The sequence below is a fragment of the Crinia signifera genome, chromosome 6, assembly GCF_055691185.1.
Source record: "Crinia signifera chromosome 6, ASM5569118v1, whole genome shotgun sequence".
NCBI classification, from domain to species: Eukaryota; Metazoa; Chordata; class Amphibia; order Anura; family Myobatrachidae; genus Crinia; species Crinia signifera.
The window spans coordinates 38258171-38319118 of NC_139222.1; the positions used below are offsets into that span (position 1 = coordinate 38258171).

The window sequence follows — 60948 nt, forward strand, 5'->3', positions numbered from 1 at the left end:
ATTTATGCCCCTGATTCAGATCTGATCGCTGATGGGCAATTATTTGTGCAGACTCCTGCGATCAAATAGCCATAAACCAGACAGAGTAAAATCCCGTGGAAGAAAGAAAGAAAAAGACTTTCTTTTTGTTGGGGCACTCTTGTTAGACAATGTGATTGTTATGATGTTGTTCAGTCAATTAGAGGGTTGTATAAGTCCTAGGAATCTGAGTAGTAATATAATGTTTATTGGGGTGTAGTAGGGGGAATTCCCCTGTGGATTTTTTTTTTTTAACTTTTATTAATTCTTTATAAAATAACTCTATACATTACACACACATACATAAGGACACACAAAACATATAATATTTACACTTCTTAAAAGAACACCTTTCAGGGTATGAATTATGTCCCCTTGCTTGGGCAGGATAAATTGTATAAGCTTAATCGTCAGAATAGAATTCAGTAGAAAAATCTACTGCACATATTTGTGACACTTAAGCAATAAAAAAAAAGAAACATATAGTAAATTTGGTCAATGATACTATGGGCGGTATTCAATGTGAATACCGGCGACGTGCTGCGAATCCTGTTTAGGATTCGCTGCACATTCGCCACTGCTCGCCGCGTTCCGGAGCCTTCAACGAGTCAGGGGCTCGCTGCCCCTGACCTGCGAATTTGAGCTACTGCGGCGGATGCCACAGGGAGCCTGAGGACGGTGGCAGGCAGGGAGATGGAAGTCTCCCTGCCTGCCCCAGAACGTTTGTGGGGGGGAGGTGGGCTCCCCGGGTGCCAGGCAGCACAGGCTGCCCCCCGGGGGGTGCCAGCAGGGGACCGCGTATATTTACTACACCCAATCATGAATATGTAATGATCGGGTGAAGTGAATATATGAATATCTAATGAGCGGCTCAGCTCTGGCCCCCTGCTGGCTGGTCTGTGTAAAAAAATAAAAAAATATTTTTTTTTTAATTAAATATATATTCATGTGCTTACAGCACATAAATAAAAATAGCATGCCCCTCCTCAGAATAAAATTCCAGATTTTTTGACACCAATTGTAAAAAACAAAACACTTTATTTTAAAAGTTCACATTCCACTTCACCATAAAAAGATAGCGATTGCTACTCGGTGAATCATGGCGAAAAAAACCTTGAAATGTATTCGCCATCTGGTCATTGAATAGGGTGATTCACCGTTTTTGTCAGAAATTCGCCTTACAGCACAAAATCGCCATAAAAACCTGGCGAATCAGCCTCATTGAATACCGCCCTATGTATTCAAATGATCTATTAGAGATACATAGGTTGCCAGCACATCTTTTATCAGCTGGTATCTGCCATTGCTCTGATGACACTTAGATTGTTTACAATGGTTGATTTGTACTAATTAGCACTTGTTAATTGTAGTTGTAAGCTCCAGTGAGCTGACTAAAGCTGGGTACACATATGTACAATCGTCGGGCCGTTCTTCCGTTCTGCGGACGAACGGTCGTTCGATTGTATATATATGTACGCAGTCCCGATCCCTTCGTTGCGATCGATAAACGGCCAAAAACGCTCTTGGCCGTCCACGGTCGGTCGGTCGAAGGTTCTTTGCTGCTTAATATTCTTCCGACAGGACGGCTCCATATCGAAAGAAAAGTGACATGTGTACGCACGTTCGATCGATATGCAGCCCGTTCCTGCGATCATTCCTCCCAAAAGCAGCACGCCCATCTTTTTCTTGCGATTGTTTGGACAGGAGTACATCGGACGTCGCAAGTAAAATTGTACATATGTGTACGCGCAGATCGGTCGTATGTTTTGGACGGTCGAACGTGTATTCGGTCGCAAGAAAAATGAAATTGTACATATGTGTACCCAGCTTAAAGGTAAGTTCACCAATTATCAAACAATCTATCTATATTAACCCCTTCCCGACACATGACGTATATATACGTCATGTGTCGGTTGCGGGGGAATCAAGCCAGCTCACGGAGTGAGCTGGCTTGAAAGAGAGCAGGTAATGGCTGTATATTACAGCCAGGTACCTGCTCTCACGGCCACGAGCGGCGAGTTCGCCGATCGTGGCCGTTTAACCCTTTAAGCACCAAGGGCAAAGCGCCCGCAGTGCTTAAATAGCTGATCGGAGGGGGGGCGCCCCCCTCCGGCGCCGATCGGGGCCCCCCGCGGCGAGATCGGAGGGTGCCGATCGGTTGCCATGGTAGCCAGGGGTCTAATGTAGACCCCTGTGCTGGCCGTGTCAGCATTCCTATTACATCCTGCCTGAGGCAGGATGTAATAGGAAGTGCTGAAAATCACTATGTTCAGCCCTAGAGCTCTATGGCTGAACCTAGTACAGGCGATCGCGCCCCCTAGTGGTCAAGTACACTAGGGGGCCTTGTAGTAAAAGTAAAAAAAAAAAATAAGTTTAAAAAAAAAAAAAAAAAAAAAAAATATTAAAAGTTCAAATCACCCCCCTTTCCCCATTTCACAAATAAAAATAAATAAAAAATAAAAAAAATAAACATATTTGGTATCGCCGCGTTCCTAAAAGTCCGATCTATTAAAATATAACATTAGTTATCCCGCACGGTTAAAGGCGTAAACGGAAAATAATTCCCAACGCCAAAACTACGTTTTTTGGTCGCATCGCCTACCCAAAAAAAAATAACTAAAAGAGATCAGAAAGTCGCCCATATCCCATAATGGTATTAATTAAAAAGTACACTTCAGCCCGCAAAAAATGAGCCCTCACCCAGGTCCGTAGGTGGAAAAATAAAAAAGTTATAAGCCGCAGAACATGGCGACGCGACGCAAATTAGAAAAACCGTAAAAGTTTCTATTTTTTTTTTTAGTGGTAAAACATAACGAAAACTATATAAGTTTGGTATCACCGGAATCGTAACGACCCATAGAATAAAGATAACCCATCATTTTAAACGAACTATGAACTCCAAAAAAACCGTAACCAGCGCAAAATTGTGGAATTGCGTTTTTTTTTTCTTTTTTACCCCACATTGAATTATTTCCTGATTCCCCAGAATATTATACGGTATAGTAAATGGTACCATTAAAAAGTACAACTTGTGCCGCAAAAAAAAAGCCCTCATGTGTCTATATAGCCGAAAAATTAAAAAAGTTACGCTTATTTGAACGCGAGGAGAAAAAAAAAAAATTAACAAAAAAGGCCTCGTTGGGAAGGGGTTAAACAATCTCAGTGTGAGAAAATTCTGTATTCAATAAATCCTATCACAAATAAAGGTGTCAACAATTAATAAGCACACAATTGTGTTAATTGGTATAGGTAGCCTGCGAGAGTACTAATCGAATAATTGTACATGTCAAGTTAAATAACCATTTAGTATTTCTAAGTCCACAGTATTCAAAAGTCAATGTATAAGTCAATTTATAAATGAAAGATATAAACAGAAAAAAGTATCAGGCAACCGTCTCCCCAAAGGTAAGGTTTCAAAGTATAGAATTAAAGTCTCCCGGGTGTGTCACTCCACCCAGATTGCTTTAGCTCCACTATATACTGTATACCTGAATAAAGCAGTGTAGGTTTTAGGTGGTCATAATAAAGTATTCCCGCACTGCGCAGGTCTGCAAATGGCTTGCGAGAATCTTGCCGATCGGCAGCCAGCAGCAAATCCATTCGTAACTCACTCGCCACCCAATGATTTTTCCAGTGTGTGCAGTCTGTGCGTAACCCTGACCCCACAACAAGCGTGCGATAGAAACAGGCTTATATCGGCCGGATCTGATGTCGCACACCCTCTCCTAAAATGCTTTGACAGCCTTAGTTTTCTCTGACACTCCCAGAAAACGTCAGCTTACCAACCCTAAACACCGGCTACCTGTCAATCAACTTGCAAAAGGCTTGCGAATAGATTCTTCTGGATTCTTTGTCCTTCGATAATTGGACACTGTGCGAAATCACACAGCAGCAATCTGAATCAGGCCCATTATTTTTTTTTCTCTAAGAGTAATGCACCTTACACATTAGGCCACACACTGAAATGCCCCTTATACAATATGCCACACACTATAATGCCTAATACATATTATGCCACGCACGGTAATGTATCTTATACAATATGCTACACAGTTCTACACAAAATAATGCCAATTATGGCAAAGAGTGAAGGTGTCATGGCAGAGGAAGCAGCTTTCCGCATCTTCTCCCAATGGTACCAGCATTTCCAGCACTTCCGGGTAACATTATAACTATATTTACACACATAGGGCCTTATTCTGCTTGGAGCGTCCGGGCCGTACGCGTACGTCCCGGGGTTTTTCACGATCTGCGCATGTGCAAATACGCTAATGCGCCGGCGCGAACACTCCACAACGCTTACGGCCGTTGTCTCAACGTGCGAAAAAACCTGTACGCGAGCGTACGGGTAATGGGGCGGCATAGGGGCGTGTTGATGGGAGCGGCCGAAATAATGAGGGAAAATGGGCGTAAATATGGGCGTACACGGGGGTGTGCACCAGAAATGAGCGGTGCTACTACCGCACGATCGACTAAGGCACCGTTCGTTTCGGACACCAAACAGGCGGCCGCCAACCGCCAGCTAAAACCACTCCTACAGATACCGCTTGCCAGCGTGCGCCTGAGTTGGCTAATTAACGCTGATTAGTACTTAAACACATACACCTGAATGTAATAAGCAATGCTGCAGTCTATTAACTCCAAACCATGATTTCACTGCCTGCAAGCCACACATGCAGCACGCAAACACATTGGAAGCTTATGTTTCTATACTTCTCCACATTTAAAGGTTTGTTTAATTTAAGGTAAGAATCTTTTTATACGCTAAGGTAGGTATTTGATAAACAGACACATTCACTACCTGCTTTCATAGACTTTACGCAGTAGCACACTCAATCTACACAAGTCGACATGTGTCAACGTGTTCACTCTAATACTAACATAGGTTTTGTATTTAGGATACAATAACATAAACCACATCTAACACCTACAAACGATGTTTCTGCAATGTTTGAAGCACATGACCACTATTTTCAACACAATCTTTGTATAGTACCCCAAATTATGACCTGTACCACTATCTCATCTGCTATGATTTGGATTTCACTACACTCTGGATGTACAGGGCCGGAGCTACCACTAGGCAGCCTTAGGCAGCTGCCTAGGGCGCTGGCCACTAGAGGGCGCCCCTATACTGTCATCATAAAAATTAAGTATTTTAGTGGACTTATCGGGTCCTAGGAGAGCCTAGCACTTCCCCCAGCACATTCAAATGCTGTTACCCCGGCCAGGCAGGGTGCAGGTACTGCAGGAAATTGCTGGGCTCAGCTTCCAGCAGCAGCCAGCAGTCGTGATGCTTGTGTCTGTGTCCCTGCTCTTCAATCTGATCTGAAGTTCTGCTTCAGTGCTTCCTTCCTGCTGCTGCTCTTCACACAGAGATCGTCTTGTAGCTCCGCCCCCCTCCAGCACAATCTCCTAGAGACCATGCCAGACATACAAAAAAGGTAACTGTATGCATATGAGGGAGTTGTCTGGGTGCAGGGTTGGTTTGACATGTGTGTTGGGGAGAGTAGTGGGTTGGGGGACATGTGTGTTGGGGAGAGTAGTGGGCTGGGGGACATGTGTGTTGGGGAAAGTGCAGGGCTGGGGGACATGTGTGTTGGGGAAATGCAGGGCTGGGGGACATGCTGGGGAAAGCGCAGGGCTGGGGGACATGTGTGTTGGGGAAAGTGCAGGGCTGGGGGCCATGCTGGGGAAAGTGCAGGGCTGGGGGACATGTGTGTTGGGGAAAGCGCAGGGCTGGGGGGACATGTGTGTTGGGGAAAGCGCAGGGCTGGGGGACGTGTGTTGGGGAAAGCGCAGGGCTGGGGGGACATGTGTGTTGGGGAAAGCGCAGGGCTGGGGGACATGTGTGTTGGGGAAAGCGCAGGGCTGGGGGACATGTGTGTTGGGGAAAGCGCAGGGCTGGGGGGACATGTGTGTTGGGGAAAGCGCAGGGCTGGGGGGACATGTGTGTTGGGGAAAGTGCAGGGCTGGGGGACATGTGTGTTGGGGAAAGTGCAGGGCTGGGGGACATGTGTGTTGGGGAAAGTGCAGGGCTGGGGGGACGTGTGTTGGGGAAAGTGCAGGGCTGGGGGACATGTGTGTTGGGGAAAGCGCAGGGCTGGGGGGACGTGTGTTGGGGAAAGCGCAGGGCTGGGGGGACGTGTGTTTGGGAAAGCGCAGGGCTGGGGGGACGTGTGTTGGAGAAAGTGCAGGGCTGGGGGACATGTGTGTTGGGGAAAGCGCAGGGCTGGGGGGACGTGTGTTGGGGAAAGCGCAGGGCTGGGGGGACTTGTGTTTGGGAAAGCGCAGGGCTGGGGGGACATGTGTGTTGGGAAAAGCGCAGGGCTGGGGGGACATGTGTGTTGGGAAAAGCGCAGGGCTGGGGGGACATGTGTGTTGGGAAAAGTGCAGAGCTAAGGGACATGTGTGTTGGGGAAAGTGCAGGGCTGGGGGGACATGTGTGTTGGGGAAGGTGCAGGGCTGGGGGACATGTGTGTTGGGGAAAGCGCAGGGCTGGGGTGACATGTGTGTTGGGGAAAGCGCAGGGCTGGGGGACATGTGTGTTGGGGAAAGGGCAGGGCTGGGGGGACATGTGTGTTGGGGAAAGTAAGGGGGGGGGGCGCAGTATTTGATGTTTTGCCTAGGGTGCCAAACCTCCTTGCACCGGCCCTGTGGATGTAAGATGCCACCAATCACATTATTGCACTCTCATCTCTCTAACAAAGGATTCCTACATCTGCTTATGACACTGTCAAATCATATATATTTTAAAAGTTATGCATGTTTGTTCACAAGCTAATTTTTCATGTTTGGCCCATTCACACATCTTTTTTTAGGGAGGACACATATGAATTCCTACACAAATGTACCTTTTCACCCTTGTTTGTCTGCCTCACCCACTCCATGAGGAAAGCATTGTTCTGGACCTGCTTTTACCTACTACTGTAGGAGCTACCTCACCTGCACACAAACTGCTTTCTCACCTATTAAGTTGCTCTGCACATGTGCTGACACAAACTAATTAGCAGGGAAAAGTTGGATAGGAACATGGGAATGGCCATGGAGAGGGTTACACATGGGAAACTTCCACCACACTTCAACAAATGTTCAAAAATACCCTGGTCAGTAAGTACACATAAATCTAGTATTTGTTTCACACAAGAAATGACACATACCACAATTTAGATTTAATTTGTAAAATAAATTTATTTGCTGTTCAGCATCACAGCTTGACACTTTAATGTGAGAAATAAAAAAAAAACAAATAAAATAGACACACAAATAATAAAACAGCCAGAACAAGAGGTTGCATATCTCCAAACATGTGTTACCCTGCAAATGCAATGGTGAAAGAAATGGGGACACCAGAATACGTACTGCAACAACCAGGGTGACTACTAAGCAAGATACACACCACCAAAAAAAAAACCCTGCATTTGTAGAGGTCAAAATACGAACTTTCATGCCCATGGCACGCAAATGGATCGATGGGCAACTCAGGAAGCGGATGTCCAGTGCAATTTAAACCTTTGGCCTCCAACCACAGAGGAAGTGACCCAGGTCTCATTTGGGCCCTTTTTTGCCCCTTTTAGATGGGGCCTTGGGGACAGGGGCCTTTGGGTCAGCTGGCTTTCGGCGTCTTCCCCTAGTCGCCACAGGAGGGTCAGCCGAGGTGGAAGGTTGGGGAGCAGCTTGGGGTGGGGCAGCAGATGGGGGATTGTCCCTTAGGGACCTGGCGGTGGACAGCTGCTCCGCAATAAGTTCATTCTGGCGGCTGAGGTGTTGGCCAATGCTTAGCATGCCAGCCGCCAGAGTTTCATTAATGCGTCAACGCCTCAACCTGCAGCTGGTTTGTGGCCTTCCACTCCGCCAGAAAATCCGCCACCTGCTGCTGACGGATCGCAGCATCCACCCCTTGCTGCTCGATCCTGTCCAGCGTCACCAACAGGCTCTCACTCAATGTCTCCTGAGGCTGGGGCTGGGGGCGACGTCTTGGTGGAGGCTGGACCACCTGCTCCACCTGTGGCTCTGCAGAGGCCGATGCTGCCGGTACATCCTGACTTTCTGCTTCTGCTAGGATAAGAATTGAAAACAATGTCACCATCACATACGCAATAAAAAATATCTTTCTAAATACAATGCATTACTGTGACTTACCATCAAAAGCAGCAGCAAAGACCTCCACCGGGAGCTCACTGTCCATATTGGAGATCCCCCTGATCTCCCCCACATCGATGACGTCACAGGAGTCCAGCTCCAGGGGGTAAACTCCAAATGGTCAGGCATAGGACCGCTCCCGGTGGACATGCTGTGGTTGTACCGGTCAGTCATCTTCCTCTTCAGGGCACTTTTGAAGTCAGTCCACCTACAAGTTTAAAAATACAAATATCACCATGAGATATGAGCACCACTGTGCTACGTGTAGGGTTACCACCTAGTCCCTTTAATTCCGGACACATGTTACTTACACAGGTTCTGTGGCAGTTTAAAATTAGGTGAAGTGGAGTCTTGAAGTCAGCCAGCCACAGAACCTGTGTAATTAATATGTGTCCGGAATTAAAGGGACTAGGTGGTACCCCTAGCTACGTGACATTTCCTAGTGTGGGTGATCTTTTGTGCCATGTGTGGCCAAATATTTCTTTGATGGACAAAACCATGTGCACTGCAGGTGAGGCAGGTGTAAAACCCCACCCAAATCTGATTATCTCTGCACAAGTAACACCTGCCTCACCTGCAGTGCACATGGTTTTGTCCATCTAAGAAATATTTGGCCAGAAAGAGTGAACTAGAATAAGGGCCTCAGTTCCTGCTGGAGACTGCTGAACAAATTGCCCTGACAAACACACTAACCTTTTCTTCACCGCGTCCCAAGTTCTGACCACTGGTGACACCTGGTTCACTTCCTCTGTGATCTTGTCCCAAAGGTTTCTCCTTGCACTGGCACCTGGCTTCCTGGTTGCCAATTCAATCCATTTGCGTGCCCTGGGCACGAGAATTCGCATTTCGGCCTCTACAAATGCAGGGTTTCTCCTTCTGGTGGTGGTATCCTGCTCAGTCATCACCCTAGATGTTGCAGCACGTTTTCTGGTGGCCCCAGCTCTCTCACCATGCACCTGCTGGGTCACACCTGTTTGGAGAGATGCAACCTCTTGTTCTGGCTGGCTGCTTGGCCCTTGTGGAGCTGGTGGAGGTTCACCAGGGCCTGTTACTGAGGGGCCCGCTTGATCTTGCAGGCGACTCCTCTCTTGGGCCCTCCTTCTCCGCTCCTCTTCCCTCTTCTGTAATGCTTGAAGCATGGATTCGGCTTGTGCTCTCTGCAGAGCGTCCTCTGCTGCTGAATCGTCAGAGTCAGACATGTTTGCAGCAATTGTGGGCTGCATCTGACTGAATATTTATATGTTAATCTCCCGCCACGAACAAGGGGGCGTATATTTTTCCCCGCAAGGTAGATGCAAATTTACGCCGATATTTCCCGCCGATAATTGCCGCTTAAATTACGCAGGTCTCAATGCACCTGATCAATCACCCGTATATGTATCTACACAGGTTGTGGAGCATTGTGGGCTACATCGTGAAATGTGTGCACCTGTCATTCCAATGATGAGTGTTGTCAGCTGGTATCTGTTGGAGTTCGTGTATGCTTTGTGAGTCACATTTCAAAACATCACGTTATAATGCTTTCCTTACATATGTAATGTGTATGAAATTGTCATACAGCAACATGTTGCATTGTGGCCCTTTAGGCAGCGTAGTTATAAGTAGAGGGTTGCGTGTATCATTTTCCGCCTACTGTATATACAGTACTCCTCCCCATGCATATCGCTGTATCGTGCCCCCTTTAAGCAGCGTAGTTATAAGTAGACGGTTGCGTGTATTAATTTCCGCTTACTATATATACAGTACTTCTCTTCATGGCAATTGGTGTATTGAGCCCCCTTTAAGCAGCGTAGTTAGGAGTAGACGGGGTGCGTGTATTATTTTCCGCACACTGTAAATACAGTACTTCTCTCTTCATTGAATGCATGCTGTTGGTTGTGGTGTGTATATCGGAACGGTCCGCGTAAGTTTCTATTCGCATCCAGTTTGTTAATATAAGAGGGATTAATAAAGTTAATACCAAACAAACAATTTTTTCGACCAATCAGCAAGCACCAAAAGTGATATATGTACCTGCAATTAATAACTGCGCCATTGCCAATATGACTTCTACAAGAGCCAGGCCCTTTTCTACATCTGAGCTTTTGGCCCTGGTGGAAGTGATGGATCGTCACCTGGGGCCCAGGGGCCCATATGTATCTAATGCGGACAAGCGGCGGGCGTATAATGCTGCCCGCCGCCTGATATTTTCCACAACCGGCGTCCGCAGAAGCCTGGGCCAGGTTGAGCAGCGCTGGTCCGACCTGCGCCGGCGGCAGCCGGTTCTACTCAGCAGCCTTCGCCGCCATATTGCCCGATGTAAGTTTTGATTACTAGTATGTCAGCGTTTTTTAGCAATGTTTGGTGTACTTTTTATAAATATGTTCCTGAGTATGGGGGTGTATATGGGGTGTATAGGGGGTGTATAGGGGGTGTATATGGGGTGTATATGGGGTGTATATGGGGGTGTATATGGGGGGTATATGGGGGTGTATATGGGTGTATAGGGGGTGTATATGGGTGTATAGGGGGTGTATATGGGTGTATATGAGTGTATAGGGGGTGTATATGGGGGTGTATATGGGGGTGTATATGGGGGGTATATGGGGGTGTATATGGGGTGTATATGGGGGTGTATATGGGGGGTATATGGGGGTGTATATGGGTGTATAGGGGGTGTATATGGGTGTATAGGGGGTGTATATGGGTGTATATGGGGTGTATAGGGGGTGTATATGGGTGTATAGGGGGTGTATATGGGGGTGTATATGGGTGTATAGGGGGTGTATATGGGTGTATATGGGGTGTATAGGGGGTGTATATGGGTGTATAGGGGGTGTATATGGGGGTGTATATGGGTGTATATGGGGGTGTATATGGGTGTATAGGGGGTGTATATGGGGTGTATAGGGGGTGTATATGGGGGTGTATAGGGGGGGTTTAAGTAGTTGATCAGTTTTTGGGTGTAGGATATCAAATAGTTTGCATGATAAATGTCTGAAATTTCACAGCAATGATAATTTTGAAGGTTATGAGCATGACTAATGTGAATTTTTCTTTCCCCCTTTTTTATGAAACCCAATCTTCGATTTCTATGCCATCAACATGAACATTTCAGCACGGGCAAGGGCACGCATTGAAGCCCGGGAGCAGGCAGCCCGGGACCAGGCAGCCCGGGACCAGGCAGCCGAGGAGGAGGAGGAAGAGGAGGAGGAAGAAGAGGAAGAGGAAGAGGAGGAGGAGGAGGAGGAGGAGAAGAAAGAGGAGGAGGAGGAAGAGGAGGAGGAGGAAGAAGAGGAGGAGGAAGAAGAGGAGGAGGAAGAAGAGGAGACCCAGGGTGCAGTTTTCACCCACACAATTTCCCCATCCCCCACCCCCTCCACAACCCCCCCCCCTCCACAACCCACACCCCCTCCACAACCCCCACCCCCCCCCTCCCCACCCCATTTCCAACCCCCCTACACCTCTCCACCACCCACCCCCAAACCTCTCCACTCCCCAGTAACACCCAGTACCTCGGGCCAAAGACCAGGACCATCCTCCTTGCTCCTGCCTTCCCCAACCACTCCACAGCCAACCAGCGGCGCCCAGGATGGCTCAAGTAGCCGTAAGTAAATAATGTGTCTAATGTTGACCTACACATTTCTACACATAAACAATCACAACAACCACATATGTGTATCCAACATCAACATTAGTTGCAACATATCACTGCAGGGCGACCATGAGGTGTGTCCTGTCCTTCTCCAGGAACAAGGGTCCCCTTGGTGGTTTTTTTGAGTGTGGCCATGCCTCACCCCTTGAATAATTGACATAACAGTACATCCAATGAGATATCCGACATTAGTGGTGTGGTAGTTATGTGGCTCCAGGTGTTGGGTAACTCCAGTTCCCAGCATGATGTGCAACACAGGGCCAGATTATAATGGAGGCGCAAGGGGTCAGTGCCCCTGGGACCCCCTCTAGCTAGGGGCCCCCTGTGGTTGTCATTTTTTTTTTTTAAAAAGACAATGTTTAAGTTATGTTTTTTTTTTTTTGCTAAATGTTTTGTGCATGGGTGGGGTAGTGCTGCAGCTTCACCTATCTGCCAATGTGACAATGATTTATGGTGCTGAGCATCGGGAGGCAAGGCACACTGATTGCACAAGTGTGCAGTGCATTTCTGGGAGTTGACTAAGTCCCATGACACTTTGCACCAGAGGACAGAGGCTGAGAAGTTTGTGCTGAGCTCTGATTGGTGGAGCTCATTACATACTTCTCAGGTCCATGGAGAACAGCAGCAGCAGCTTAGTCATAGGAGGGTTTTTAATCAGAGGCAGCACTAGGACTGTGAGGTCTCCTCCAGAGTAAGGGGCAGAGGGACAAACACAGGCTTTTCATGTGGTGTGTGTATATATATATATATGGTGTCTATTATTATTCCGAGTGCCGCCAACCCCCTGTCTATATATATATATATATATATATATATATATATATATATATATATATATATATATATATATCCCCTGCAGGTAACCATTGACCAAGTTTATTCTGCCTTTACTCTATGTTTTGACAGTATAATATTCGGCCATGCAGTGTGCGGCCAGTAATGACAAGTGCAAGGGGGCCCCCCGCTCTAAAGTACCCCGGGCCCCCCAAAGGCTTAATCTGCCACTGGTGCAACTTAAATGTAGAGATTGTTTTGGTAATAGTGTGTGAGGCCATGCGGATGCATGCTTTACAAACATAGCTGTAGGCCTATAATTTGTACAGCAATGTCCTAAATTTAAAATAGTAAGGAGTGCTTAAGCCACAACAATGTCATAACCCTTAAATAGCACAGGCTAATTGTGAGGTTAGAGGACAGTCCCCCAAAAACAAAGTACCAATTGGGATACAGCATACATTCATTGATGAAGGAGTAATTGAATTAATGTTATTTACTATGTACAGTATGTGTGTGTTAACATATTTTTTTTTAGTACTGTGTTTACAGCAGACCCATCTTCAATGTAGTTTAAAAATGTATGTGCCCTTCACACATAACTCACAACTTTTTATTATGTACAAATACAACAAACATTTGTTTATGTTATATATTAATTTTTTTTTTTATCCCTTCACTACAGACACTGAACAGCAGCAGGAGGAGGTGGCAGCCCTTATTCGGGAGATCTTCCTGACCCTTTTTTATTTTCAACTTCTTTTTGGCCTACTGGAGGCCCGCATTTAATTTTTTTTTATCCCCCCCCCCCCCTTATTATGTTTGTAATAAATAAAAGTTTATATTGTATTATAAATTGCCTGTGTTTTTAATAATAAATATGTTAGAGGGCTTGTAAGGGTAGGTACATACAGATGTGTAATGTAAGTTTTATTAGTAATTTGAGGTGAGGGGTAATGATTGATGTGTAAATGTGTGTGTTTTTGAGTAAAATAACACATAGTGAAAATGCATGAATGTTTAATGTTTTTCAATTAAAACATCACACATAACATCAGGGTAGGTATACATGTTACACATTTTGGACAAACTAATTATGGACATAATTTAGTACATATACAGAAACACCAACATAACTTGATTTAAAAGTAACAGCAATATGGGGACACATAGATAGTGATTAAAATGCCACATTAGAACATAACAAATATACATGTAATGTGGTTTAAAATGTAGTTTTATTAGGTCTTTATTAAGGTAGACAATTGAGTTAATAGAAAACAATAAGTGAATAACAAATAGATTAATTAATCAATTGTCAGATTAGTAGTTGAGAGGCAAGATTTGCAGGTCCATATATGTGAAGGGTATGCCAGCGTGCACGGACGTACGCTCACTCTCACGAGCGGTGACATAAGCTGAGTTTTCCATTGAAAACAATAGGGACCCGTCCGTGCAAGCTGGCGTACGCTCAGATCGCCGCAAGAAGGCGGTGGGGAGACGGAGGAAAGACGGCCGTAGACGGCGCCGTACGCTCAGTCGTACGCCAGTTGTCGGAGTGTAAGGGCTGGGCCGGCCGCGTACGTTGCCGTACGCTCATTTGTACACCACTCCCCTTCTACGTTATTTCTGCCCGTACGCAAGCGGCTGATTTGTGGGTGGGCTTAACCCTAACGGCCGCGTACGGCTAGCGTGCGGTAATTGTGAACGTACGCACGTTTGGCCGCTCCGATCAGAATAAGGCCCACTATGCCCCCAGTTTTGCCATATACATAATGCTCACCCATAGTGCCATATACATAATGCTCACCCATAGTGCCATATACATAATGCCCACCTATAGTGCCATATACGAAATGCCCCCTGTAGAGCCATTTATGTAATGCCCACCATAGTTCCATTTACATAATGCCTCCATAGTGCCATAAAGTAATGCCCCCCCATAGTGCTATTTATGTAATGCCCCCCATAGTGCTATTTATGTAATGCCCCCCATAGTGCTATTTATGTAATGCCCCCCATAGAGCTATTTACGTAATGCCACCTTAGAGCCATTTACGTAATGCCACCCATAGTGCCCCTATACAAAATGCCACCCCCATGATGCCCTAGACAATAATGCCCTCTATAGTGCCATATAGGTAATGTCCCCATAGTGCCATTTACATAATGCTACCCCATAGTGCCATATACATAATGCCCCCCCCTAGTGCCATATACATAATGCCCCCCCCCTAGTGCCATATACATAATGCCCCCCATAATGCCCTATACATAATGCCCCCCATAGTGCCATATACATAATGCCCCCCCCCCTAGTGCCATATACATAATGCCCCCCCTAGTGCCATATACATAATGCCCCCCATAATGCCCTATACATAATGCCCCCCATAGTGCCATATACATAAAGTGGTAAAAGGGTATTTCCTTACAAATAGATACTCTGTTGCAAAGCAAGGACAGCACATAAAGTATGTGCGCTGTATTATTCCGCATACAGAGTGAATACTGTCTGCATGTGGCCCACAAATGGGTTGGGATCGTTTGGTCGAATGCATTATGGTCGAATGTCATTACATCGAATCCATTAGGTCGAATTGCTAAAAGGTCGACATGACTCTAGGTCGACATGGGAAAAGGTCGAAATGATTCTAGGTCGAAAGGTCATTAGTTCGACAGGTCATTAGGTCGACAAGGTCATTAGTTCGACATTGTCTAGGTCGACATTCACAAAGTCGACATGGGGTTTTTCACTGTTTTTTTACCAGAATGTCAACACAGTCGACATGGACACAGTTTAAAGTGCACTGCATCCCCTCGCTGCGCTCGCAATGCGTCGGGCACGGTGCCTCGCTACGCTCGGCACACTATTTTATTTTCCCACCATGCCCTAGTGGATGGTAGGGCATGAAATACCACCTGTCAGCACATGTCGGCTCAAAAAACAGTGAAAAACCCCATGTCGACTTTGTGAATGTCGACCTAGACAATGTGGAAATAATGACCTTGTCAACCTAATGACCTGTCGAACTAATGACCTTTCGACCTAGAATCATTTCGACCTTTTCCCATGTCGACCTAGAGTCATGTCGACCTTTTAGCAATTCGACCTAATGGATTCGATGTAATGACATTCGACCATAATGCATTCGACCAAATGACCGCATCCCGGGAAACATAGGGGGGTAAGGGAAACACAGAACAGAGAAAACCGCTGGGAGTGGCAGGGAAAATACAGACAAAAAATACGAGGGTGCAAAAAAAAAAAGACTGATTGTGTCTTTTCCGGGGCACTCTTTATTAATCAGTTTGTATAATTATTTTAGTTAAAAAGTAATTTTTATTAGGTATGCCTTAAAACGAGTTGTGCTTATCATCCATAAACATAAAAAATATTCGATAAGTGATTTCACAGAGGGTTGTTCAATCCTCCCTCTGGTTTCCCAGTTAATTGTCCTTATAAATCTATACCATACATATATTTGGTCTATATATCCAGTTTGCAAATATATTACTGTGAACAGGGCTGCCAAGAGAAATCCTGGGCCCCGGTACATCAACTTCCAGGGGCCCCCATGGGGGTGACACGGCATGTTAAGGGCGTGTTTAGCACATGAGAAGAACCCACTCCCAGGAGCATGGCAACATAAATATACACACAAAAAGACATTCACTTACCCATATAAATACCCCCACTGTAGACCCATCTCTCCATCCCCGCCGTGCGCCCGGGTCCGTCCTACCGGAAGTGCTTTGCACTGTACTTCCGGTAGGAAGTCAGGGCACACTCACGTGCGTTCCACTTATCCTGCTCCACTTTCAACTGGCCGGCAGTATCCAGCTACATCATAAAGGCAGATCCACGGCACCCATTCACTGGGGTCTAAATTAAAATTGCCTCATCTGTTACAGCTGGGTGCCGTGGATCCGCCTGTCATGAGCTGGGTACTACCAGCCAGTGAAACGCAGAGGGGGAGCAGTGGAATGCACGTGAGTGTGCCCTGACTCCCTACTGTGCGTGATAGGGGAAGTAGGGTGCCGAGCACTTTTGGGAGGATGGATCCGGGCGCCCAGCGGTGACTACAGTGGGGGTATTTATATGGGAAAGTGAATGTCTTTTTGAGTGTATATTTATGCTTTGGAGAAGACCGTTCAGAGTTAAGGAGCCCATAGACGCTCCGTTCTTCTGCCGTCGGTTTAGTACTATGCGATGCGCACTCCCGCAGCATCACATAGTACAGTACAAAAAGTATGTGCTGCACATACTTTTTGTACTTGGTTTACATCGCATTGCATGCACAATGCATGCACCAGGCATGTGATGCGATTCGATGTGTACTTTAAAAGTACAAAAGGGACAGGAAAAATGGAGCGTGTATGGGCTCCTAAACTCACATCTGAAGAAAGCTAGTTAGACATCACTGACTCCACCACTATGTGGCACATTTATGGAAACCGCTCTATAGGCAACTGCAGAAACAGTGATGATGACCACAGCAGAGACATTCAATATGTTTTTCTAAAGTGTGCTTGAAAAATGATGGAATCTGTTTGGTTGCTATGGAGAAAGTCACCTTTTATATTGTTAATAAATGATTTTCATGAATGTAAAAAAAAAATAAAAGCTATATATATCTATATATGTATATATATATATAGATAGATATCTAGATATATATATATATATATATATATATAGATAGATAGATAGATCTATAGAGATACATAGATAGATAGATCTATAGATAGATAGATCTATAGATAGATAGATCTATAGATAGATAGATCTATAGATAGATAGATGGATGGATGGATGGATGGATAGATAGATCTATAGAGATACATAGATATATAGATAGATAGATCTATAGAGATACATAGATAGATATAGATAGATAGATCTATAGAGATAGATAGATAGATAGATAGATAGATAGATAGATAGAGCTATAGAGATACACAGATAGATAGATAGATAGATAGATAGATAGATATGGAGAATAATTAAGTATTAAGAGGCGGGGCAGAAAAAAATGTACTTACAGGGCATGACTTGGAGGCAGCCAGTTTCAGGAGCTCCTCTGGCTCCAGCCTGCACTTCATCTTCCCCTGTCACATGCTGCGCGTCCTTGCACGTGACCTGACCTTCTGACCTTCCCCTCTCGCCTCGTCTCAAGGCTGTGCTCTGCAGCAGACACAGTTTCTCTGCAGACGCTCCGCAGCTGGATGCCGGCCTCTGTCACTGTCTGCAGACTGCAGATCTGCACACAGTGAGAGTGACACAGGCTGCCGCTGCTGACCCGCACCCCCGCTAAACCGCTGCCTTAAAAAAAATATATATATTTTTTTTAAAGTGTGTCTTTGTGTCCCCTGGCCCGGGCCCCCCTAATAGGCCCGGGCCCAGGTAAAATGTACCCTCCCCCCCTCCCTCTCGGCGGCCCTGACTGTGAAGTATAAATGCCCTATAGATGTGTCTAGGGTAATTGCTGCTTTTCGTCCTAACGGTTATGATTTAAATTCTCTTTCTTCTGATTTCAAAATGAAAGACAGAAGGGTCTATAATGACACCAAAATTGTAAGCTGAACCTTTTTGTCTTTCTACAGACAATTTCTAACACTGTTGCCTCTTGTGTTTCATAACAAAGTAACCAAACACTGGATGTGTTAAGTATATAAGTTGATAATGTTGCATTTAAGATCAAACTGTGAGTACTGAATTTCTCAACAAACCCATTTTCAATTCATAGAAGATTACTATGTTGTTATCTCAGTGGGTGTGATAAAGAGGGAAGCATAGATTGTGCAATTCTCTCACACTGGAACCATTCTGCTTTTCAGTATAATGTAACTAATTAAAATACTGAATGAGAGTTAAGGCCCCCATACACTAGGGCGACTTGTCCTTAGGACAAGTCGCCCCCGACTTCCCCCTGAGCTTCCCCGGCTGCTCCCCGGGGAGCTTGATTAGATTGGCACTTGATGTGCCATTTTTTACATGTGATAAATCGTCTCGATTTATCACATGTAAAAAACCCGGGGAGCAGGGGGGGGGGGAGGGGCTACAGAGCAGGGCTGCTGGTGGGAGCAGGGGGGCTGGGGACGCTGCGGAGGACACAGACGGCATAGAGCCGGGAGCTGTCAGTGCTAGAAAAAAAAAGCCTATACAATGAATGGGCAGCCTGTGACTGGCTGAGCGCTCTCTCAGCCAATTGCTGACTGGCTGAGAGAGCGCTCAGCCAATCACAGGCCGCCCATTCATTGTGTGGGCTTTTTTTTTTATTCCATACTAAGAAGCTCCCGCCGGCTCCCCCTGCCCGGCTCTATGCCGCCTGTGTCCCCCGCAGCGTCCCCAGCCCCCCCTGCTCCCTCTACCGCCGCGCCGCCCCACTAGGTCCCAAGTCGGGTGGTCGGACGTGCAGCAGGTCCGACCACCCGACGCAGATCCGATACGCACGGGACCGCGCATCGGATCTGAGGGGACATCAAAACTAGCCGATTTTGGTCCGATTTCGGCCAGATCCGACTGATCTGGCTGAAATCTGACCAAAATCGGCTAGTGTATGGGGGCCTTTAGATCCGTCCGTACCGTCTGCACTTAAAATAAAGATATAAAGTTATGTGAGCTCTCTATTTTGTCAAGTGGTTACTGCTCAGGGTGTTCCTGTTGCAATAAATGCAGCGCAGAATGTTCACTCGGCTGTTTTGACTGAGAAGGCTCTCACTGAACCTGCAATGAGGAGTTCAAAAATGCTGCGTACCTCATGAGAGACAGAGGGGGTGACATTTAATAGAGTCAGATTTTGTGTTTTTGGCGATAATTAGTAAACAAAATGGCGTTATCTAATTTTTTCCTCAAATCGTCCATTTAATATAGTGCGCAGAGTCCCGTAAATCGCATTTTTTTCACGAAAAATCACACTTTCTCAATGTGCGGGACAAATTTGCATTATTTATCTCATCCAGATGTTTTCGCACTGAAAAGTATACAAATCACATATTTAATGGGATGCGCAAACGGAAATCGCACTTTTGAGGTGTCTATAAATCGCACTTTTTTCAGACCAGGTTCTGATTGGTCAGAGACATGCACAGTTCATTGTGATCTGTGCATGTTTCTGGTGTAAAAATAAGTTCCCAGTGTGCACAAGCTCCCAGAGCGAAACGCGCGTCACTTCCGCTCCCAACGCTCACAGGAGAGATGAGTGAGGAACTAGACGGCTGACTTCTAACGTCCTCTCCCTGCTGCTGAAACCTAGCCAGACCTTGAACCGGTCTGTAAGTACACTACACCTACTAAGGTGTAGCTTCTCACATGCACAAGAGATTTCCCACTTGCACTGCAACTTTATAGCAACGCTGTCAGCCACTCAGCCGCTCCACTGGGGGAGGGGGCAGTGGGAGTTGTGGTAGGGGTGTTGTGGCCGCCCCACCGCTCACCCGATACACGGAGGGGGGTCTCCGGAATGTGTCAGCCGCCGAGTCTCTATACAGGGGGGGGGGGGGGGGGGGGGGGGGGGGGGGCGCAATGCTGCCTAGTGGTGGTGCCAGCCCTGCCTGTGGGGTTGTCAACTTCCTGTGGAAGGAAAGAATGGCAGTCCAGTGGCTATTGTGCTGCTTTATGGAATTGCACTCTCTGCCTAATACACTGCTCAAGTCTGGCCTATCCTGCTTGGGTCAGGGGCACTGGCTGTATTGGTGGGAGAGTTGGGGTCTCAGCATTTTAATTGCTGTCGCCCATGAGTTAAAGGTATCCCATGAACCAGAGACATGACTAGATATTCGTAGGCCCCATAGCAAAAGTTTGTAAGGGCCCCCTATATAGCAACTGATGGTGATAAATGTATGCGAAACATATTAGTTTGACAGCAAAAATGGGCCCCCTTCAGCTCTGGGCCCCATAGCAGCTGCAACCCCTGCACCTATGGTAGTTACGCCCCTGTCATGAACATTAACAAGCGTTAAGACATAATGTCACTGATTGAACTGGCCGTTCTTTCTGCTACTATACCATTTAATTTGTCAAATAAATAAGGTTGACTGGTTTTAACGGCAATTCAGGTGTCCGAGTCTTTGGGGCAGATGTATTAAGCCTTAACAAGAGATAAATGTAAGTGTGATAAAGATAGATAAATGTCCAGCCAATCAACTCCTTACTGACTTTTTTCAAACACAGCCTGTAACATGGCAGTTAGCAGGTGATTGGCTGGACGTTTATCTCTCCTTATCACCCTTGGATTTTTCTCTTGTTAAAGCTTAATACATCTGCCAATATTTCTAGTTATCATAAGTTAATTATTAGATGAGAGGTTTAATAAAATGTTCAGGTGTATGTGTTATTATTTCTATCTATTATTAAGTTACTAAAAGTGATAAACAAATAATAAATGTAATGAAATATATATGATATATAAATGCATGGGGGGGATCCAGCTCTCCCTGTAGGAGGTGGTTGCTGTGCTGGGTGTCCGCATCAGATAGTCACATAAACAGATAGCGGGGATTGCAGCACTTGAAACGTCTTGTAATAAATCAATCATTCTTGTACAGACGTATTTAGACAATGGGGGTTATTCTAGTTCACTCGCAAAGGCACAATCACTGTCTTATGGACAAAACCATGTGCACTGCAGGTGGGGCTGATGTAACATGTGCAGAGAGAGTTACATTTGGGTGTTTTATTATTTCTGTGCAGGGTAAATACTGGCGATTTTATTTTTACACTGCAATATAGATATCAGTTTGAAGTACAAACCCCACCCAAATCTAACTCTCTAACTCTCTCTGCCCATGTTACATCAGCCCCACCTGCAGTGCACATGGTTTTGTCCATAAGAGAGTGATTGTGCCTTTGCGAGTGAACTAGAATAACCCCCAATGTTTCATTGCCTTTTATTAGGCAATTTAAAGACCTGAAGACATTGCCTAATAAAAGGCAATGAAACCTTGTCTAAATACGTCTATATAAGAGTGATTTATTACAAGACATTGGGAGTGCTGCAATCCCCCTATCTGTTTATATATAGAATCAGAATCAGAATCAGAATCAACTTTATTGGCCATGTGTGCTTGCGCACACTAGGAATTTTTTGTGGATTTTACAGTGCAGGATCAACCAGGGAGGGGGGGGGGGGGGGGGGGGGACATTACATACATTAAATTGAGACATTATATGCAGTAAACACATGCCCGCCGAGCTGCACAGCGCCTAGGCAGCCATCAGCGGCGCCACTGGTCGTTGCAGCAGCCGGTAGGTAGCAATATAAGCAGGGACAGTACAATACCACACAGGGAACATATACCCGCCGAGCTGCACAGCGCCTAGGCAGCCATCAGCGGCGCCACTGGTCGTTGCGGCAGCCGGTAGGTAACAATATAAGCAGGGACAGTACAACATCACACAGGGAACATATACCCGCCGAGCTGCACAACGCCTAGGCAGCCATCAGCGGCGCCACTGGTCGTTGCAGCAGCCAGGTAGGTAGCAATATAAGCAGGGACAGTACAACATCACACAGGGACCATATGCCCGCCGAGCTGCACAACGCCTAGGCAGCCATCAGCGGCGCCACTGGTCGTTGCAGCAGCCAGGTAGGTAGCAGTATGAGCAGGGACAGTACAGTTATCACATAAGGAACAAATACCCGCCAAGCTGCACAGCGCCTAGGCAGCCATCAGCGGCGCCACTGGTCGTTGCAGCAGCCAGGTAGGTAGCAGTATGAGCAGGGACAGTACAGTTATCACATAGGGTAACATAGGCAGTACAGTTATCACATTGCAGTTAAGGCAGAGATAGCTTAGGCAGTACAGTTATCACACAGGGGACACAGGTTATATATGGTTGAGTGCACAGATCCTAGGCAGCCATTTGCGGCGCCATTTGCAGTGGTGGAGATGGTGGTGGGGGGAGGGGAGAGTCACTGAGGCCAGGGGAGAGTCAGCGAGGCCTGTGGCTGGAGCCTGACCATTTCCAATGAGTCCGGGGGCCTTTGTTGGGGGCTGCGGCTGAGCAGCAGGCCAGGGGGTGCCGCAAGCCAGGGGGTGAGACAGGGGGGGCCAAGGCTGGGCCCGCAGTAGGCCAGAGAATGGGACAGGGAGCCAAGTCCAGGCCTGCAGGGAAGGGTGGCTACCGCTGGTGAGACTACCAGGGCAGGGGCCCACCTAGGTGAGGCAGCGGGCCAGGGATGGGCCTGCAGGGAAAAGAGTGATCGGGGTCCTCCTCACCGACCTGACCTGCACCGGCCCCGCCAGGATACTCCCATCCATGTAGAGGGGGATCTGGGGATGATCTTCCTCCTCCAGTGGTCCCCCCCGGGCCGATGGCGATGCTGGAGTCTGCGGTGCCGGCCTCCACTGGCCGGGTGTCGATGCGTCCTCCTCGCGGTTACAGTGCGGCAGGGCCTCTCCTGAAGCCTCTCCTCCATCGAGCGCCGCACTCTTTCTCTCCTCAGCGCCTCCCCAGCCGGCGAGCAGGCAGGTCCTGTGTCTGCAGGGCTGCTCCGACATGAGCAGCCGATGCCCGTGCCGCCGTGGGGGAGCTCCGTCGCGTCCGGTCCACAGCCGGTCCGCAGCTCTCCTCATCCCCGGCATTCGGGGAAATCCCCAGCGCACACCGTCGCCCTCCTTTCTCCGTCCTCCCCACGCCACTCACTCATCTCTGGGGCCGGGGATGGGAGCCCCCGACCTGGGATGGACGGAGCTCACGTTGGTGCGACCATCCCCAGCCCCCACCGCTGATGGCTGCCAGCCAATCAACTCCTTACTGACTTTTTTCAAACACAGCCTGTAACATGGCAGTTAGCAGGTGATTGGCTGGACGTTTATCTCTCCTTATCACCCTTGGATTTTTCTCTTGTTAAAGCTTAATACATCTGCCAATATTTCTAGTTATCATAAGTTAATTATTAGATGAGAGGTTTAATAAAATGTTCAGGTGTATGTGTTATTATTTCTATCTATTATTAAGTTACTAAAAGTGATAAACAAATAATAAATGTAATGAAATATATATGATATATAAATGCATGGGGGGGATCCAGCTCTCCCTGTAGGAGGTGGTTGCTGTGCTGGGTGTCCGCATCAGATAGTCACATAAACAGATAGCGGGGATTGCAGCACTTGAAACGTCTTGTAATAAATCAATCATTCTTGTACAGACGTATTTAGACAATGGGGGTTATTCTAGTTCACTCGCAAAGGCACAATCACTGTCTTATGGAAGTACAAACCCCACCCAAATCTAACTCTCTAACTCTCTCTGCCCATGTTACATCAGCCCCACCTGCAGTGCACATGGTTTTGTCCATAAGAGAGGGATTGTGCCTTTGCGAGTGAACTAGAATAACCCCCAATGTTTCATTGCCTTTTATTAGGCAATTTAAAGACCTGAAGACATTGCCTAATAAAAGGCAATGAAACCTTGTCTAAATACGTCTATATAAGAGTGATTTATTACAAGACATTGGGAGTGCTGCAATCCCCCTATCTGTTTATATATAGTCGTGTCTTCCTGACGTGTCCAATCACTGTTGCTGATTCCCGTCTGTTCGCCTTGTGCCGTGCTGAGAACGCCGCTGCTCCATCTGGGTCAGAGAGTCTGGAGTCCCCAGGTCCCGGTCCTTCAGCTTGCTGTGCCTCGAGCTGTGTCACCGTTGATCCATCACTGGTCGGAAGTTGCTGGAGTCCCCAGATCCCGTGCCAAACGTCTCCTATATGTGAGAACACTGCTGCCGCTTACATCTCGGTCGGAGTTGCCTGGAATCCCCAGATCCCGTACCTATTAGCGTGCCATACTGTCGGTGATTATTCTCATGCTGGCTTGATTTATTTGATATGTTTGAGCTTACATGTAGATTTTTTAAGTAAAAACTCAAGACTTCGCTCATGTGTGCGCTCCTTCTTCCCTTTGTTTATATATATATATATATATATATATATATATACACACACACACACGGCTAGTTTTCCGTCAAAATGGTCTGCAATGCTGTTCCTGAAGTTCAGATGAAAAATTTACTTATCAGGAATGGCGTTACAGAACCTCCGGTGTTAGGGAGCAAACGCTGGTTGGCAGCGCAGCTAATAACATTTTAAAAGTAGTGCGGAACGCAAGCCAATTAGAGCTTGTGAACCAGAAGCCAATCAGGGAGAGGCAGATCCTGATTAGCTGTCAGGTAAAGCCCCATAAATAGCCACCAACCTGTTCTGAGGACAGACTCGGTGGCGGTGCTACCCCTGACACGCTGAAACGGCCACAAGAGGTACTACTGGTGCCCCAAGGTTCATGACAGGTAAGAGGGAAATGCCGCTGTGCACGGACTGATCCCTCCCAGCGCCTGGCCTGCAGTTCCTAGCTTGTACATAAGCAGGGGCTTGTAGTACACTGGTGGGAATGAGGATGACCCACCCGAGCTGGCTCCTTGCTGCTGCAGAGAAGAATGAACAGCACTGGGAGAAGTCGACTGGCGGTGCCCAGGGAGTATGGCATGTGGGGGTGGGAGACACAGAGGGACGAGTACTCTTGTCTGCCCTAGAGTCTGGCAGCAATGCTCCGATGCACTGCAGCAGTAATAATCAATAGGCTGTAAATCACAGTCTGTTTTTATTTGACTTTATTACCATTATAATGAAAATATAATTTTATTTGTTACCATTTATATCTCCCCCTGACTCCTGCACCCACACTAATGATAAATTCCTATTTGAGGAAAGATAGTGGTGTAATATTATGTGTGTGTGTGTGTCGAGATCCTTGCGCTTACCAAGCTGGAGGTCATAATACAGACAGTGGCATACAGATACCCAGTTGGCAAGTATACTAACCCTCCTCCCTTACCCCCCCTACCCCTCGCTACCTGAAGTGCCTAAGCTTAACCTTAGCCCCCCACTATGCCCCTCCCCCCCCATTTAGCCTAACCATAAAACTCCCTGGCATGATTAAAATTGAGATGCTGACAGTCAAAATTCCAGCATATAAGGGGCAATGCGGGGAGGGGGGTGGGGGACAGAAGAAATTTTGGCTGGGGGGAGCAAAATGTATAGTTATGCCACTGTAGAGGTGCGTTCAGTGTTGTGCCTGACTGGCCCTGATAAAGTATTAGCATTTTTCATAAATATATAATATAAATATATGTAAATATGTAACCCCCTGTACATTCCCTCTGCCACTCCTCTTGTACCTCCCTCTGCCAGTGCTTCTGCCCCCCCCCCCCCAAAAAAAATCTATACACACTGTTTGAAGCCCATGCCCACAAAATCTTCGCCCACATCTCCTAATTCCGACTATGCAACCCAGTGTTTCCAGACTCTTTTTATAGTTACTTCCATTTGATCCAAGTTAAGATAAGAAAAGATAAACAGTGGGGTAGAGTAGAGACGGAACTATTGCCATTGCAGCCGGTGCGGTGCACCGGAGCCAACCACCTATAGGGGCCTGCAGCCAGCAGGATCCCCAGCCTCTGCACACTTTCCTTGTCCCCTCAGGTCATGGAGAGGGTGAGTGGTTCAGTCTCAGCTTATGATCCTCTGCCACTTCGAAACCACAATGTAACACGGGGCATCTTCTGAACAGGATAACTTGCAAATAGTACACCGTGCCCCCTGTCTGTCCCTGGCCCCCTTGATTCACCTCCCCTCTCTCCTGTCTCTAACGCTCCTGACTCCCCTGCACTCTGTCCTGTCCCTGGCTCCCCAGTGTAATGTCGATAGGCTGATCTTCCTGCTCATTGTATGCTGATCCACTCTGCCAGTCCCTCCATTGGTTGCCTGTAATTTACCATATTCAATATAAAATACTTCTACTCACATATAAAGCTATTAATCATACTGCACCAGCATATATCTCTCTTTACTTATCACTAAATATCTCCCATCTCGACCACTCCGCTCTGCACAAGATCTGCGTCTCTCTTCTGCATGGATCACTAGCTCCCATTCACTATTACAGGACATTCATCGGGCTGCTCCCATCCTATGGAATGCCCTTCCACGCACAATAAGACTCTCCGCTAGCCTCCAAGCTTTCAAGCATTCCCTGAAAACTCACCTCTTCAGGCAAGCCCATCATATTTAAGTCCCACACGCATAACCCTCTGAGGCACTTATGTATTATATAGCTTCCCTTCTGGACTTGTAACTTGGGGGGACTGCTGTGCTATTACTGGTGCCTGTCCTTGTGTTTCCCTCCTATATCCCTATAGATTGTAAGCTTGCAGCAGGGCCCTCCTACCTCCAAGTCTGTCTGTTACCCAGTTTGTTTTATCACGGTCTACTATTGTAAAGCGCAACGGAATCTGCTGCGCTATATAAGACACTGTAAATAAATGTCGTGGATGTGGTGTCATCATCCTGCAATGTTGCCTAATGTCGCCCTGTGTAGAGAGGAGGATGAGAGCGTGAGGTGGAGGGGGAACCAGGCTGCTGAGACAGAGAGGAACGTGAGAAGGCAGGTTACGTGGAGGTAGCACAGGGGTGGAGGGTGATGGGAGCACATTAGTAACCAGATGTGGATTGCACAGTAATGAGAAGGCAGTTTATTTGAAATCCTTTTATTATTATTTCTGTTTTATACATACAGACGGAGCCGCGATTGTTCATCCCGCCAGCGCATCAGAGCATTCTGTCTTGGTGCGCGATTCGGGGACGAGCTAGCATGCGGGTCCCATTGCATCTCACAAGTACGCGGGTCCCATTCTCAGCGACCGGCGCACTCTGGCGCACAGGCGGAATGAACAACCACGGCTACACCTGTATTACCAGTTGGGGCTCCAGAGGTCGGGCTGCAGCGCAGTTCATAGGACAGTATAGCGAAGTCATCATTTTTGTTAATACATGACATGAGCACTTTGCTACATAAGTGGTATTACAGGATGATCTTTGTTCTGTTTCATTGTAGCTATGGTTACCTGACATCTGTGCGTTTTTGTTGATTGAATTGTTTATTTATCAACATGCGCCACCTGGAGGACTATTTAGGTATAGGCTCAGTTCATGCGTGCTTTTTAGTAATTGTCGCATAGGGCCTTATTCTGTTTATTGCGGTCCGTTCCGTCTTCTTTCGGAACTGACCGAACGCCACGCCGTGCAGACATTCTAAGAACACACGCCCACAGGTCGTCCGCATCCCTTCGGACGGCCTCTTAAAGAAGAGGGAGTGTCTTCGGACTTCACCCAAACCTGCGTGTGCGGTGGGAACACAAAGATTCTGCACGGTCTTACAGCGTCCGAACGGACGGGAAGCTGGCCGTACGCTCCGATGCAGTGTATTTCCGCAAACCTCACTACTCTATTCGGAACTCATGCTTCTGCAACATGACACACTTATCCAATTAGCCAACCTCATAACAAATTGATTATTTTAAAATGTAATCAATTAATTCCTAATTGATAATTAAACACATTACTAGCACTTTAGATTAACCCTTACATCATGTTAAGTGTTATTACTTCATTGTAATAAGCCATTTAGGCAGCAATGCTTCCAATTGAACCTGTGAAAAGAGTGTAATTAATCACTAATGAGTAGAGGAGTGGTCAGCTGAGAGTGCTTCAGGTGCGGGTGTACTAATTGGACGAACCGAATGCCTAGCGCATGAACAAATGCTCTCCGCAAACTGAAACTTGCTTATGGACACCGCATATTTCATGCGCGTTGGATCGCTTGCAGTCGGTGTCGTGTCCGAATGCACGCCTACCACAGTTCGTGCACTCCCTCGGGTACGCCCAGATTTACGCCCAGTTTTGCCCACTTTGAAACCACACCCTTGTCTACGCCCACATGACGCCCATATTGCACCCATATTTCCCAAGCCAATTCGGTGCACATTTAGAACGAGTGCGGAGACACTACGTTGCATATGCGTATTGCGTTGCTTACGCATGCGCAGACGGCTAAAATGCGCCCTCCGAAAGATTTTGGAACGGACCGCACCAAGCAGAATAAGGCCCATAGTGGGACTTGTGTTTAAGTAGATTTATAGGGGGGTTACAGTGGGTGTGTTAGGGGTTAGTGTATAAAGGAATATTTTGTTGTTTGGGGTATGGTATCTGTGAGTAATATTGAGTCCTGATGGAGGGGTGAAAAGTCTATCAGTGGATAGGTGTAGTAAATAGAGAGGTGTTTTTTGAGAGGGCAAAAAAGTGGAAGATGAGGTTCAATGTGAACAAATGCAAGGTCATGCACCGTGGGAGACAAGTGAGGATGAATTGGATAAATCAGTACTCGAAAAGGATCTAGGCGTCCAAATAGACAACAAACTGGGGTGTTGTGCTCAATGTAATATAGCAACAAAAAAGGCCAACAAAACTATAGCATGTATTAAAAAGGGGAATGGAAACTAGGGACTCAAAAGTAATTATGCCTCTGTACAAATCATTGGTTAGACCGCACCTCGAATACGCAGTGCAGTTCTGGGCCCCGCACTATAAAAAGGACATCATAGAATTAGAAAAAATCCAAAGAGGAGCAACAAAGCTTATTAGGGGAATGGAGAATTTAAGCTATGAGGAAAGATTAAACAATTTGGGACTATTTACACTGGAGAAGAGACGTTTAAGGGGGGACATGCTCAACATGTATAAATATATTAGGGGCCAATATAAGGAACTGTCAAACACCCTTTTTTCTGCTAGAAAGGAATCTAGGACGCGAGGACACGAGTTTAGATTAGAAGAAAAAAGATTTTGTTCATCTATAAGAAAAAATTTCTTTACAGTCAGATCAGTCAAACTTTGGAACTCTCTTTCTGGAGAAGTGTGTCGGCAGACACTATACAGTAAATACGTTTAAAATAAGGCTGGATAAACATTTATTGGTTAAAAACATCCACGGGTACGAATAACATAATCTGTCTGTAAAATATCAGAACATACTATACAACAAGGGATTAGCTACTATAAACATAGGTTGAACTAGATGGACGCAAGTCTTTATTCAGCCTCACCTACTATGTAACTATGGGGCAGATGTATTAAGCCTGGTGAAGAGATAAACTGGAGATAAAGTGGAAGGAGATAACGCACCAGCCAATCAGATCCAAACTGTCATATTTCAAACACAGCTGATTGGCTGGTGCGTTATCTCTTCCATGTTATCTCCAGTTTATCTCTTCTCCAGGCTTAATACCTCTGCCCCTATGGGCCTTATTCTGATCGGATCGGTGAAACGTGCGTACGGTCCGTCACACCGTACGTTTCCCGTACGCTCACGGTGAGCGTAAGTCCGCCCACAGAACAGCCGCACACGGACGGTCACAAACACTGACAATGGGGAGTGGCGTACACTTGAGCGTACACCACCGTGCACGGACAGATTTCCCTCTTAGCCACTGATACCTGGCGTACATCAGAGCGTACGCCACGGTATATGGAGGGGTCTCGTCCGTTTTCACACCGACACCTTCCGTATATCTGAGCGTACGCCACAGTGCAATTAGAAATTGAGTCCAAAAACATCCTTGTTGCTCTTAGATGTGGTTTATGTGTCTTTTCCCTAATAAAAAACTGGTATGTTTGTGTTACAGTGAAAAAGTTGACACATGTCGACTTCTGTGAATTGAGTGTCCTGCTTTTTAAAGTATACAGAAACACTTTCTGAATGGGTGAGATGGTTATTGCAGCATTGCTTATTGCATTCAGGTGTATGTAATTTACTTGTATTCGGCATTATTAGCAGACCCAGGCGTCCGCTCTCATGCGGTATCTCTAGGGGTGGTCAGGAGCACTCTTTGGCGTCCGCCTGTTTTTGGCCCAAAATGCACAGCGCATTCGCCGATCGAGGCGGTTGTGGCACCGTGCATTTTGTGTGCACACCCCCCCCGTGTACGCCCATGTTTACGCCCAGTTTTCCTCATTATTCCGGCCGCTAACATTAAAACGCCCACATGCCGCCCACAATGACCGTACTCTTGCGGACAGGTTTTTTCGCACGGAGAGACCCGTCAGTGAGCGGTGTGAGGTCGCCGCAGATGCGGATAGCGAAAGCTACGCATGCAGAAAAAACCCCGAACCGACCGCGTACGGTCCCACCGCACCAACCAGAATAACCCCATATATAACTATGTTATAAAGAGGTTACATCTCTGACAATATCTCCCTTTACACTCCCAGGTCCCCCACAAACCCGGGTCTGGCGTTTTCACATTAAACCTGGATCGCCCAATACAACCTTCTTATAAACAGGGTTAAAATTGCCGTGGATTATAAGCATCTTTGTTCTCCCTGTAAAACCTTGGGACCCTTGATAAAGATCCCATGAGGGTAGAACAGTTGGTGACAGCCTGGAGTTCCCCATGCCATTGCTACTTGATAGAGGAGAGAGAAAAGGTTTTACAGGGAGAACAAAAAGCACTCTATGCGGTAATCCAGAAGATGCTTGCAAATTCTATTAACAGACAGCCCCACAATTAACCACCCATCCGCTGGAGTGAGCCGTCCACCAGGAACGATAGAAGCAGGTGAGGGAGTAGCACACAGCTGATATCAGCTGTTAGGGATCGCGCACCCCTGCCAGAGACAGCGTCGGCGGTCTTCTGGTCCCTGCACCACCACCATAGAAAGACCTTTGGAGGGAGACGCCAGAGTGGTCGGGTATATTGGATAACAGCCAGGAGAGACCAGTGCCCGTAGTGGCAGTGCGGCTACTGGGAGAACCATCATCTCCCTAGGAGGATCAATCATCCAAAGTGAAAGGAGATACAGAGAGGCGCAGTGTGTCGATCTGTAGATCATCCAGAATGGAGGATAGAAGGACATCCCATCAATAATCTCAGCGGAAGGGTGAGAGTGCTTTTGCACAGTTTTCCTTATACTCCAGACCCTATAAAAGGTCTATCAGTTCTATGACTGAACACTTATAGGAACACCCGGGGAAATACATCTTGTCCTAGAGTTAAGTTCTGACATAGAGAGAAAACCCTGGAAAAGGTCTGGTTTGCTACATCTAAAGCCTTCGTTTTGCTTTTCTACGGTGCAGTGACATTTGTTTGTGAGGAGGAACAATTTTTTATCCTGATTGTATGTCAAAGTTTTTCATGTTTTTTTTTTGGAGTTTTTCATGTTTTTTTTTTTAAATAAAATTTGTATGGATCTTTTTAAGAAGATAGGACTATTCTGCTTTTTGGACACTAGAATGAATTACATGTGAACATCTAGTTTGCTCTGAATCCAAGGGTTCAGCACTGTGAGAGGTCCCTAAAAAATTGTATTTTTAGTATCCTCAGCAGCCTAGTAGCTGATCCCTCAGTGGGTACTGACGGTGAGTCCTGCATGATCAGCACCTAAGCAGAGCACTCAAAAAGGGAGAGCGGCAGCAGAGTCCATAGCACACCTACACAGAGAGGATCAAGTTGCAGCAAGGGGTCCAATGTGAGCCTGAGAAGAGGAACGGACAGTTTTACACTGCACTGGAGAGCAGCCAATGATTTTATTATACCAAGTAGTCATACTTACCTACTTTAGAAAAGTAGTTGTAGGGAGATAATAGTTGGTAGTAGCATTTTGCAAAGCGCCACATTGAGGGGGCATGTCATGCTCCACCCAAAGGGCGTGTCTAGTTCCATACATGGAGAGATTGTGAAAAGCAATTGTGAACGTGGCACCTAGAAGCGTGGGCATGCACTGTTACATCTGAGAGGAATCTTGTAAAATGACTTATATCCAAATGTAGATGAGCCCCAAAGCAGTTAGTAAGAGATACTATACTTGGTAATGTGCTGGGAAATGGTGCTGATGATTCAATGTAACTGTATCTATCTCTCATTCCTTTTTTCCCCAAAAATGTAACAGTGTAATGTGGGCTAGGTGACATGAGGGAGATTGCTAGACTAATGAAGGAGAGAGGGAGATTGTTGTTATCTCAGGGAGTCTCCTGCAGAATGCAGGAGGGGAGGTAACTATGCCCCAGAGCCTGTAAAGCCCCATTATGCACATTGCGTAACATTACATTACTATATATGACTGACCAGTGTGGAAGCTCATTAGGAAATAGGAAGGAACTTGGCGACTGGCAAGTGGTGAGTTCAATTGCAGAACAAAACAGGAACCTACAGTATACAGGGAGAAGAGTGCAGTATGTTTCCAGCAGATGAATAACCTTATAGCAGATAGCCGTCTAAGGTAAGATCTAGCTTTCTATTTATTATCTCTGTTTCTTTCTTTTAATGGGAGAGATGTACTAACCGCTTGAGAGAGATAGTACCAGCCAATCAGCTCCAGTTACTGTACAGACGGGGTTTGAAATAAATGGCAGGTAGTAGCTGATTGGCTGGCACTTTCTCTCTCTCCAGATTATCTCTCTCCTCTGGCAACTGGGAATCTTTGCTGTGAAACTGCAGGAATTGTACGGTCAGGTTTAGGTGACATTTAGTACATCCTGGTACGTTGGGTGTAATGCCTGGAAAGGGGCAAAGGGCATCTTATAAGGGGATGAACAATATCTGCTGTCAAAGTACTGGTTTAAAAAATCCAGTTATAAAATATAATAAATGCCCTGATAGTTGGTGCACAAACCGGATGACTCATTTACTTCAATAATAATATTATTTTTATATAGTGCCCTACTGTAGGTATACATTTTTCATTGAACCACAGAGCATGGGACCACCATCGTGGATTGGCCAACTGAGGAAGTCTAAGCCTATTACTGCCTGCTTGCTGGCATTGCCACTCCCACAAAACAGGGCCGCCACCCCCATTTTCTGGAAATGCAGACAGCCCCGCCCACAAGTGCCAGCAGCAAGTCAAAATGATTGCTGTTGTTCTATGATTTGTAATACATACATACAGCATATGTTCCCCGGGACTTGTTCCTACATTGCTATGGGAAGTCACTGTAATAAGTGTTCAGCTTACAATATTATATGGTGAAGATTGCCTTGGGCAATATGGGGAAAACCCCCTATTCAGTATACTCCACATACTGTAGCTAGCATTCCATTTAAGATATTCCATAACCGGGCCAACCGAAATGCCAGCGTGGTCAGACAATCACACCCGAATGGAGCTACAATTGAATAGAGATGGAGCGCCCTTCATTCTTGCAGGTAGTAGATTTACCAGACGCCAGAAGGTCCCCGCCACCCGATCCCGCCTCCCCACTACCCCCCCTAACCCTGCCCGTCTCCCTGAAGCGGAAAAGGGCACGGTTCGCGTCCCCCGCCGACGGAGGAGACAGCAGGGGTGTTCTGGCGAGTCCCAGCACCGTAGATCAGTTGTGTGCCATCTGCTGGCAATGGGCACGCTATCAATTAAATTGCCTCCTCATTGATTGCAGAAGGCAACTGCTATTTAAAAGCATATGGGGGAATTTTACTAAGATGGGAGTTGTATTTCAGACGGGATGTTGCTATGGGCAACAAATCACATTATATCTATTATCTGCTAGAAGGTGATAAATAAATAAGAAGTAGATTCGGTACTTGTTTCCTAGCACGGCGCCACTGATGTGAATTGTATGCAATTGGGTGTATCAGATCGGTCGCATCAAATGCGACTAGATCGCATGCGATGTGATGCGATGCAATTACACCCGATTTTTAATTGTACAGCCACCCTGATGGCTGATTCCTATGTTAAATGCCCCCCCCCCCCCGACCCAATTTTTAATTGTACAATCACCCTCACTGTTAATTAGTATGTTAAATGCCCCCCATTGTTAACGCCACCCCACTATCAACGTCAACCCGAAGCATGGCGAGCGCAGCGATTCCGCGAGGGGCAGCGGTACGCGTCCTCCGACCTTTTCATACACCCACTATCCACGTCGGTGTGGAGTTGATTTGATATAGTGTGGCGAGCGCAGCGAGACACCGAGCCCGAAGCGTGGCGAGCACAGCGAGCCCCGTGAGGGGACGCGCATTACTTCACATATATTCCGCGTCCCCTCGCCGCGCTTCGGGCTCGCCACACTATATAAAAATGACTCCACGCCGACGTGGATAGTGGGGGTATGAAAAGGTCGGAGGACACGTACAGCCGCCCCTCGCGGGCTTGCTGCGCTTGCCATGCTTCGGGTTGGCATTGATACTGGGGTGGCGTTAACTATGGGGGGCATTTCACATAGTAATTACCCATCAGGGTGGGTGTAAAATTAAAAATTGGGTCTGGGGGTGCATTTACCATAGGAATAAATGGCAAATCGCGTTGCATCGCATCGCGTGTCATTGTAATGGCATGCGCCTTCTAAGCGATTTTAAAATTGTATAGGAACTGTGAAAAGCCTTATATCGGGTCAGAGCGGGTCCCATCGCATTCCTTAAGTTATGGTATGCGATGGGACCCGACGGACACCGTGCTAGGAAACAAGTACCGTAGATTCTGATTAGTTGCCATAGCAACATCCCATGTGAGGTAGAACTCCCATCTTAGTAAATTTAACCTGTTGACTTTGTTGATGACATTTCCCTATAATAGGGGTCTGAATCAATATGAACAATACATTTTATTAGCCAGTACGCTTAAATAATACTTAAATTCCTAATGCTAATGAGCAAAAATGTATTTCCTATTACTTCTCTAGTAATATTGTATTTACTGCTGTTCTTTGTGTCCCAGTGTCTGCCATGTATGCTGTCAGCGGACCCACCGAACACACCTATGAGACTTTACATAATGACCACACAGCAGATGTCCCCCGGGGGAATCGGTTGGTAGTTCCCAATTACCAGAATGTCAAACCACAAATCCTTGAATCCAATATTCCTTCGGCAACACAGAACCTTCCTCCTGAGCTGTCACACTGGAATCTGGCCACTGTTGTGCCACAGAAGATAGATTCGTCGTCCCCTTTCTTCAGGACATTTCTGAAAGGCAAGCCAAAAGCTCTGGGGGTAAGTGTTTACAGCAGCCATCTACAAGAGTGATTCACCTTGTGTGTAATTAGCACTTACACAATAGATTACAAGATTACACTAAACTGCTCCTTCATGGGACATTATGGGTTAATTGTTAAGTGTCAACATGAAAATGGTCGACACGAGTTTTAGGGGTTTTTTTGTGTCATTTTGGATGTTTTGCAATATCTGAGCCAAATTAGTTGAAACATGTGTTACTTGTGTACTAGCACGGCGCCCATCGCATCGCAGACCATAAGGCATGCGATGGTATGCGATGCGATGTTACGTGATGGCAGGCGATGTTATACAATTTTAAATTGTATACCATCGCATTGTATGGCATTGTATGCCATTGTATCGCATATACAATGGTATGCGATTTAAAATTGTATAAGCACCCTAATGGGTTTTTCAAGGTTAAAAGTGGCCCCTCTAACATAATTAAACGTGATGGGTGCTTATTATGTTAAAAGCACCCCCACGCCACCCCCCGTATCAACGCCAACCGGAAGCGTGGCGAGCGCAGCGAGCCCGCGAGGGGTGGCGGTACGCATCCTCCGACCTTTTCATAGCCCCGCTATCCACGTCGGCGTGGAGTTGATTTTATATAGTGTGGCGAGCGCAGCGAGCCACCGAGCCCAAAGCGTGGCGAGCGGACGCGGAATACATGTAAAGTAATACGCGCCCCCTCGCCACGCTTCAGACTCGGTGGCTCGCCACACTATATAAAATCAACTCCACGCCGACGTGGATAGTGGGGGGTATGAAAAGGTCGGAGGACGCGTACCACCACCCCACGCTTCGGGTTGGCGTTCATAGTGGGGGTGCATTTAACATTGTAAGCCCCAATTAGGGTGCTTATAAAAATCGTATAGGGGCCTTATACAATTTAAAATCGCATCGCTGTGCATCGGGTGTATGGAATGCGATGGCATGCGATTATATATCGTATGACTTAATATCGTGGGCGCCGTGATAATACACAAGTACCAAACATGTACCCTCAAGTATTTTCTTCACTTACCACAAATTCCTTATACACATGACACGACACAGTAGAGCCCCTTATTCATGGTATGCCCCGGTACTCAGTGTTTGGCCTCATTTTAGGTTAAGTTAAGCTGATCTCTGTATCATCCAGGGCCTGATTAAAGGTCCCAGGTACCCTAGACTAATACACATGTAGCTCCCCTTGTAACGCTGCTAACACACGTGTATGGGCACTCAGGGACTCGCCAGTCATACTGCCAATGTGCATGTAACGAAGGTTATGCATCTAGCATGTACAGTAGGATCTAAGGCATGTGGCATGTGAAGAAGACTTTGGCTTTAGGCTGCCTAGCTGGTGCTGTACATGAAGTAATGGTTCCATCAGCTAAGAAGCATGGAATAAAATAGGCCTTCCTTCTATTCCTCAGCTGCTGCCTAATCAGCCTGTTGGTTAATCAGGCCCCAATCTCAGAATGGCACCCTCTGAAGCTTTGGCACTCCACTGGAACCACCCTCGCTACACCGCTGGTGGTGCGCCTCATAATTATTGGGCGCTGTATTTAATTTAGCAATCATAAAGTTTGTGATTCTGTTTTAAACTGATTTGATTGCCCTACTGACTACTACTAAACCAGTATAATGTTAAGTACAGGGGAACATCAACAGAGGAGGAGGCCTGTGTGCAGTAGGGTTGGCCATCGACGAGTCATAATCATTGATTGTTTTTCAATGAAGAATAGTTTTGCCATCGATGGGGAGAACCAGATGGTTTCCTTACATCGATGGCACAGCATAACCAAATAGCCAAGGTGCTGGGACTAGGATCAAAGCTCCAAGCCTAACACCCATGAAGCCCTGAACCCCAAAGTTCTGACTAACTACCAGTTATTGAAAGAAAAGGGATGACCATTGATAGGTGAAACCATCGATGGCCATCCATTGCATGGTATGCTGCCATTGATGGAAACTTGCAATATCACCATTAATGGCAACCATCGATGACAACCACACTGATGCTCAACCCTAGTGTGCAGTCTCCATCTGGGTCCTCTCCTCTCTAGCCAGCAGAGCAATAGACATTGGGCATTAGGGTCACTTGGAGACATTGGCGCTTACAGAGATATAGAGGTCTCCGGGAAAATGGCCACTTAGCCACCTTCCCTGTTATTTTCCCACTGTGCCATCAGTACTTACACATTGCGGTTCATTCTCCCAGTGATGACCATTATACCAGCCACAGCCACTCACATGGTACCCATAATACCATGCATTCCTCACACCCTACTGTTGCCCACGTTACTTTAATTCTGTCCTTGGGCAACGGGGGCCAAGGCGATGAAAACTCAATTCAACCCACAACCAAGCCCCAGACCGCCAACTCCATTTAGAATGTGGATTTAATCCCTGAGGGGCCCATTTACTAGGAATCTCATATACAAATGTGATCCGGGGATGGATCTTACTACCCAGGATCGCAGTGAAATATGCGGTCCTATCGGCGGTATGCATTATGCAGAACATGCAGGGACAGGAGCTCTGAAAGGAACCCTTCCCTGCGATGTGCTCTGCCTGGTGCCAGGAGGTCTGTGACTGCGTGGTTAGTACTTACCCCTGGTGCTTACCGCTCTGCCTGGCCGGAGCTGCGGTAAGTAACCTGTGGGACACAATGGCCTTCCGCCATCTCGGAATGGCATTAGCTGCGAGACTGGCATTTCGGATGTTGGTACATCGAGCAGCATTGCATCCCCCATAGAAACCTATGGGGGATGCAGCTGCGAGCAGGACAGGCGGGATTGCAGAAGGTATCAGAGATTCTTGCTGCGGTTCCTCCGTCATTCATTCCGGAGGTACTTAATATTAACGGCTAACCGCCGAAAACACCCGTTTTCGCGGGTTAGCCACCAATATCAAATGACAAATGGGCTCCTTCGGGTCTCAGAACCAATACTGGAGCCCCGTGGACATTCTATAATGCCTCTTCCAACAATGCCTATTGGCCAATTGCATGCACGGCTATATATAACAAAGGCTAACTACCCCTCACCTTTATGAGCAGTACCGCCTGTGACCACTAGAAGCCACTCAACGTCATAACAGAAAGCGAAAGCACTTTGCAGGGACAATGACCTATTTTAAACTTTCTGGATATGGAGAGAGGGAGCTGTGAAGACAGAGATTGGAGCTTCTTCCACGGGCTAAAAACTGTCACGGTTCAAAATGAAAAAAACATTGCAGAGGCCGTCATTTTGAAGGGCTTTTAACTAGTGAAGGATAATGCTCACTTGCCTCCCATGTCTGTCTGAGTTTCCTTTTGCGGGTTGCATACAGCTGATAGACAGAGGTCTAGGTAGAGGATGCCAGGCAGCGGATGTAGCACATTAGTGTGGTACCGTACACCATGCCAGGGAGCCAGTTATAGGGCGCTGGCTATTTACTCAATAGAATCTCATTATGGCCTGATTTTCTTTCAGATCGTGCTGATTGTTTCGGGCATCCTGCAGATTGCTCTGGGTATCGGAGCTATTTTCATCCCACATTTTCTATCATTATTGTCTGGAACGCCATTTTGGGGTTCGGTGTTTGTAAGTACAACAAGTTCATTCTAAAATGATCGAATTAGGAAACGTATTCTGTGTGACTATATTAAAACAAAACCACTTTGGGGTAAATTTCATCTGCTTGGTATATAATAAATCTGTTACTGTTATACATGTTTTTTTAAACTGCCCCCAATATAATCTATGTATACAGTATAATGTGTGAGATTTACTGTGTATTGTGTTATTGCAGTACATCATCGCAGGATCTCTGACCGTTGCAGCCCAGGGGAAACCAAGAATGTGTCTGGTGAGTGAGAGATATGAGGTTAAAATGATTGTTTGGCTTTTCCAGATTTCCAGACTCACCATCTGTCTGGCCACGCTGTACTCTCAGCAGAACTTCAGTGGTGGCCCACCTACAACTCAGTGGCGTGTGGTGAGGTCATTGGCTGGTAAGGCACTGGCTAGTATCAGAGCCAGGGCTTGTGTCCCTCCCTGCTCCGCACCACTTAAGTAGTGGTGGAAGAGGACACAGAGTGAAAGAGGGAACACAGGTTGGCGGAGGTCAGGGTGGGAGGGGGGACCCAGGGTGGTGGAGAACACAGGGTGGGAGGGGGGACACTATGGCGTAGGATACAGGGGGTTATTCTGATCGTAGCGGCCAAACGTGCGTACGTTCGCTATTAACGTACGCTCTCCGTACGCGGCCGTTGGGGTTAAGTCCACCCACAACTCAGCCGCATACGTACGGCCAGAAACATCGGCAAAGGGGAGTGGCGTACAATTGAGCGTACGCCAACGTACACGGACGGGCCAGCCCTTACACTCCGACAACTGGCGTACAATTGAGCGTACACCACCGTTTACGGACGTCTCTCGGCCGTCTTCCCACCGACTTCTTGCGGCTATCTGAGCGTACGCCAGCTTGCACGGACGGGTCCCTATTGTTTTCAATAGAAAAGTCAGCTTATGTCACCGCTCGTGAGAGTGAGCGTACGTCCGTGTACGCTGACATACCCTTCACATATATGGACCTGCAAATCTTGCCTTTCAACTCTAATTATGAAAATTAATTAATTGATTGAATTAATTAATGTGCAAAATAGTGGCCATGGGCTTAAAACATTGCTGAAACATCCTTTGTAGGTGTTAGATGTGGTTTATGTTATTGTATCATAAATACAAAACCTATGTTTGTATTAGAGTGAACACGTTGACACATGTCGACTTGTGTCGATTGAGTGTGCTACTGTGTAAAGTCTATGAAAGCACGTAGTGAATGTGTCTAACTGTTTAGCAAATACCTACCTTAGCATATATAAGCAGGTCTTACAAAGATTCTTACCTTAAATTAAACAAACCTTTAAATGTAGAGAAGTATAGAAAGATAAGCTTCCAATGTGTTTGAGTGCTGTGTGTGGCTTGCAGGTAGTGAAATCATGGTTTAGACTTAATAGACTGCAGCATTGCTTATTACATTCAGGTGTATGTGTTTGAGTAGTAATCCGCGTAAATTAGCAAACCCAGGCGCACGCTGGCATGCGGTATCTGTAGGGGTGGTTTGAGATGGCGGTTGGCGGCCGCCTGTTTTGTGTCCGAAATGAACGGTGCTTTAGTCGATCGTGCGGTAGTAGCACCGCTCATTTTTGGTGCACACCCCCGTGTACGCCCATATTTACGCCCATTTTCCCTCATTATTTCGGCCGCTCCCCTCATCACGCCCCTATGCCGCCCCCAATGCCCGTACACTCGCGTATAGGTTTTTTCGCACGTAGAGACCCGTCCGTAAGCGTTGTGGAGTGTTCGCGCCTGCGCATTAGCGAATGTACGCATGCGCAGATCATAAAAAATCCCGGGACGTACGCGTACGGCCCGGCCGCACCAACCAGAATAAGGCCCACAGTGTCGGAGGGGTAGACGCAGGGTGTGAGAGCAACATACAAGGTATTTAATATTAAATACCAAATTAACATTAAAGCTTAGCAGACTCGATGCACTCCATGTAGATTAGGCAGAGGGATGTAGCCCACCTGGTCTGGGGGCGCCACTCACACAGCAGCAGAAGCAGCGGTAGTGCGGACAAGAGCAGGCTCCCCCCTGATAGCAGTGCGCTCTCCAATATCTGTTGCCGCTAGCTAGGCCCCCTGGCTCTGTCCTACTGCTGCTGCCCGGTCATCCTGCAGCAGTCGCCGAGTCATGTGTAGGGATGGCCATCGCTTATCCAAATTTATCAATGATTTAAGGCTGATGTTGAATACTTTTTGATGGAGGAGAACCAGATGGTTTCCCTCCATCGATGGCACGGCAAAACTGATGTTTTTCTTTTGTATTCCCAGGACACTGAGCATAGCTCCGCCCCCAACACCAGTGAACCCCCACCCCTGTGTTTTTATTGGCCCACAGGCCAATCAGTCAAATTGAATGGATGACCATCGATATGTAAAAACATTGATGGTCATCCATTGCATAATTATACACTATCAATGGCCAGTTGCACTGTTTGCCATCGATGGTAAAGGCAAAAATGGCCAGCCCTAGTCATGTGTCACAGGAGACCAGGGGCAGATCTAGACCGCACACAGTGAAAAACAGTGAAAAACCCCCTTGTCGACCTTTTGACTGTTGACCTAGACCCTGTTGACTTAATGCTTGTGTCGACCTAATGACCTGTCAACCTAAACCCATGTCGACCTAATGGTGTCGACCAACTTGCTGTAGACCCAATGACCGTATCCCCCATGAAGGACGCACAGAATGAATACAGTTGTAGTTGCCCTTGCTTAGGGATGTGGCCTCCAACACAGAGGCCTGGTCAACTATTACAGAGTGTATTTCTGGGCACCATTATAAATACATTCCATGCATGATAAATTGGAGTACACCATAGTCTTGTGTAGTATAATATAACATACTAGTTAAAAGCCCATCAAAATGACGGCTTCTGCAATGTACTTTGACTTTGAGCTGTGACTGTTTTTACTTTGAGCTGTGAGTAATTTGGTCTGTTGAGTGTCCTCAAGTGGTCACTGGTGGTACTTCACCTCATAGAGGTGAGGAGTAGTTAGACTTTTATATGAATAGGAGTAATTTGGTCTGTGGAGTGACCTCTAGTGGTCACTGGCGGTACTTTCGTAATGCTGGCCGTTTTGTGAAATAATTGAATAGTATTGCTTTGTAGCAAATAGTCCATAACATGAAACGGTTGACCCCTTTCAGACAGAAAACTAAATTACTGGGTGAAGCAGTTCTACCTAGTAATTTCATGAATAACACGGGTCCTTTTTCTGTGTCAAAGGGCACACCCAGGTTATAAATCCTGTGTCCTCGACTCTGGAATATACCAGGGTCGAGGACACGGGATTTATGACCCAGGTTGACCCTTTCACACAGAAGAAATACCTGTGTTATTCAGCAAATTACCGCATAGAAATTTTCAACCCTGAAATTTGTTCTTCTGTGTGAAGGGGGTGTCAGACTGTTCTCTGCAAAATGACCCGGCATTTGAAATACCATATATTTGCCGGGATTTTCAGGCTTTTCTGTCTGAAAGGGGTATGAGTGTTTTATAGTGAGATGTTTGGATATTTAGCAAATTTGCAACGGTATGCAAGAAGGGTTAATATGAATCAAGGGCACTTCATGTGGTGTAATGTGTATATGGTTATCCTACTGTGTGGTGTAATATGTATTGGAGGTACTATTGTGTGACCACACTCCCTCCTTGTGGGACCATTATCCCTTTATGGGTGGTAGTGCACAAATTCCCCGGCACTGGTCTAGGCTCTGCCTAATAAGGTGGGGAGAGGGTCAATGTTAGGGGAAAGGAAGGAGTATCACCACCTCTCCAGGACCACTTTAAGCCTTGGTGGGCTAGTCCTTTCCTGTCCAACCAGAACCATCTGTATTTGGCTGCCCAAAATGGGCATAATATAATCTGCTATTGGTTTAAATATCACCTTTAATAACCAATGAATAATATACTGTATGAAATTATAGGGCAATGTAAGGGCTCTTCTCATACTGTCCTTCCAGCAGGCCGTATGTAATTGTTTTGTCCGTTACCTCTGCACAGGTGAGGGGCTCCCTCTCCATAAACATCATCAGCACAATGGTCAGTTTGGTTGGAATGATCCTCAGTGGTATGGACCTTGCAATAATTCGCTGTGACTCTCCATATGGCATGTACAGACCCGACATCTACGGGACCTGCCAAGTACAACTTGTAAGTAGGATACCATTCAAATGTTTATTTAAAATGTACTGAGGGCAGATGTACTAAGACACGGAGAGAAATAAAGTAGAGAGAGAGAGATAAACTACCGACCAAACTGGCATTTTTAAGCACAGCCTATGACATGGCAGTTAGGGGCTGTTTGGCCAGCACTTTGGGCCTTATTCTGGTTCACTCCTTCTGGCAAATTCCTTCTTAGATGGACAAAACCATGTGCACTGCAGGTGGGGCAGATGTAATTTGTAAAGAGAGAGTTCAGTATAGCTTTTTGGAATGTAATTATTATGTATTTTTTATACAATGTCATATTCTTAATTAGTCACATAGACCAAGCAGTAAGTAATGGGATAATAAAGCATTCCCTCCACAGTGACCCATATTGGGGTGAAGTCAGGAGGCTCCCTTTCACTTGTGAATAGATGCTGCGTGTATATGCACAATGTCAGAGGGGCTGGGGGAATGGCCAGTACCTCACTGAGCACTCGGCATACCCTCACACTGACCAATATGGGAGGGTGTTGCTCCCTACTGCAGGGTTGCCGACTTTCAAATTTTCCTCTTTCCGGGAGAAGCCCGGAGAGGAGACTTTCATAACCCGTTCGGGGGGCGGGGCTTGACTGTGACGTCATTAAGCCCGCCCCCACACATGAGTGTGTCATTTTAGCTCCGCCTCTCCTCTGAGACCCGTGGATAGGGGCTCAGTGGGGGTCCCCCTGATTCCGGGAGGGTTGCCCACCCTTCTGGGGGGCCGGGAGGGGGACCCGATTTTCGGGAGACTCCCGGTAATTCCGGGAGGGTCGGCAACCCTGCCCTACTGCAACATTCTCATGAGTCCCTACTTCATATCTCCCAAATGTCCCGTTGTTTGGGAACGCTCCTGTGTCCCGCAACAGGGGGGTGGGAGAAGGAGGAATTGGGAGTCCCCGCTGGGCATCAGTGATATCTATAGATAGATAATACAATGGGTCCAAACCAAAATTTCGAAGCAATAGGTTGATATGGTCAAAATGCCTACATGACTTTTTCATCCACATGGACCACAATTGAGAACGGAAAAGTGTGCCAAGCGAAGCATGGCGAGCAAAACAAATGACATAACACTAACTGGGGGTCCATGACACCAACAAATGTGAAAAACTCAAGTCGACCTTTTCACTTTTTCATGTCAACCTATTGCATGTCAACCTTTTGGCGTTGACCTCTTGACTGTCTATCTCATCATCCACACCCTCCTCTGTTCGCATGTCTATTAGCATATGGGAAAACCCGGTGTTTCATGGGCTTTCTCATGCTAATTTGGCCGTGGCGTAAAACAGCCATTCGCATGCTGTGTGAACGTAGGCACCCTGCGAATGGTGGGCCGGCGTGCCGTCATCCGCTAGGCGGGATCTGGTAACTCGCAAGGATGGGAATAAACCAGAATAACCCCCAGTATCACAGGCAATAGATGTGTAACACTAAAGCCCTATATATAGGTCGCATTGCATTTCCAATAAGTACCCATTAAGATGCTGAATATTGTTACTTTGCCTTCACAGATCCTCGGATATACCTGTCATGCTCTTCTCCTCGTGATCAATCTGCTGCTGTTTTGTATCACCTTATCTGTCTCCATATTTGGATGCCGTTCCCTATCTCACGTACAAACCAATGTTACCCAGGTAAAGGACTCCTACGTCAGCTGTAGCAGCACTATGACAGCCGATGCCTAGTGTCACCTACACAGGTCCCCACATTCTATCTTCACTGCCTAAAGCTGGCCATACACTCGGCGATTGATTCACATGCGCTTTGGCCACTTGTCATGTGATTGCGGCGATCAATCGCATGAAAAGTGGCCAAATCGCATGTGATTGACAGCAGATCCGATGCGATGGACAGTCCCGTGCGCTTCGCACCGGAGCCTGGGAGTCGCACTGACTGCAGAAGAAATCTGTTGGATCGCATCTGAGCCGGGCAGGCTTGGCTGGGATTGCATGCGATAGATCGTATACGAAAGGACCATGCAGGGCCGGCGCCACCACTAGGCAGCTCTAGGCATTTGCCTAGGGCGCCGGCACCTGGAGGACGGCAGTTCGCCCCTCACCCCCAGCATGGAGGGTTAGCGAACTGTGGTACCTGTGTAAAAAACTTGCGTCCCTGCAGTGCTGGTGCGTGCAGGGGTGTCCGTGCCGCCGGGGGAACCTGCGGCGCTGTTATAGTGTATAAGCTGGCCGCGGCCGGCGGGGTCCCTACAGTGAATAGAAAATAACTAGCGCTATGCGCGCGGTGGCAAGTTTTTTACACAGGTACCACCCCCCCGGCACCGGGGCGCCCCCACCCCGACTCGCTTGGGGCGCTCCGGTGCCTTGCACCGGCCCTGGGACCATGTACAATATATGCGATGCTGCAGCCTGAGAAATTCCCGGGGTGGCTCAAGGTGGGATTGCGGGTGGCTTCTCCGCTCTGAGAAGTCGCCCTAGTGTATGGGGCCCTTCACACAGTTTATCTGAACAGATACCGGCCATTTCCCTGGAAAGTATGATGTTTTGTTTGCGTTTCCCATGATACAGCAGATGTCATTCTGTAGCGCCACCTGGGGCAGATCCCCTTTATTCCCTACAGCAAGCGATGTATATTTCTGGGCATCAGACCTATCCCTGTAGGAAAAATGGCCTCCAAAACTTCATGCGTGAAAATGAAGTACAGATACAAAAAATTGCATCCTGCAGAATAGGAGTCTCATTGTTGGCCTGGCTGTCAGATGACCTCCTGAGTCTGTAGAAAGACGCTATTGGGGATACATGTTTAGTTAGTTACATGTAGAACAATGAGAAGAGGCACTGAGAAATAGACAGCTGTATAGACAACAAGCATCTTCGCAGGGCTGACTTATGGGGAGTGTCCTGCACAAAACACATCTTGACGCCCCATTGGTCCTAGGTCACCACCAATCCCATGGTAATACTGGGGACCAACTGTAGTTTTTGCTCCTTGTGACAACATTACTTTAATTCTTGATGAATAAACTGATTTCCACAGGGGGGGACCACTTCCAGCAGTTATGGTAGAAAAGATGCTGGGGAGAGGAGGGGGTGCAGAGTACAGAGAACTGAAGGGACAATGAAGCATAGAGGGGGAGGGAGGAATGGGAACCTGTGAGGAGGAGTAAGCAGAGGATTACAGTGAGAATTGGGGGTACAGATCCAGAGAGGGGGTGGACATGGGTTGAGAATAAAAGTAGAGGACGAGATCCAACGAAGGTGGAGAGCTGAATGAACAATGATGAGAGAGGACCATAAAGACAGCATGAAAGAGAGCTGGAGGTGGGGAGATAAAACACTGATCTGCAATGGATAAAGAACCACAGGGGAAACTGGTGAAATGTGATGTGGAATCCTTCTTCAGTTGTGCAACTGCGTACAGCTAGGGGGCAGAGATTGGGGCTGATGCTATGCATGGCGTGTTGGTACAGGGAGCGTGCAGAGGCAGCCATTGTACAGTAAAGGCGGGGTGTAGGCATGTAGTCTGTATGGGCATGTGCTAGGCTCCCTGCTGTATAATTGTCCTGCTTATGTAGGGTTGCTATAATATCCATTAATCGGGGACAAATACAGGTTCTGGCTGGCTGACTTCAGTTGACGTCACTAGCTGTCCCTCTTGTGCAGCAGCAGAACCAGGCAGTAAGAATGCGAGCAGAACAGCATTGACACAAGAGTATCAGGTTTCAAGAGCTGGAACTGCAATGGGTCATGTTGGGAGATATATATAATGTAATATAACCCACCACCAATTCAACCACCTTCCACTGGGCACCCCAAAGGCTTAATCCAGGCCTGCATGCAAGTATACACTGAGTGATGTGCCCGGTATATCAATCTGATCCGAAGTTTAATTAATTAGAGTGTACCTGGCTTAACCCAAGTCAGTTTTGTTGTTTTTACAATCGTTTTTTTTTTTATTATAATTTTTTTTTGTATTATATTGACATAGTTATTTAATGCTATATTTTATGTTTCTGTTTTCAGGTGTTTGTGATACAGAATGATTCCATGGCTTCCATGAACCCTTCCACTGCTAAAGTTGTATCTCAAGTACACCCACCATCAACACGTCTAGTCCAATACTCCAGCGCATTCTGATAACCTACATATGTGTCTTCCATACAGTATGGTTAAATCGGTAAACCGAAAGGAAGACAGATGATCCATATTGGGGGGGCACTGATGCTATCTCTGAATACTTTAAATACCATGAACAAAAATGAATATAGAAAGGCACCATTATGAAGTACATCCTCCCGGCACCAAATGAAGGATCTACAGCAGCGGTTTTCAAACTGTGGGTCCTGACCCCAAAGTGGTCCTGACCTTCTCATCCTGGGGTCGCGACTCCATGTTGCTGACTATCGGACTGATGACTTTTCTAATCTCAGTCAGTGATTCAAGGAGTCTGATAAATCTGTTGAGTTGTCTGTTATTTTAGACTCCTCCCATCATGTTGTGCCTCCACAATGCTGCCATGTGTGTGCTGTCTGCTGACTACACATGCGATGTGATGGGTTATGGTATATTAGACTCCTCCCATCATGTTGTGCCTCCACAATGCTGCCATGTGTGTGCTGTCTGCTGACTACACATGTGATGTGATGGGTTATGGTATATTAGACTCCTCCCATCATGTTGTGCCTCCACAATGCTGCCATGTGTGTGCTGTCTGCTGACTACACATGTGATGTGATGGGTTATGGTATATTAGACTCCTCCCATCATGTTGTGCCTCCACAATGCTGGCATGTATGTGCTGTCTGCTGACTACACATGTGATGTGATGACCTTCTGCAGTAACTTGCTGGGGTCCTGTCATTATTTTTATTGTCGGATGGGGTCCCAGAGCAAAATAGTTTGAGGACCCCTGATCTACAGTAATCTTGGAATGATAAAAATGCAGTGAAAGATAAAGGGAGATTCTAACCTGTACAGCACAAGTCACACAAGAAAAAATAAATGTGTTAATGATCATATATTTATATATATATATATAATAAAATGTTAGATAAAATTTTTTTTTTTATGTTTTATATTGTTTGTTAAAATAATAGGGTGTTAAAAACCTGATGCACTTGAGGCATAGTTGCCTCCCCTCCTGCATACTGCAGGAGACTCCCTGAAATAGCAGCAATCTCCCTCTCTCCCTCAATACTCTAGCAATCTCCCTCATCTCACCTAGCCCACATTACACTGTTACATTTTTGGGGTAAAAAGGAATGAGAGACAGATAAATTTACATTGAATCATCAGCACCATTTCCCAGCACTTTACCAAGTATAGTAGCTCTTACTAACTGCTTTGGGGCTCATCTACATTTGTATAGAAGTCATTTTAAAAGAATCCTCTCAGATGTAGCAGTACACACCCACGCTTCTAGGTGCCACGTTCACAATCTCTCCAAATATGGAACTAGACACACCCTTTGGGAGGAGAATGACACACCCTCTCAATGGGCCGCTGTTCAAAATTCTATTTCCAACTATAATCTCCCTGAAACTAGTTTTTAAAAGTAGGCAAGTATGACTTGATTGTACAATTAAATATCGCATAGCAACGCATGCCAGCAAGTGGCATGCGATGTGATTTGCAATGTTAAATGCACCCCCATTGTTAACGCCACCCCCACTATCAATGCCAACCCGAAGCGCGGCGAGCGCAGCGAGCCCGTGAGGGGCGGCGGTACGCGTCCTCCGACCTTTTCATACCCCCACTATCCACGTCGGCATGGAGTTGATTTTAGATAGTGTGGCGAGCGCAGCGAGCCACCGAGCCCGAAGCGAGCGTAGCGTGCCCCGCGAGGGGACGCGGATTACTTTACATGTATTCCGCGTCCGCTCGCTGCGCTCGCCACACTATCTAAGATCAACTCCACGCCGACGTGGATAGTGGGGGTATGAAAAGGTCGGAGGACGCGTACCGCCGCCCCTCGCGGGCTTGCTACGCTCGCCACGCTTCGGGTTGGGGTTGATAGTGGGGGTGGCGTTAACAATGGCGGTGCATTTAACATTGTAAGCACCCATCAGGGTGATTGTACAATTACAAATCTAATCGCTTCGCATGCATCACATGCCACTATATTGCATGCGATGCATTACGATGGAAATCGGGGGTGTGCAATGATGGAACAGCATGCAAATCGGCCGGAAAAAAGTGAGAAATCGGTCGAAAATCGGCCGCAAAATCGCATCCGATTTTTCCATGCAATTTGCGGCCGATTTCCGGCCGATTTCGTGGGCGCCGTCAAAATACACAAGTACCAGTAATAATATAGAAATAAAGATGTTTATAAGGAACATATTTTATAAAAAAATTCACAAACATAACTCAATATGTATTTCCATATAGATACATTGTATTCCAATCAGTCTGCTTTGCTAAAATTTACTCCCACCCCATAATGTAGGAATTCACTATTAAATCCAATGCTTACATCACATGTGCCTCCTAATTGGTGTAACAGGCGCATAGCAAACCCACATACAGTACAACTTGTAGGTAGTGCAGGTATATGGCCAGGAAAATGCCACAGCACAGCACCTGCTGCTTTAGCTGGTGTCATGGCAACCAAGCTGTTTACTTTCCAACCACTGCTGCAAAAGTGACAGTGGGGAGTCAGAGTTGGAAGAAAGAGATGAGCAGGACAGCTACAGTCAGGATCGCTACAAGAAGGACGGCTTTGTGGAGAAGGAATATGAAGAGGATGCCTATGAAGACAGCGTTGTGGAGCATGGCCATGCGGAGGATGAGCATGCGGAGCATGGCCATGCGGTGGAAGGCCAAGTGGTGTTTTCCCATGCAGGCAAGGACGGAGACGAGGAGCACGGCAGCCACAAGGAGGATGGCGGCCATGAGGAGGAAGTAAGAAGAGAGAAGACCCACAAGCACATGCAGAAGGAAGAAGTAAGTGATACATACATACACACTGTGGTTATACAGACACTGACTGTAGTGTGGTAGCTGCACTATAGGAGGCAGGTGCTGGGGCCTCTGTGTATACTACTTATATTAGAAACTGCATCTCCATTAATATAAATGTACAACATGCTCAGTTACTGGCATCCAAATCTAATTCAGTCATATCTACCTTGTTGTTAAATGCAATAATGCTTATATACTGTGTATATGGCAGTACAGGTATAACACGATAATCTGACACTGTGCTGGATTACCTGCTTTGCCGGATTGTCAGTGGTATCCCTGCAGGGTGACCCCTCGACCCTCCCGAAGCTACCCCCCTGCAGCGTGACTCCCCCATGCACCGGTCTCACCCCCATGACTCCCTCCCACAGTCTGTCTACCCCTCTGCAGCGACACCCTCCACACACTGGTCTTACCCCCACGACTCCCTCCCGCAGTCTGTCCCCCCCCCCCCCCTGCAGCGTGTCTCCCTTTCGCAGTCTGTACCCGCCTGCAGTGCGACACCCTCCACACACTGGTCTTACCCCCACGACTCCCTCCTGCAGTCTGTCCCCCCCCCCCCTGCAGCGTGACTCCCTCCTGCAGTCTGTCTCCCCCCTCTGCAGCGTGACTCCCTTTCGCAGTCTGTACCCGCCTGCAGTGTGACACCACCATACACCCGTCTTACCCCCGCAACTCCCTCCTGCAGTTTGTCTCTACCCCTGCAGTGTTACTCCCTCCCACAGTCTGTCCCCCCCTGCAGCGTGATTCCTTCCTGCAGTCTGTCCCCGCCCTGCAACATGACACCCCCATATACTCGTCTCACCCCCGCCGGCCGCCCCTCGCCTGATGTCCTGGGTGCGTGCACCCGGCGAGCTCGCTGTGGGTGCACGCCACCCTCCTTATGCACACACGCAGTACAAAAACATCGGTCCCAGTGTGAACACAAAGAAAAGAGCAAATCACCACCAGGTGATGAAGGCGCTTGGTGGGGGTGGTTGTTTTTGTGGGCTGCTCACACGGAGGGGAGGTTCAATCCCCAAGTGTGGTAGATGCAAAATGAGGAATAGGGGGGTGTGTGGAGCGCCCAAAAAATTGGTATGAATAGTAAAACATTGAATTATGTTTACAGTCAATAAAAAGATAAACTTGAAATGAATTGAATTAAATAAGGTTGATCAATTGGGTATCACAAAGTATGAATTAATTTAATTATCACATCAAAATGAGAATAATAATAAAAATGAATTAATAAAAGTACACATAAAATTTGACATATAACTTAATCATATTGCACTTATGAGAGAAGTAATAGGCCTACAGTAAACCACTTGTCTTATATTGAAAGTTATTAGGAATTATGGATACTTAAGTGAGTCCCGCTTGTTCCAAAGTAGTGCTGTCCTTTTGTTCGGGTTTGATGTCCCCACGTGGAGGATGGGGGAAAGGGGAGGTGCTTGGCTGGGAATGGGTATGGAATTGGGGTTCGGCTGGTACTTGTGGGTGTCTGGTTGTTCCTGCTGGAGGCCTTGGTCTCTGATTCCACTGGTGGGCAAGATGGAAATACCTCACTTCAGGGAAGGAAGGCTCCAGAAATTAGCAGTTGGTTACCCAATTTGTACATCCAGGTTGAGGGTGCCGGCATGAATTTTAGAACCTGAAGCAAGCAGGGAAGGTATATAAACCCACAGCAGATCAACAGTGGCATACCTTTGAGAAAGTTGTCTTAGCATAACGAAACGCGTCACGTTAACCTTTATCTGGACATTGGATTGGATACCATCTTTACTCCCCTTGAACCAGCCTTCCTTTTGTCCCCCCACGAACATACCACTATTCATGCCGGCAAGCGGGACTCACTTAAGTATCCATAATTCCTAATAACTTTCATATAAAATCATTTTGATGTGATCATTAAATTAATTCATACTTTGTAATACCCAATTGATCAACCTTATTTAATTCAATTCATTTCAAGTTTATCTTTTTATTAACTGTAAACATAATTCAATGTTTTAGTATTCATACCAATTTTTTGGGCGCTCCACACACCCCCCTATTCCTCGTGTGAACACAACCCTGCTGCCAACAGACTAGAATACGGGCCATGATCTGTAACGGGCACTACTGGGGATATGATATGTAATTGGCACTACTGGGGACATGATATGTAACTGGCACTACTGGGGACATGATATGTAACTGGCACTACTGAGGACATGATATGTAACTGGCACTACTGGGGACATGATATGTAACTGGCACTACTGGGGACATGATATGTAACTGGCACTACTGGGGACATGATATGTAACTGGCACTACTGGGGACATGATATGTAACTGGCACTACTGGGGATATGATATGTAACTGGCACTACTGGGGACATGATATGTAACTGGCACTACTGGGGACATGATATGTAACTGGCACTACTGGGGATATGATATGTAACGGGCACTACTGGGGATATGATATGTAACTGGCACTACTGGGGACATGATATGTAACTGGCACTACTGGGGACATTATATGTAACTGGCACTACTGGGGATATGATATGTAATTGGCACTACTGGGGACATAATATGTAACTGGCACTACTGGGGACATGATATGTAACTGGCACTACTGAGGACATGATATGTAACTGGCACTACTGGGGACATGATATGTAACTGGCACTACTGGGGACATGATATGTAACTGGCACTACTGGGGATATGATATGTAACTGGCACTACTGGGGACATGATATGTAACTGGCACTACTGGGGATATGATATGTAACGGGCACTACTGGGGATATGATATGTAACTGGCACTACTGGGGACATGATATGTAACTGGCACTACTGGGGATATGATATGTAACTGGCACTAAATATGTGCAAGACAATGATTGCTTGGCATTCAAGGTCAGTGCTTGAGATAGGACACAAACTTTTATAACGTTTTATGTTTTGAAACCTTGTTTTATGCACAAATAAAATATATTTGTGTGTACTTCATGTGTTTGTACAACATAAATGCAAGATACATTAAGATACATCATTGAAATATTAAAACATTCTGAAATACGGCATAATCCGTTATCCATAGTTCTTCTGGTCCCGCACATTTTGGATAAGGGATACGCAACCTGTATACAGTATATATCTATATCCAGTAGAGACAAGATTTAATAAGCGCTGGAGTGGAGACGACGAGCAAGACAAGCTACCATTAATATAATTCATTTATGGTCTATCATATGTGGGCATTGATGAAATGTTCTCCTCTGGCTTCTCTCTCCATTAGAAACCAGCAGTGCTCCATCATCCTGCCTCAGAGATGCAGTCTCTCACACCATCCAGGGACTGACGTACCACCAGGAGTTAGGCCAAGGTGGTTTTGGGAAGGTAAGCAATGAGGTCTCAGTTTGAGCAATTAGGGTTCTTCATGGGTTTCTTAAGGGGCGAGGCTCACCTGAAAGTGAGGTAAACTCCAGTCCACCAAAGGCACGCCCACCCCGCCACCCAAATACCCAACACTATGCTGTGACGTGTACGCTTGAACGCTTTCATTTGGGGGCAGGCGCTGAAATCAAGTGACCTCATCCGCCCGTCCCGAACACGCAGGGTCATGACTGCGTGTGCTAGTCTCTACTCAGCATTTCTATGGGCCTGCCCACTGTTTTCACATGCGCATTATTGAGCAGACCCCCACCATCGGGGACCTGATAAAAGTAATGGGCACAATGTGAACACTCCTGCTGAAATGCCTGCGCCAGCAGTTGGTCGCACTACAAATGGGAAAACAATTCAGTAGCACCTTTTGAGCGCCATCTACTGTTCCGGCGCTGAAAACAACTAGATTCCGTCCATTATGACTAGAAGGCATATTTGTGTATAGCTTATTTGTTATTTACTATTTTTATTTAATCTTTAATTAAGGTGATGCAGAGTGTGTCCAAACTACCACTAGAGAGGAAAATGACCCAATTAACATCAATGGGCCAAGCCAAACAAGAGCCCCGGGAGAGGCAGACGCCCCCGGCACCGCGGGTAAGACCGGCTCCACCACCTCCCCGCGTGAGAAAGGCCCCACCACCTCCCCGCGAGAGAAAGGACATGCCGACTCCTCGCGAGAGAAAGGCCCCACCAGCCCCGTGGGAGAGACAGGCCCCACCGGCACCGCGGGAGAGACAAGCCCCACCGCCTCCCCGCGCAAGAAAAACTATCTCACCATTGAGGAATTCGCCGCCGTCAACATCCACAGAAAGGCAAGAGCCCCGGTTACCAACCACGGAAAGGCAAGAACCACCGTTACCAACCAAAAAACTGGTGGTCACCCCCATTATCAACCACGGAGCGGGAAGACATCCCATTTTCAACCATGGAATGGAAAGAGTCCACGTTACCAACCACGGAGTGGCAAGTGGACGTGTTACCAACTACCGAGTGGTGGTCACCCCCGTTATCAACCACGGAGCGGGAAGAGATTCCATTTTCAACCATGGAATGGCGAGAGTCCACGTTACCAACCACGGAGTGGCAAGTGGACGTGTTACCAACCACGGATCGGTATTCACCCCCGTCAACATCTACCGAGTGGGAAGAGTCCCATTCAACATCCACGGAGTGGCAAGAGTCCCCGTCAACATCCACGGAGTGGTATACGCCCTCCGTCACCACCCACAGAGTGGCATGCGCCCCAGTCACCATCCACGGAGTGGCATGCGCCCAAGTCACCATTTACGGAGTGGCAAGCGTCCCTGTCACTGGAGTGGCATACACCCCCTTCACCCCCCAAGGAGTGGTATGCACCCCTGTCACCATCACGGAGTGGCATACGCTCCCAATGTAGAGGCGTCGCACTACATCTTATCTAATAGATACAGACTACTTATTTATTTAGTATTGTCTAGGAGATACAACCTGATTGGTTGTTATGGGCAACATCCCATCTTCAATACATCTCCCATCTTAGTAAATTGACCCCATAATGTGCGATTTCCAACACCAATTTGTGTAATAAAATGAGTGGTGAATAATACTATCTCTCTGTGGTTATTTCCTCAATTGGAGCATCTCCATGCTGGGTGAATGCTTGGGGGCTACAGTGTCAGAAAATGTCAAATAAAACGTGCACATTTACAGTACTTTTTGAAATAGGCCTACACACATCTCAAAGGGTTCCTTGGTCTATGAGGAGACATGGCAATTACCTATGATTCTCCTGTCTACACACATCTCAGATGGTTCCTTAGTCTATGAGGAGACATGGCCATTACCCAATTATTGTACTATCTTTTTTTTTTTTTTATTCAATATTTTTTATCGATTTTTTGCATAAGAAGACATAAAAGAAAAACAAAAAACTAAACACCAAGTATACAGCACACCACAAGGTACTAAATCATATCATGATAGGCAAAATTGGTATAAATGAGGAGTGTTAGCACAGTTGCAAAGCGGAATAAAAGAAAGTGTATGAAGGAGATACATCATAGATATAAGGATGAGAGGATTCATAAAATAACAGTATAGCCTCACAGGTTCCCGTAGACGCCATACGGGCACCAAGAGACACACACATCTGAATAAATGGATCAAACACAGGACAAATTCTGCCGTACCCAACTAAAGCCTTGGTAACTAAATAGGTGCCCAGAATAAAATAAAATATATATCAAACTCAACACAAAAGAGAAATCCAAAAGCAACCCTCCCTGTATAATCGATCCCCAACTCAGGCATACGTGGATGCCTAAACTTACTACATACCTTCCCCACTACCTAACCACTCCCATCCCCCACCTCCTCCTAGTGTGAGGCAAAAAAACGAATAACCCTGTGTCAGGATACGCCTAGCTCTCCCACAAAATATTAATTAAAGCAGCCCCCCCTCCATAGAAGGGTCAGAATAGACAAGCAGGATGTCTCAAAGACAAGCAGGATAAATGACAATACTAGACAGGTAGTAGAAATTGGAAACACAAGCAGGATATATGGTTATAAATCAGCTAACGGGCAATTATACATCAACATGCAGGTAAATATAAATAATAAACTTGGTGGGAAATGGCAGCATCATGAGTACAGAGTTGAAAAGTGTCAGTCCGGCCAGCTCTCGACATCCCCGACCTAAGATGGAGAAAGTACCAAGTTTGCTCCAGGGCCCTCCAGAACCAGAATAAGAAGTGTACCATACCGTAGGCATAAATATCAAGTCCCAAAATCCAAAGGCATCCAGCAAGAGCACAGGAGAAGTCTTTGAGGAGTCTGCGGCATCTTCACAGTAGCTAGATACAGTATGCAGTGACTAGAATCTGCACAGTTAGGCAGTAGCGTGTCCAGAATAGAATCAGCTACAGCAGGCATGCCCAAAGTCAGGCCCGGGGGCCAATTGCGGCCCGTGCTGTCATTTCAAGTGGCCCTCCAGCTGGAAGCGGGCAGAGCATCAGATGTGGGAAGCACAGCACAGGACACTAAAGGTGGGGCCCCAGCGAGCGCGCCTTTACCTTGCTGTCTGCTGCAGTGAGGAGGTGCCGGCCGCCACAGTCAGATGTGTTTGGTGTCCTACCCCTGCTGCTGCAATCGTATATCAACCTACTTCACAATCACAGTGACAGCAGTGTTTGGGGAGGGGGGCAGCAAGGGGGAAGCTTGCTCCCATAACATGCAGAGTGAAGGAGGACAGCAGCGGGAGCCCAAGCATCTCCTGTTCTTGCAGTGTGTGCTTTGCCTCTTCTTCCTCTGGCTCACACAAGGGGCTGGGAAACATACAGAGAAGGGAGGGGGCAGAGTGGGGGACATACGGTGGAGAAGGGTCAGGCTGGGGGACATACAGTGAATGGAGGCAGTGATGGCCATTCAGAGACGGGGTAACTGGGGCAGACTGGGGGACATACAGTGAATGGGGGCAGAGTGGAGTACATAGTGAATGGGGGTCATACAGTGAATGGGAGTCATACAGGGGTCAGGCTTGGGGACATACAATGAATGGAGGCACTGATGGACATTAAGAGAACGGGGGCATGCTGTGGGACAGAGTGAATGGGTGCAGAGTGGGGAACATACAGTGAATGGGGGACATGCAGTGAAGGAGGGGCAGGCTGGGGGATATACAGTGAATGGGGGCAGGCTGGGGGAAATACAATGAAGGGGCAGGCTGGGGGACATAGAGTGAATGGGGGCAGAGTGGATGACCATTCTGATGTGATTAATGATTCAAAGAATGTCAGGCTGAATGGTCGGCCCCCACACATTTATACTTCACCAAATCTGGCCCTCGTCGCAAAAAGTTTGGACACCCCTGAGCTACAGGTATAGGCCCAGATGTATCAAGCTTCAAAAAGTGATAAAATTGAGAGTAATAAACAGCCAGCCAATCAGCTTATACCTGTCATGTTACAGGCTGGGTTTGAAAAATAACAGGTAGGAGCTGATTGGCTGGCTGATTATCAATCTCCATTTGATCACTTTTGAAGCTTGATACATCTGGCCGATTGTGAGAATGGAAGGCTCACAAGATATAGGTATATCTATTTTAAACTCTGCCACAGTGGTGTAAGAGGAGGAAGAGTTATCCACTGTATGTTCACCAAATATTTTGAGCAACCTGTTAGTAGAGGCATGTCTATCCTCAAGAAGATGGTGTACATAGTGAGGCATGATGTATGCGAATGATACGTAGGAGATTCCCAGCACAATAACGAGGCCAAGCAACCCTTTCAGGGATGACCCACAGGAAGGTGACGGTGGCTAGCACACAACCCAGCAAAGTAGGATATCCGATAAGTGTGAAGTTGCAGGCCATAGGGTAGCTGAGGACCTCATTCCATGAAGGTCCAAGATGGCAGCGGTCACACCCCAGACAATCTCGCCACCGAAGGTCAGGTTTTGCTCATGCGCAAGATGAGAGAAGGCCCTGCTCGTGAGCGCATACATTTTAAAAGATAGTGACACAGTCAGGTATGAGTGACACAGATGGGGGAAGACAGTGGCCCTTATTCAGACCTGATCGCAGTAAAAATTTGTTCCCAAAACGGGCAAAACCATGTGCACGGCAGGTGGGGCAGATGTAACATGTATAGTTAGCAATCTAATGGTTTAATGGATTATCAGATGGGGGGGTGCATTTCTGGGTTGTGGGCCCCCCTGGACTGGTGTGGCTGTTTGGCCTCAGGAGCAACACAAATTAACACTTATTTTCATTTTCACTTTCATCCCTATTGTGTGTTTTATTTCAATGTAATTCATTTCTAACCTTTACCTCTCACTACTTCACCTCTCACTACTTTATCTCTCATTTTTTTACCTCTCACTTACTTATCCCTGCTATCTTTTAGCAGCCTCTCTCACTAACCTATCCTCACTTTGTTTCACTATATATTTCTTTCAGTCTTGTGTTGCCCTGGGGTCACTCAGCTGCACCATTTTTGGGGTGCCCTGTGCCCTAGATTTGTACCCCGCAAAATGTTAGGGACTTGCCCGACTAATGAGGTCACCTGGTCGCGGTGGGCAAGCCGTTACTTATGGCCATAACTAAGCGAAGAACCTCGCTAAAAATGCAAAATTTTATTGCAAAAATTTTGAAATTGGGAGTTTAATTTGTGCACCTGCACCTTTGACTTTGTATGCAGTTCTACTGAAAGGTCTCCGCAGGGTCGCACCTCTCAATTGGTGTGCACCCCAGGACCCCACCCCTGTATATCTAATGCCGTGTATTTCCATACACATTAGAAGCAGCGGTGTAGCTACGTGTCACGATGCCCGGAGCAAGGGCATGTTTTGCTCCCCCCCCCCAATTTGTAAGCAGACCGCCACCTTTTTTTCCTTCACTCCCCCCCCCCCCCCAATTTGTAGCAGGGCAGCAATGTGCGATATACTGTTGTGCGATATACTGTTACAGTATATACAGAATATAATATACAGTAATTCATACGGTTTTATATAGATAAGGAAGCACAGGGCAGCCGCACAGGGGTCCTTGCTACTCACTGTCACAGCACTACCGCTCCTGCCTCCCCATGCGCTACGCTCTGTGTACAGTACCGGGGCGGGAGTGGTGGCACACAGAGGAAGGGCGGGTGGGCGGCACACAGAGGAAGGGCCAGCGTGGGCGGCACACAGAGGAAGGGTGGGAGAATGGGCGGACGCAGAGGTGGAGTATGCGAGTTGTGGGCCCGGGTGCAACAATATGCTTTGATCCCCCCCAACACACACCAAAATAACATAGGATATTTTGTTTACTTTAAATTGAAAGGCCATTATACATTATGCCACACACTGTAGTGCCTAGTACATTTTTTGCCGCACATGCCCATTACACACATGTAATGCCCATTGCACATTATTCCATACATGTAAGGCCCATTGCACATTACGCCACACTGAAATACCCATTACACCTTATACCACACACACTGTATTGCTCATTAAACATTATGCCACATATGTGCGCTTACCTACATGCTCGTTGCTAGGACTTACATGCTCAATGCCAGGGTTTAAATGCTCCTTGCCAGGGGGTTACATGCTCCATGCCACGCGATTACATGCTCATTGCCAGGGGTAGCAACATGCTCATTGCCTGGGGATTTACATGCTCATTTCCCTGGGGGGATAACCTGCTTGTTGCCTGTGGGATTACATGATTGTTGCCAGGGAAGATTACATGCTTGATTCCTGTGGGATTCCATGATCGTTGTCTGGAGATGCAGGCACACGTCATGTCATTGATTCCGGAATCTGCAGGTGTAGAGAGATAGAGGGGATGTCGGGGAGAAAAAGGGGGATAGAGGATTTGAAAGAGAGGGGAGGGAAAGGGAAGGGGGTAAGGGAGGGAGATGGAAGGGGGGAGGGAAAGGGAAGGGGAAAAGGGAGAAAGAAGGAAAGAGGGGAAGGAGATGGAAAGGGGGGAGGAAAGGGAGAGGGAAGGAAGGGGGGAGAGGTAAGTGGGGCAGCAGAGCAAAGGGGGTGAGGAGGAAGAAGGGAGAGCAGTGTTGTGAAGATGTTGAACAGTCACCAGCAATGACAGCCCCGGGTCTTCTGCTCCTGCACATGCTCCCCAGCTCCTTCTCTTTGGCGATGGCTCTGCTGCAGCCTGCACATTAAACAAGGAGCCACCCGGTCTCCTTCTGCCATTCTCATGCTCCATGGTGCCAGCTCCACGGCAGCCTTCACAGCCAACACTGCGCCGGCAGGTCTTCTCCTGCGCCGCGGTGCACAGTCCCCTGCTCCTGCTGAATGGAGCCAGGCAAAGGCAATGAGCTGCTGGCGGTAAGCATCTGAGAGTGAGTGGCCGGGATGAAGACTCCTAGCCTGGCAATACTGTCTCTCGCTGATGACGGCCAGCAGCCGCCGCACTTAAACATAAAAAAAAAAAAAAAAAAACAGCAGCGGGCCCCATTAACTTCTCAGTGCACTGCACCGGCTGCGCTGCACCACCAGAAGTTCTGCCCCTGGGCGGACGGGTGGCACACAGAGGGTGGGCGGATGAGCAGCACACAGAGGGTGGGCGAGTGGCACAGGTGCCTTTGCAGTGCACGGCTCCGGCTGCGCTGCACCGCCAGAAGTTCTGCCGGTGGGCTGACGGGCAGCAAACAGAGGCCGGCGGACGGGTGGCACACAGAGGGTGGGCGAGAGGCACAGGTGCCTTTGCGGTGCACAGCTCCGGCGCCATATTAACTCTCTGCGCCCGGAGCTCGTGCTCCACCGGCGCCGCCCTCGCTACGCCTCTGATTAGAAGGCCAGAGACCCCTTCTGCGCCTGGTGGTAGCACCCACGCCCACCTGTCCTATATATTGGTTTTAATTAGGTTCCTGACATTTCTTAGACTGCATGCAGAGCAAGGTGAGACCTGCACAAATGTTTAA

General features: G+C 47.1%; 1 protein-coding gene across 1 annotated transcript; it reads left to right on the top strand.

The window, feature by feature from the left end:
- The first annotated feature begins 31811 nt into the window (after nt 1–31811).
- On the top strand, nt 31812–48124 carry LOC146007565 (membrane-spanning 4-domains subfamily A member 4A-like). Its single transcript, XM_083146025.1, has 7 exons — nt 31812–32680; nt 35117–35391; nt 38859–38969; nt 39178–39234; nt 43000–43149; nt 44697–44819; nt 47166–48124. The coding sequence occupies exons 2-7, from the start codon at nt 35125–35127 to the stop codon at nt 47277–47279; spliced, it is 822 nt and encodes a 273-aa protein (XP_083002151.1). The 5' UTR covers nt 31812–32680; nt 35117–35124; the 3' UTR covers nt 47280–48124.
- Nucleotides 48125–60948: the final 12824 nt, after the last annotated feature.

Bases quoted from the DNA above. Each gene is read 5' to 3' on its own strand.
- LOC146007565 (XM_083146025.1), top strand. From the start codon at position 35,125: ATGTATGCTGTCAGCGGACCCACCGAACACACCTATGAGACTTTACAT. The intron at 38,970-39,177 runs GTAAGTACAACA...GTGTTATTGCAG, and splicing joins CATTTTGGGGTTCGGTGTTT to TACATCATCGCAGGATCTCT. The intron at 44,820-47,165 runs GTAAAGGACTCC...TTCTGTTTTCAG, and splicing joins TACAAACCAATGTTACCCAG to GTGTTTGTGATACAGAATGA.